This window comes from Suncus etruscus, chromosome 2 (genome assembly GCF_024139225.1).
Source record: "Suncus etruscus isolate mSunEtr1 chromosome 2, mSunEtr1.pri.cur, whole genome shotgun sequence".
NCBI lineage: Eukaryota > Metazoa > Chordata > Mammalia > Eulipotyphla > Soricidae > Suncus > Suncus etruscus.
In genome coordinates this window covers 54,080,672-54,150,627 of record NC_064849.1, presented here as the reverse complement: position 1 = coordinate 54,150,627, position 69,956 = coordinate 54,080,672, and the positions used below count along the sequence as shown (strand labels likewise).

The following is a 69,956-nucleotide window of genomic DNA, read 5'->3' as shown; positions in this document are numbered from 1 at the left end:
TTTGGTTTTTGGGCCACACCCTGTGACGCTCAGGGGTTACTCCTGGCTATGCGCTCAGAAGTTGCTCCTGGCTTCTTGGGGGACCATATGGGACGCCGGGGGATCGAACCGCGGTCCGTCCTAGGCTAGCGCAGGCAAAGCAGGCACCTTACCTCCAGCGCCACCGCCTGGCCCCAGCGATTTTTTTGTTTGTTTGTTTGTTTTTGGGCCACACCTGGTGGTGCTCAGGGGTTACTCCTGGCTGTCTGCTCAGAAATAGCTCCTGGCAGGCATGGGGGACATATGGGACACCGGGATTCGAACCAACCACCTTTGGTCCTGGATCGGCTGCTTGCAAGGCAAACGCCACTGTGCTATCTCTCCGGGCCCCTATTCAGCGATTTTTAAGGGTCTGAGACAGTTCATGGGCAGGGTGCTTGCCTTGCATACAGCCAACCTGAATTCAATCCCAGCATCCCAAAGTCTTGCCAGAACTGATCCCTGAGCACAGAGACAGAAGTAAGCCCTGAGCACAGCTGAGTGTAACCTAAAAACAAAACAAAAAATTTAAAAAAAAACAACACTATTCAGCATTTTTTTCCAACTTTTTTTAGTATATGTGCTGCTGAAGCAAGCACGTAGTGGAAAAAAATTACCTTATTGAGGCCAGAGCTTTGCATACTGGAGTCTCAAATATAGTCCTAGCACTGGACGGCTCCCCCAGCAACCTTAAGAGCATCCCCTGACTGCCAGGAGCAGTCTCTGAGCTCTACCGAAATGGCCAAACAACAACAACAAAATAACCTTGTATCCCTTTTTTTGTTTGTTTTTTTATTTTTTTGGGCCACACCTGTTTGATGCTCAGGGGTTACTCCCGGCTAAGGGCTCAGAAATTGCCCCTGGCTTGGGAACCATATGGGACACCGGGGTATCAAACCGCAATCCTTCCTTGGCTAGCCTTGACACTTTACCTCTAGCGCCACCTCACTGGCCCCTTTATCCCTTATTTTTAATTAAATGTCATCCCATTTTGTTGCTGTTGTCATTGCCATTGAGATCATCTTGAGATTACTCTGCATTCATTTTCTTTTTTTCTGTTTTTGTTTTTGGACCAAATCCGTGGTGCTCAGGAGTTACACCTGTCTCTGCCTTCAGAAATAGGTCCTGGCAAGCTTGAGGGACCACATGGGATACCCAGGTCTGTCCCATGTCCTCCATGTGCAAGGAAAAAGTCCTACCGCTATGCTATTGCTCTGGCCCCTTTAATTTTTCAAAACATTCTAGATACTAAATTTAAACTCTTACCCTCTCCTCTGTGCATCAACCCAAGCCTGGTCTCTGTTATCTTTGTCAGGGTCATATAATAATTCATCATTTGTTGGAATCCTGTGTCGCTTCTTCTCTTTTTTCTTGGTTACCTGTGCTGATATTGAAAATGTTAAACATATGGTTAGGTATTGTGTCTAAAGTTCACATCTCTTTATTAGAGAAAAAAGTTTCCAATTTCCTATGCTGGTGTTTTCTTGGGTTATTTTTTTTTTTTTTTGGAGGGGCTCACCCAGTGATGCTCAGGGGTTACCAGAAATCACTCCTGGTTTGGGGGACCATATGGGATGTCGGGGAATCAAACCAGAGTCTGTCCTAGTTCAGCCGCGTGCAAGGCAAACACCCTACCGCTTTGCCACCACTCCGGCCCTCCTCAGAGATTTTTTTAATTATGCCTCAAATAAAGTTATTGACCAATTCAAAAGGCACTAAAATGAAAACAGAAGCAAACTTTTGTTTCTCTGCCAAAAACTAGTATCTCAAGAACTAGGCAGGAATAAGGAGAATTGAGTCTCAAAAAGGCTACTGAAGGGCCCAGAGGTATGGAGGTAAGGCATTTATTTGCCTTTCATGCAGAAGGATGGTGGTTCGAATCCTGGCATCCCATATGGTCCCCTGTGCCTGCCAGGGACGATTTCTGAGAGCCAGGAGTAACCCCTGAGCACTGCCAGGTGTGACCCAAAAACAAAAAAAAACAAAAAAAAAGGTTACTGAAGGTAGGAGTGATAGTTCAATAGGCTAAGTGCATACCTTCCATGCTAGAGATATAAAAATGCTCTAGTTTCATGGCTCCACGACTCATAATCATGGAAGACACCAAGTCAAAGAACAGTCCCAGTTCTAGAGCACCTAAAGCACATGGCGCATATGGAGCCATGCAACACCTCCAAATTCCACAATACTAACACCCCAGTTAGGAGCACAGCACATTAGATGGGAAAGTACCACTGAAGCCCACTAAGCTCAATAAATGAAATAAACAAAAACTCAACTATCAAAAAGAACTCAGTAAATCTTTAATGACCTTATTAACACCACTGTGAGGTATGATTGTCACAAATTTCTTTTTTTTTTTTTTTTTTTTTGGTTTTTGGGCCACACCCGGCGGTGCTCAGGGGTTACTCCTGGCTGTCTGCTCAGAAATAGCTCCTGGCAGGCACGGGGGACCATGTGGGACACCAGGATTCGAACCAACCACCTTTGGTCCTGGATCGGCTGCTTGCCAGGCAAACGCTGCTGTGCTATCTCTCCGGGCCCATTTTTTTTTTTTTTGATGGTGGTGGTGGTGGTGGGTGGTGGTGGGTAGTGGTGGGGTGGTGGTGGTGGTGGTGGACAAATTTTCTTTTATTGAGCTTTTTTGGTTTTTGTTTTTTGGGCCACACCTGGTGGCGCTCAGAGTTACTTAACCCTACCTCTGTGCTCAGAAATCACTCCTGGCAGGCATGGGGGACCATATGGGATGCCGGGATTTGAACCAACCCTGGTCCTGAGGTTGGCCACTTGCAAGGTGAACACCCTACCGCTGTGCTATCTCTCCGGCCACAGTTTATTGATTGATAGATTGATTGTTTTTTTTGGTCACACCCAGCGATGCTCAGGGATTACTCCTGACTATGTACTCAGAAATTGCTCCTGGCAGACTCGGGGGACCATATGGGTGCAGAGATTCGAACCACCGACCTTCTGCATGCAAGGTAAATGCCTTACCTCCATGATATCTCTCTGGCCCCCAAATTTATTTTTTGATAATTCCATTGACCATTTTATTGTTACAAAGCAATCTAAAATAAATTTTGTGTCTGCTAAAGGGGCAGTTTGAGAGGGGTGAGAAACTGAGTACATGGTAGAGGAAAGGTCACATTGGTAGTGAGATTGGCATTCGAACATTAAATACAAACAACTTTGTAAACCATGCTCTCCAAATAAAATTAGAGGGGAATAAAGGAATAAAAACTCAGGGAAATCCTAATATGAAATCACTGCTTAGTAAACTTATCCATAAACTACGCTGCTAAATACAGTAAAAATGTTACCTGTTTTGTCTTCATCCTCAGAATCAGAATCAAAATATATATCATCATAGTATTTTGATGCAGCTGTTCCAACTTGGCCATTTCCTAAGGAAGATCCTATTCAAACCATAATGGAAATTTAAAATTAAACCAACTTAATTCACAAGAATCTAGATCACATTCTTCCTCTCCCTAGCTGTGCCTACCTGTGCACCATGACAATCAGTATACTTAATTTTGCATCCCTAAATCTTCCTTTTAACTAGCATTGTTTTTGTCTATTATTACCTAGTACACAGAACATCAATATAAAAATTTATGCTAAGGGGCTGGAGAGATAGCATGGAGGTAAGGCGTTTGCCTTTCATGCAAGAGGTCATCGGTTCGAATCCCAGCGTCCCATATGGTCCCCCGTGCCTGCCAGGAGCAATTTCTGAGCATGGAGCCAGGAGTAACCCTGAGCACTGCCGGGTGTGACCCAAAAACCACAAAAAAAAAAAAAAAAAAAAAAAAATTTATGCTAAGCAGGCCTATTTTCATAAACCAGTTTTGCTGCCAGGAACCAAGAATCGGGCCTAGAGCAATAGTATAGTGGGTAGTGGAGTGTGCTTGCCTTACACATAGCAAACCCAAGTTCAATCCCAGCATCTCATATGGTTCCCCCAAGCACAACCAGGAATGATTCCTGAGCATAGAGTCAGGAGTAAGACCTGAGCAAAGCTGATTATGACCCCCACAAAGAAACAAACAAAAAAGTACAAGAATCAAAATGCGGGCCCGGAGAGATAGCACAGTGGCGTTTGCCTTGCAAGCAGCCGATCCAGGACCAAAGGTGGTTGGTTTGAATCCCGGTGTCCCATATGGTCCCCCGTGCCTGCCAGGAGCTATTTCTGAGCAGACAGCCAGGAGTAACCCCTGAGTGCAGGTAGGTTTGGCCCCAAAACACAAAGGAAAATATAAACCATAAAATGAGACAGGAATTTTGGTGATACAATTTAATTTGGCATGTCAACATTATATAGTACTAAAAATAGTTCTATGAACACATTCCTTTTTTAAAAATTCTGGAATAAAAGTTACAAAAGAAAATTATACAAATAAACAGTACTTAAAGATGTCCAATACAAGGCTCATCACTGGACATTACAAAGCTCAGGTGGCCAAACACATCCATTAACTCAAGACCTAACTCAAAGTGGCAAACAGCCAAAACTCAAAACAGCATAAGAAAGTTTCCTTCTTTAGAACTTACAAAGAAAACAAAGTTTACCTTTTACCAGAGAAGATAACTTGTCCTCCATTGTTTTTATGGTAGAATTTAACTCAGCTTCCATTTCTTTTTCAAATTCATCTTCACTAGATGACTCACTTTCTCCCGTAAGACATTCTCTGATGAGTTTTCTTTTTTGGTCGGGAGTTCCATGTAAAAGCACATCCACTTCATCCTCAGAACTAGAATACATATAATCATTAGGAATATCAAAGAACAAGGGAGTTCAGGTAGTACAGTGGGCAAGACATTTTCCTTGAATGAAAACAACTCAGGTTTGATCTCTGGTAACTCACATGATCTCCCTGAATACAGAGCCAGAAGTAAGCCCAGAGCAATCCAAGGGTGGTCCAAATTAAAATTCATTTTTTAAATAAAGAATTAAAGGACCGGGCCCGGAGAGATAGCACAGCGGCGTTTGCCTTGCAAGCAGCCGATCCAGGACCAAAGGTGGTTGGTTCGAATCCTGGTGTCCCATATGGTCCCCTGTGCCTGCCAGGAGCTATTTCTGAGCAGACAGCCAGGAGTAACCCCTGAGCACCGCCGGGTGTAGCCCAAAAAACAAAAAAAAAAAAAAAAAAAAAAAAAAAAAGAATTAAAGGACCAAGTAAGGAAAAGAAATGCTCCAAAGACTAGAGTAGACACTTTGCATACAAGTGTACAGGCTTGATCCCCAGCACCAAGTGGTTACCTAAGCACAACTAGGAGGAATCCCTTAGCACTGCTAAGTGTGGCCTCACCTAAGTTAGAAACATGAGGTCAATGAGATCAGTTTCTGTTTGGAGAAATGTTTGCTCTCCAGCACACTACAACAAATGTGTGAGCAACACAACTCAAAGTGTCTAATCCCTGGCAAGCACCACAACTAATATGTAAACAGCAGAACTAAATTGTGCAGTCTACCCCTGTATTACAGTACCAAAACCTACTGACCTACTGTGCAACCCCCAGCAAGCATCATAACCAAGGTTTGTAAGCACTGAAACCTCTGAACCCTGCAGAACAAAAAGGAAGGGGTAAAAAAATAGGGGCTGGAGAAATGGCTCAAAGAACTGGAGCTTTTGATGCACCAGCCCCCAAGTACAAAACTTGGCATAGCATGCCACCTATAGTGCCACAAATGGAGCCCCTGTGGCTCCCAAACAATACTGGGTTGGTTCTTGTGGCCACCAGCACACCCTTCGTTCAAACAGCACCAAATTACTGGGTCTAAGCACGAAACCATCAGGCCCAAATAGTACCCAATTGCTCGGCCCAAGCACTAAACTATCAGGCCCATATAGCCAGATGGTTATCACAAGAGTAGGCCTTGACTAGTTGTCTTCAACTGCCAGGCTACAGACCCATCCAGGTTAGTAGATTTAAAAAAGTTGAAAGCCGAGGCCAGAGAAATAGCGTAGTAGTAGGGTATCTGCTTGCACACAGCAGACCCAGGAGAGACCTGGTTTTGATTCCCAGCATCCCATAAGGTACCCCGAACCAGCCAGGAGCAATTTCTGAGCACAGAGCCAGGAGTAACCCCTGAGTGCAATCAGGTGTGTCCCAAACCCTCCCACAAAAAAAGGGGATACTGGAGAGATAGCACAGCAGTAGAGTGTTTGCCTTGCATGCAGCTAACCGAGAAGATGGTGGTTCAATTCCCAGCATTCCATATGGTCCCCTGAGCCTGCCAGCTGAGCACAGAATCAGGAGTAACCCCCGAGCACCACCGGGTGTGATTCCCCACCCACAAAAAAAGAAAACAAATGAATAACTTAAAATTCTCATATTTTGGGCCCGGAGAGATAGCACAGCAGCATTTGCCTTGCAAGCAGCAAATCCAGGAACAAAGGTGGTTGGTTCAAATCCCGGTGTCCCATATGGTCCCCCGTGCCTGCCAGGAGCTATTTCTGAGCAGACAGCCAGGAGTAACCCCTGAGCACCGCCGGGTGTGGCTCAAAAACCAAAAAAAAAAAAATTATGCACACTTAATTTCTTTTTCTTTTTTGCTACATTCAGCAGTGCTCAGGGCTTATTCTTGGCTCTTCACTCAGGAATCACTCCTAGAGACTCGGGTGTAAGGTGCTGGAGATGTCGGGTACTGGTAGATGTAGGGTGCTGGAGATCAAACCTGGGTTAGCTGAAAGGCAAAGCACGTGCTCCAGCCCTTTGAGCCATCTTCTATGCCCAATATTTTCACAGTTCCTAAGTCAGCGCATTTTTTTGCTTGGTAACTAGGATCAAGCCTAAGGTTTCACACAAGCAAGGCAAATACACTATGTTGAGCTATATCCCAAACTCTAATTTTCTTTTTGGGGGGATAAAGAGCAGTACCTGATTCTGAGCTCAGGAGGCACGTCTAGCAGGGCTTGGGATACCATATGAGGTGCCAGTTTCAGAACCATTGGCAAAGCCTCAGCACATGCAAGCAATTTGGGGCCAAGAGATCGTCCAGCTGATAAGGTGCTAGCAAAGAACCAGAAGCTATGCATAAGGATTTGATCACCATCCACAGCTGGCAGTGTGCAGGGGCCCATGCAATGAGAGAAACATCATGCACCAATCTTGTGCACCATGCTCTAATAGCACAAGGGAAATAGAGACAAAGTGGGCTAAGTCAGGTTCTGGAAAACTGCTATTTTGTAGTAAAACTGAAGCACTTATGATGGCTTCTGTACCCTTTACAGACAGGATCCAGTCGCCAAACAGCCTTCTGGCAACCTATCTTGGAACCAATCTGTTTCCTCCAGCATAAAAGCAGGTCCCAAAGTGGAGTTCCCACCCCTGCAAACCCTCTCAGGCCAACATCAAAAGGCTGCCAGCTGGCACAGCCTTTTTCCTAGTAGAGATGTGTGTTTGACACAACAATGTCAAGTCTAGAAATAGCACCTACTGACAGCTTTTAAAAATGGTTATGTCGGGGCCCGGAGAGATAGCACAGCGGTGTTTGCCTTGCAAGCAGCCGATCCAGGACCAAGGGTGGTTGGTTCGAATCCCAGTGTCCCATATGGTCCCCCGTGCCTGCCAGGAGCTATTTCTGAGCAGACAGCCAGGAGTAACCCCTGAGCATCGCCGGGTGTGGCCCAAAAACGAAAAAAAAAAAAAAAAAAAAAAAGGTTATGTCTGGGGCCGGGGAAGTGGCGCTAGAGATAAGGTGTCTGCCTTGCAAGCGCTAGCCAAGGAAAGATCGCGACCGCGGTTCGATCTCCCGGCGTCCCATATGGTCCCCCCCAAGCCAGAGGCAATTTCTGAGCGCTTAGCCAGTCAAACGGTGTGGCCCGAAAAAAAAAAAAAAGGTTACGTCTGCCTACAATCTCTGTGCAATTTTCCTCCTAGGTAGTGTATAACGTCCCTCAGAGTTGCAGCAGCGCAATCTCGGTTTACTGAGCAACAAACACCTATAGATCCCCTTCGACCGACCGGGCACAAGCAGAAATGAGACCCCTGGGGTGCAGAGAGCTCCCAGAACCGGGACCCAAAGCACACAGTGCTGGTATGCCTCGCTATGTCCAGGACAGCGGCACCCTCAAGAGCAACGCTTCAGAATAAAATCCCCGAAATCGCCCAAGATAATTCTAGTTTCTCCTAGCTGAGATGAGGAACCTGAGTTTAGGGACTTGCCTCGGCTCGCACTGCTACGGAGCTTGCAAATCATAGGGCTTATTTTGGTTTGGCTTTGTTGTTGGGGAGCATCTTTTTTCCTTCGTTGTTGCTATTGTTGTTTGCTATGCAAGTGCTGCACCTAGTTCTGCACTCTGGGGTCACTCCTGGCGGGGCTCGAAGGACTGAGCTTATACAGTGGCAGGAATGGAAGGCGGGCCGGTCGGTCCCTTGCAAGGCCAAGGCCCTGCCCGCTGCCCGCTCTCCGGCACAAGCTTTACGCGAGACTCCGCTTCCCAGGCCGGCCCGACCTGTCTCGGCAAGACCCCCAAATGCCAGGCCAGGCAGGCGCGGCGAGGGGAGTGGAGAGGCGGCGGCGCAGGAGGCCCGGGCGGGGAGCGGGGCCCACCTGCTCAAAGCCGGCTCCTCGTCGCTGGCCTCTTCGACGAGGTAGGGGTCGTCGTCGTCTCGGAGCCGGTTCATGGCGGCTACTGGTCCGGAGGCGTCCCGGCTGCTCCGCGTCTGTTTACTCGGCCGATCCGGGCTCTTCCGGCGTCGCCGACGCCACTTCCGCCCGCACTTCCGCCGCCCGCCTGCTGCCGCGTCTGCGCAGTCCGAGCCTCCGGTGACCCGAGGAAGAGGTGGGCCTGGCTTCAGCTCGTCCCCTACTTTTGCTCCTCCCTTATCCCATTCCACTCTGTAGTGGAGACAGAAAAACCTTACCTCTTGACTAAGAGACTCTTTCCGATTTTGCACAGACTTACCCCAGTTCCTGGCTCTTCTTCCCAATTCAATTCCTGATGATGATGATGATGATGATGATGATGATGATGATGATGATGATGATGATGATGATGATGATGATGATGATGGATGGGCAATGAAGCTCCGTCGTGTCTTTGAGTTCTCCAGTACTAGGTCTCATTTCCAGTTACCTACTATTTCAGTCTACACTACCAATGGAAGTTAAGATTCAATGTCCAGGGGCCGGGCGGTGGCGCTAAAGGTAAGGTGCCTGCCTTGCCTGCGCTAGCCTTGGACGGACCGTGGTTCGATCCTCCGGTGTCCCATATGGTCCCCCAAGCCAGGAGCAACTTCTGAGCACATAGCCAGGAGTAACCCCTGAGCATTACCGGGTGTGGCCCAAAAATCAAAAAAAAAAAAAAGATTCAATGTCCGGGGCAGTAGCTGGACAGAGTGATCTCTAGAGCAACTTTCAAACATGAAAGTCTAGTTATGGCAACCCCATATCTATTTTCATGGATTATTAGATCCATTGTATGGGATCTTCTTGCTTAACTTTTATAGAATTATGTCCTATTCTTGGGGCCGGAGAGATAGCATGGAGGTAAGGCGTTTGCCTCTCATGCAGGAGGTCATCGGTTCGAATCCCGGCGTCCCATATATGGTCCTCCCGTGCCTGCCAGGAGCAATTTCTGAGCCTGGAGCCAGGAATAACCCCTGAGCACTGCCGGGTGTGACCCAAAAACCACAAAAAAAAAAAAAAAAAAAAAAAAAAAAAAAGAATTATGTCCTATTCCATGATAGTTTTTGTTTTCGGTTTAGTTTGGTTTGGAGGAGTGCTTGCAGGTTACCTGGCTCTCTGTTGGAAAGTGTCATTCCCTTTGATGATATTGTTAAGCCATAGCTTGATACAAACTCTCCAAAAACAGAAAGAAGAGAAAGAAAAGTTTATTAGAACTCAGGACTGAGGACACTCGGGCCAAAGTGATTCTGAGAGTCAAGAGCCCAAAGCTTCCTTCTCACAAACATATATACTCTTTCTTACAGACTAGGGAGAGAAGATTCCTACCTTATATGAAGCAAAGCAGTTGTGCAGAACCAAAACGTGGCAGTTAGAACATCGTGACAAGTTTGTGGCAGGCATCATGTTCTCTTCTCTTTGATGATCTAATTTCTAACAGGCTCTTAGTTTGGCTACCCAGCCAGGAATGTCCCTGTTCAAAGCTAGTTGCTATTTTTGCAGGACTGCGCTGTCTCTCATGCGAACCATGCAGTGCTGAGGATCATGTTGAAGGATGAGAGGACGCAACCCCTACCTCCACCTTGCAGGTATTCAGTCCACTGAGCTATCTCTCCAAGCCCATAAATGATACGGTTTTCCAATTATTCTTCCAGCCGACACTCGGAAAAGATACAGCACTCTCCATGAGCCTCAACGATGGGAAAGACACCAGATGGGAGCCAGAGCAACAGTACAGCACTAAGGTGCTTGCTTGCACTCAACACACCTAGGTTGGATCCTGGGCATCCCATGTGGTTCTCTGAGCCCTACCAGGAGTAACAAGAGCACAGAGCCAGTAGTCAACCCTGAACACCGTTGTGTGGGCCAAAAACAAACATCTCCTCCCCCCCAAAAAAGACACTAGTTGGGGCCGGGCGGTGGCGCTAAAGGTAAGGTGCCTGCCTTGCCTGCGCTAGCCTTGGACGGACCGCGGTTCGATCCCCCGGTGTCCCATATGGTCCCCAAGCCAGGAGCAACTTCTGAGCACATAGCCAGGAGTAACCCCTGAGCATTACCGGGTGTGGCCCAAAAAACCAGAAAAAAAAAAAAAAAAAAGACACTAGTTAGGAAACCCATTTTTTTTTTCTGGGAATCATTGCCCTTATGATCTAGTTTTATTTTTATTTATTTATTTATTTATTTATTTATTTATTTTTTGGTTTTTGGGCCACACCCGGCAGTGCTCAGGGGTTACTCCTGGCTGTCTGCTCAGAAATAGCTCCTGGCAGGCACGGGGGACCATATGGGACACCGGGATTCAAACCAACCACCTTTGGTCCTGGATCAGCTGCTTGCAAGGCAAACGCCGCTGTGCTATCTCTCCGGGACCTTATTTTTATTTTTTTTTATTTTTATTTTTTTTTGGTTTTTGGGTCTCACCCGGCAGTGCTCAGGGGTTACTCCTGGCTCCATGCTCAGAAATTGCTCCTGGCAAGCACAGGGGACCATATGGGACGCCGGGATTCGAACTGATGACCTTTTGCATGAAAGGCAAACGCCTTACCTCCATGCTATCTCTCCGGCCCCTATTTTTAATTCATTTATTTATTTTGGTTTGGGGGCACACCCTGCAATGCTCAAGAGTTACTTCTGAATATTCAAGAATTACTCCTGGGCCGGGGTAAGAGCGGTAGTTCTCTCTCCTTGCATGCTGCCAACACCAGTTCGGTCCTTGGCATCCTATGTGCTCTCCTAAACCTGCCAGGGAGTGATTCCTGAGTACAGAGCCAGAAGCAATCCCTGAGCACTACCAGGTTAGCTGAGAGTGAGTGACTGAGTGACAGAGACAGAGAATGTTTTCCAGGCAGTGCTCAGGGAACTGCTGCCAGCAGCTTCAGTCCAGCAGCACAGGCAGGATTATGATGAATCCTTCTTCAGGGGAGTGGGTAGCATGAGCTGGCTGCGAAATATGAAACATGAAGAAATGAGACCACACAATGAATGTATGGGGAAACACTTCTGGCAAGCTTTTACAACTTTAATCTCCATGCTAGGAGAATTTAAAGGGGTAAAGGAACAGTCATACTATGAGAGGAATGCTCACAATTTGTTTCTGTGCAAAGTACAGAAACTTATCAGTGTACATTGTTTGATGTTTAAAACAATACACATGGCTCTAGGTGGTTTGTAATCTTAGAATAAAATAGAGTTCATTTAGGAGCCCAGAGGATAAAAGGAAGGTAAACTTTTACATTTCAAAGTATTTCCTCTCGGGCCTGGCCCTAGGTGTCCTACTGATGTAAATTAAGATATTAGCAAGAAGCCAGGTTTCCTATAACAAATTCCCTTTATCTAAGGGAGCAGGTTTCTAGCTTAGGGGCTAACACTAACTTCCTAAGGTCTGGTTTTGAAAGAGATAAACTATATGAAAAGGGTACAGAATTTTACCCGAGTAAAATTCAAAAGCCCAATGCTATTCTGGCCAAACCTTTTGGAGTGTATAATTAGATAGCAGGTATTCAAAGTGTCTAGGGGAAGTCCCTAAAGCAAAGCAATCCTTTCTGTTAAAAAATGTTGTGTTGGGGCCGGAGCAGTGGCACAAGCAGTAAGGCATCTGCCTTGTACGTGCTAGCCTAGGTCAGACCATGGTTCTATTCCCCAGCATTCCATATGGTCCCCCAAGCCAGGAGCAATTCTGAGCACATAGCCAGAATAGCCTCTGAGCATTACTGGGTGTGACACAAAAGCCAAAAAAAAAAAAAAATTCTATGTTCTTCAAAGACAAGGAGAGAAGAAATTGGTTTTTTGATGCTGAGTATTAATATATATATATATGTTGTATATGTAAATATTTTAGGGGATTACTATGTTACTCACCCTTCACTGATTGGTGATTGTACCCTACCCTAGGGTGTGACCTGGCATTCTGCCCCCACCCTAGGGTAGTACCTGATTCTACTTCCACCATTGGTTGGTATCTGATCCCACCAGGTGGTACCTGATTCTGGGGAATAAAAACAAGGGTCTGTGGAAGGCCAGGGTTTTTTGGCTGGAACTGAAGCTGAGTCTTGGGACTTCAGTTTTGTCCACCGAATAAAGCAAATATTTCCACGAGCCTGACTGTCTGCGAGCTGTTTACCCGCCATTTCACCTCAGAACCGTGGGCTAGATAGGGTGGCAGACGCGTGCTCCGAGCTGGAAGAAAAAGGCCTCATCCTCCATCCCACCATCAGTCAACCTCTTCAGGGGTTTTAGACACCCTGTGTTTAGATTAGAAGTTTTTCTTTACATTTTCCTGTGATGCGCTTATGCAAACAGCTGCTCTTTTATTATTGATTAATTTTTCCTTTAATAATTGTAGACAATATTGTTTGTTTACTAAAAGCAAAATATATATACATATATATGTATATATTAAATATATGTAGTAAAGGAAACAATGTCAGTTTCATTAACAGACATTGTCATTCAATTATCCACACAGGGAGAGACTCAGTGGGCCTATTGGTGGGAGATCTGCCAGGAATCTTCCAGCCAACCACATTTTTTTTTTTTTTTTTGGTTTTTGAGCCACACCCGTTTGACGCTCAGGGGTTACTCCTGGCTATGTGCTCAGAAATCACCCCTGGCTTGGGGGGACCATATGGGACACCAGGGATCGAACCGCATTCCATCCTACGCTAGCGCTTGCAAGGCAGACACCTTACCTCTAGCGCCACCTTCCCGGACCCAGCCATCCACATTTGAGGGGAAAAAACTTCTCAGTGGGCCTGCTGGTAATATTTGCTCAGGAATTTTTGATCAACTACCCACGCTAATAGTATGACATCCTAGCAAGTATTCCGACTGAGTTCCTTTAGAAATATTAAGATTCCTATTATGTTAATGCTGTGACAGGGGACCTTTGATATTCTGGGGATAGAACCTAGGTCATCTGCATGCAAGGTTAGCACGATTCCTGAGTACTGTCAGGTGAGAGAGAGAGAGAGAGAGAGAGAGAGAGAGAGAGAGAGAGAGAGAGAGAGACAGAGAGACAGACAGACAGACAGAGACAGACAGAGAGACAGAGACAGAGAGACAAGAGAAAGAGACAGAGAGAGAGAGGAGAATGCTCAGTGTACCTCTGAAATGCTAGGGATAGAACCTCGGTGGTCTGCATGCAAGGCTAGGCAAGCGCCTTACCCGATGGACTCTTTGCAACCCTGATCTACCTCGTCTTCATGTTTTGCACGCCAGAGATTGAGCAATATAAGATCCCCTGCACCACTTAAGGTGACACAGCAGAGAGCCAGGAATATCCCCTAAGCACTGCACAAGTGGCCCTAAAAACAGCCATCCCCCCCCCCAAAAAAAGGTGGGCCACCACTCATTTCATTACTTCCCATCAACTGCAAGTAAGAGAATCTGGGGCAGAGGAGATGATGGCTCGGGGCTGCACACAGACTTGGCAGGCAGGAGCCCCTCGAAAAACGTGGCACCCACCACCCCACTTCCCAGCAAGCATCTCCGGGTGGGGCCGCAGATCACAGCCTTTGCTGAAAGGGATGTTTTGGAACTAGGGGTTCCAATGGAGGGCAGAGGGTCCTGTCGTGACACCCCCTTCGATCTCTGGAAACCACTAGGGTCCGAGGCTTTCGTTGCCTTTAGAATTTCAGGGCCCCTCCAAAGACTGAAACTCGGGGGGGCCTTTGGCTTTTGTTTGGGGGGGCTCACTCGGGCAGTACTCCCTGGCCCCGGGCCCAGAAATGACTCCCAGCGGGCTGAGGGGACCACAAGGGTCGCGGCAGGTGGGGACCCGGTGGAGGCCCCACGTCTCACTCGTTTCGAAAAAACAGAATAAAAACCAATAGTTGGGCCGCCACTATAGTTGGGCAGCTCCGTCCGCCCGCAGCCGAGCGGGCCTAGGCAGCAGTGCCGCGGTTTCAACCTCAGCGGAAGCCGGAAGCCGGAAGCCGGAAGCCGAGGAGGGCGCCGGGGCGTGACTATGCAGATGCGAGGGGCTCGGGGCGTGGTGTATGCAGATGAGGCGGCGCGCAGAGGCTGCCGGTCCTGCCCCGTGGGAGCCTCCGTGGGCTGCGCCTGGACATTCGAGTGCATTGCCCGAGGCGGGGGCCGGCGGCGAGGGGCTTTCGGTGTCGCGGGCGCGGGGGGCGCGCGGCAAAGTGGGCGTGTGCGAGAAGCGGGGCGCCAGCAGGGCCGGGGGCCGTGGCGGGCCTCCCAACTCATACTTACCTGGCAGGGGAGATACCATGATCACGAAGGTGGTTTCCCCAGGGCGAGGCTCACCCATTGCACTCCGGGTGTGCTGACCCCTGCGATTTCCCCAAATGTGGGAAACTCGACTGCATAATTTGTGGTAGTGGGGGACTGCGTTCGCGCTCTCCCCTGATTTTCTTGTATCAACGACAGGCTTATTTTACTCAACATTTTGCAGGAAGGGAGTTGCATATATTGAACCCTCGCTGCAGTTTAGTAAGCAGAGTAAGAAATCAGTAACAATTCGCCCTTTATCTGATGAGTATTGGGCGAATAATTTTTCCCACTCAGTGGGTGGCCTTTGTATTCTGGCAACTATTTCCTTTGAGTTGCAGAAGCTCCTCAGATTAATAGAGTCCCGTCTGTTTATCTCTGCTTCCACTTGCTTGGAGAGTGCTGTTTCCTCCTTAAAGATGCCTTTAGTCTCAATGTCCTGGAGTGTTTCACCTACATGTTGTTCTATATACCTTATAGTTTCAGTTCTGATATCAAGGTCTTTAATCCATTTGGATTTTACCTTTGTACATTGGTGTTAGCTGTGGGTCTGAGTTCGCTTTTTTGCAAGTGGCTAACCAGTTGTGCCAACACCACTTGCTGAATAGGCTTTCCCTGCTCCATTTAGGATTTCTTGCTCCTTTATCAAAAACAAGGTGGTTATATGTCTGAGGAACCTTCTCTGAGTACTCAAGCCTATTCCACTGATCTGAGGGTCTGTCTTTATTCCAATACCATGCTGTTTTTATAACTGTTGCTTTGTAATACAACTTAAAATTGGGGAAAGTAATGCCTCCCATATTCCTTTTCCCAAGGAGTGCTTTAGCTATTCGAGGTTGTTTGTTGTTCCAGATGAATTTCAGAAGTATTTGATCCACTTCTTTGAAGAATGTCATGGGTATCTTCAGAGGAATCGCGTTAAATCTGTACAATGCTTTTGGAAGTATTGCCATTTTAATGATGTTGATCCTGCCAATCCATGAGCATGGTATGTGTTTCCATTTCCGCGTGTCCTCTCTTATTTCTTGGAGCAGTGTTTTGTAGTTTTCTTTGTATAGATCCTTCACATCTTTAGTCAGGTTGACTCCAAGATATTTGAGTTTGTGTGGAACTAATACTCATCAGATAAAGGGCTAATATCCAAAATTTACAAGGTACTGACAGAACTATACAAGAAAAAAACAACGAACCCCATCAAAAAATGGGGAGAAGAAATGAACAGACACTTTGAAAAAGAAGAAAGGCAAATGGCCAAAAGGCACATGAAAAGATGTTCAACATCACTAATCGTCAGGGAGATGCAAATCAAAACTACTATGAGGTACCACCTCACGCCATTGAGATTGGCACACATCACAAAAAAGGAAAACAAGCAGTGCTGGCGGGGATGTGGAGAGAAAGGAACTCTTTTTCACTGCTGGTGGGAATGCCGTCTAGTACAACCTTTATGGAAAGCGATATGGAGATAGATTCCTTCACAAACTGGAAATTGAGCTTCCATATGATCCAGCTATACCACTCCTAGGAATATACCCAATAAACACAAAAATACAATACAAAAATCCATTCCTTACTCCTATATTCATTGCAGCGCTATTTACAATAGCCAGACTCTGGAAACAACCAAGATGCCCTTCAACAGATGAGTGGCTGAAGAAACTGTGGTACATATACACAATGGAATACTATGCAGCCATCAGGAGAGATGAAGTCATGAAATTTTCCTATACATGGATGTACATGGAATCTATTATGCTGAGTGAAGTAAGTCAGAGGGAGAGAGAAAGACGCAGAATGGTTTCACTCATCTATGGGCTTTAAGAAAAATGAAGGACATTTTTAACAGTATCTCAGAGACGAGAGAGATGAGGGCTGGTAGGTGCAGCTCAGGACATGCAGCTCATCACATAGAGTGATGAGTGCAGTTGCAGAGATGACTACACTGAAAACTATCATAACAATGTGAATGAATGAGGGAAGTGGAAAGCCTGTCTCGAGTACAGGTGTAGGGGGGTGGGGAGGAGGGAGATCTGGGAAATTGGTGGTGGGAATGTTGCACCGGTGAAGGGGGGTGCTCTTTACATGACTGTAATCATACAACTATAATCATGTTTGTAATCACGGTGTTTAAATAAAGATAAAAAAAAAAAAAGAAATCAGTAACAATTCGGACCCACTGCATGATTTGTATATCTACTATCTTTGGGGAGGTGGGATGGTACCGTAATGCCAAGGTTTACTCCACAGATATGTTCAAAAATTACTCCTGGGGGCCGGGAAGGTGGCGCTAGAGGTAAGATGTCTGCCTTGCAAGCGCTAGCCAAGGAAGGACCGCGGTTCGATCCCCCCGGCGTCCCATATGGTCCCCCCAAGCCAGGGGCGATTTCTGAGTGCGTAGCCAGGAGTAACCCCTGAGCGTCAAACGGGTGTGGCCCAAAAACAAAAAAAAAAAATTACTCCTGGAAGATACCATAGGATGTCAGAATAAGGGTTGGTCCCATTTGCAAGGCACTACTTGTGCTATTATTGATCCAGCACCCATCCCACCCCGAACCGGGTTCTGACTTGCAACCTTACTCTTCTTTTTTTTTTGTTTTTTGTTTTTGTTTTTGGGCCACACCCAGCAGTGCTCAGGGGTTACTCCTGGCTGTCTGCTCAGAAATAGCTCCTGGCAGGCACGCAGGCACGGGGGACCATATGGGACACCGGGATTCGAACCAACCACCTTAGGTCCTGGGTCAGCTGCTTGCAAGGCACACGCCGCTGTGCTATCTCCCCGGGCCCGCAACCTTACTCTTCTAAGCTCCTCTGCCCTTCGTTGAGAAGAACCACAATGCCCAGAGACACCTGTCCAGTTTATACCACCAGTCTTCGGCCTAGAATCCTTTTATTCCTTCTCATTTTAGCAATTCTCACGTTAGCAAAACCAGAAAATGACAAGAAGGAAGCACCTTACTTTTCTTTTTTTTTTTTTTTTTTTTGGTTTTTGGGTCACACCTGGCAGTGCTCAGGGGTTATTCCTGGCTCCAGGCTCAGAAATTGCTCCTGGCAGGCACAGGGGACCATATGGGGCGCCGGGATTCGAACCGATGACCTCCTGCATGAAAGGCAAACGCCTTACCTCCATGCTATCTCTCCGGCCCCGCACCTTACTTTTCAACATTCCTGACCCTTCATATTCCCTTCTGGTTTAAGGTTTTTGTGTGTGTGTGGTTTTTGGGTCACACCCAGCAGCGCTCAGGGGTTTACTACTCCAGGCTCCAGGCTCAGAAATTGCTCCTGGCAGGCACAGGGGACCATATGGGACGTCGGGATTCGAACCGATGACCTTCTTCATGAAAGGCAAACGCCTGGGCCCGGAGAGATAGCACAGCGGCGTTTGCCTTGCAAGCAGCCGATCCAGGACCAAAGGTGGTTGGTTCGAATCCCGGTGTCCCATATGGTCCCCCGTGCCTGCCAGGAGCTATTTCTGAGCAGACAGCCAGGAGTAACCCCTGAGCAACGACGGGTGTGGCCCAAAAACCAAAAAAAAAAAAAAAAGAAAAGAAAGGCAGAGACAGAGACAGAGAGAGAGACAGAGACAGAGACAGAGAGACAGAGACAGAGAGACAGAAACAGAGAGAGACAGAGAGACAGAGAGAGAGACAGAGAGACAGAAACAAAGAGACAGAGACAGAAAGAGACAGAGAGACAGGAGAATGCTCAGTGTACCTCTGAAATGCTAGGGATAGAACCTCGGTGGTCTGCATGCAAGGCTAGGCAAGCGCCTTACCCGATGGACTCTTTGCAACCCTGATCTACCTCGTAGTCTACCTTGTAGACTAAACCAATTATTGTCAAATAAACAGTGATAACAATGATACTTTTAAAATTGTGGCTCATTGTATCACTTTAAAATTTGGAGTAGCTATAATAAATGGCTCTGATGTATATCTTGGAATGCAGGTCTTAATTGTTTTCTTTCTAAGTGGCATTTACTAAAGAAGGAACAGGTTCTCTGTGTGCTTTCAGCATTTCACAGAAGATAGAATTGAGCAGAGACAACTATTTAAAGAGTTGTTAAGGGACGACTGTTTCTCAAATACTGGTTTCTTGGAATCCATTCCTAACTTGGGCAGTCAACAGGTAACATGCCATTTGAGCTCTTGGTAGCAGACCTGGCAGTGTGCAGGTAAGTAGTGGGAAAGTGTGCTTCTACAGGACACAAGCAGGACTGGAGCTGGGCAAGGTCAAGTTATTTGGAATAAGAGATACTGTCAGCTCTAGTTGCATAAATTACTGGCTTTTTGATGTGCATGAACAATACTTCATTCCTAGTTTCAAATTATACTGGAGAAATGGTACAGGGGTAAAGACCTTTCATCCAGCACCACAGACTATGGTTCCCTAAGCACTGCCTGAGGTCACTCCTGACTAGAGCCAGGAATAGCCCTTGAGCACTACTGGGTTGCTGCAGACCGCTTGCGTTCCTAAGCAAAACCTTAGTGGGGTCAGAAAATCCTCACTGGAAGAGAGCGGGTACACTGGAAGAGAGCAGGTACACAAAGCGGACGAATCCCCCAATATAGTTTAAAAGTATAGAAACATGAAAGTTCCAAAATAGTGCTTGGTAAAAAAACATTAATAGAGTTTTAGGTTACAGGTGTAAAGTATATTTTGCAAAAATATGTTTTTGAAAAGGGCTGGTATATTAATTTTTACTCTATTACGTTGGTGCATAAAAATATTAAGAAAAGGAGGAAATGTGGGTGTACCTATTTAAGACCCTAGACCCACCCATTTCTGGGAGGGGTCTTGGGAACCGGATAGTAGGTGTAACCTTACCTGCTAGACCCTCCCATTCTTGGGAGGGGTCTGGGAAATGTTATATAAGGCTTGGACCAAGGGAATTCGGGCCTTTTGGCTTTTTGCCTTTTGGCTTTTTGCCCTTTTGGCTCTTTGCCCTTTCTGCGCTGCTGTGCGCTTTGGCTTCTGGGTTTCTGTGTTCTGGTCTTTGACCAGCATGGAGCCCAAAGGGAAGATGGCTAACAGGAAATAAGATGCAGGGCTAGCAAAATATTGCGGTGCTTGAAAGGTTATGAATAGGCCACACACACGTGGTGGCTAGGGCTTGAATAAAAATGATTCTTCCTAACGCCTGACTGTGAGTGAGTAATTTCACCTGGGCCTGGGACTCGCCGACTGCATAAAGGTTGCAGAGCCACGTGGACTGAAATGGCATGGAGAGAAATCCACCGCCATCCAGCCCCATCGTTAATTAATTAATTCAACAAATGGCGCTCCGAACTTTAACCTGAATCCTGGACCCAAGAAAACAGTGATCATGGTTAGATTTCTGCTTTTCAGTTTCATTTTGGCTCTTTTCGGGTGCACTGAGCCCAAAACCCTGGGCCACGTGCAACAATGTTCAAATATGGCCGTAACCCCTTCTAGGAAAAGAAGGGCAAATAAAACAAGAGAGGTGGAAGCTTGCATCACCTCCAGCCCAGGCCCAGGCCCAGAACTGAAACTTTGTTACAAGAAACAAAAACCTCGGCCTGTAGAAAAACTAATTAAAAGCTTAAATTGGAAACGGAGGAGAAAAAAGACTGTATTTAAAGTGGACTGATTTTCTGATAACAACCTTCAGCTTGAATTTGGATTTCGGCTTTGGAAATTTCGAACTGAACTTTTAGTTTAAATAACTTTGAACTTTGAACATCCAAAAGCCCTCTGCAAAAAAGCTGTGGCGGAAAACTGGCTTGCTAAGTGCTGCCCTGAGGGGAAAAGCGGCGAAAGGTTATCAGCCCAGAAGCAAAAACGCCTCAGCTCAGCTTTGCTCCGCGGCAAGCCTGAAAACCTGCAACCTCATGGTCTACAGAACCGTCTACGGGGCCTGAAACTATGAAAGGAAGCCACGTGGTGAGATCAGCGTGGAACAAACCAACATCTGAACTTTAAAAGTTTACAGAAGCCACGTGGTGAGATCAGCGTGGGACAAACCAGCATCTAAACTCTAAAAATTTACAAAAGCCACATGGTGAAATCAACGTGGTGAGATCAGCGTGAAACAAATTAATCATTTAAACTATAATTTTAGGTGTAGGAACTTAGCAGGTAATTTTATAGTTTACTCATAGTTGGTGATGGAATAACTTTTAGTTAGTTAGTGGTTAAAAAATAAAAATAAAAGGGAGGTAATACAGTTTAACATCTAATTTCTAACCACCTGCATCTTTGTCTTAGTCATTTTCTTTATAATTTAAATGTGTTTTGTTGTCTTTCATGGTTAATATTTTCAATTGCAAAATGTTTTACTGTGTATTTTAATGTACTTAGCCTGTTTTTAAAATGTATGGTATGCATTTATGCTGTACTTGTGTATAGGAAAGGTATAGGAACAAAAGGTTCCCCCAATATAGTTTAAAAGTATAGAAACATAAAAGTTCCAAAATAGTGCTTGGTAAAAAAGCATTAATAGAATTTTAGGTTACAGGTATAGAGTATATTTTGCAAAAATAATATGTTTTTGAAAAGGGCTGGTATATTAATTTTCACTTTATTACGTTGCTGCATGAAAATATTAACCCACCTTTGGCTAAAGGTGGAGTCAAAATTACAAAAGGCTCTTTTTATATTTCAAAAAAGGAGGAAATGTAGGGTACTTATCTGAGACCCACCCATTTCTGGGAGGGGTCTTGGGAACCGGATAATAGGTGTGACCTTACCTGCTAAGCCCGGCCCATTCCTGGGAGGGGTCTTGAACTAGGTAGATAAACCTGGAAGCCAGGGGATTAGGGGCTTTTTGCCTTTTGGCCCTGCTGGGCTCTCTGGGGGAGATGGCTGAAAGAGGATAAGACGCAGGGCAAGCCTAAAATGGCTGTATGCTTGAAAGGTTATGAGTAGGCCACACACATGTGGTGGCTAGGGCCTAAATAAAGATGATTCTTCCTGAAGCCTGCCTGTGAGTGAGTGATTTCGCGTTTCACCTGGGCCTGGAACTCGCCGGCTGCATGGGGAATGAAGCCACGTGGCTGGGGCCTAAGCACAAAGGCCTCCATCCATCGCCATCCAGCCCCATCGTTAATTATTTAACACTACACCCCACACACTATGTGTGGGGTCAACACATTTCTGGCAGGAGCATGACAAATTTAATCTTCAGGCAAGGGAGTATAGTATATAAAGGGAAAAAGAGGCAGTCATAACATGAAAGGAATGCAATGTACATTGTTTGATTTTAGAACAAATACACATAGCTTTAGGTGATTTGTAACCTTAGAATAGAATAGGTTTCTGTTAGGAGTTAGAGGATAAAAGGAAGGCTAATTTTTTTTGTTTTTTGTTTTTTGTTTTTTGTTTTTGGGTCATACCCGGCGATGCTCAGGGGTTACTCCTGGCTGTCTGCTCAGAAATAGCTCCTGGCAGGCACGGGGGACCATATGGGACACCAGGATTCGAACCAACCACCTTTGGTCCTGGATCAGCTGCTTGCAAGGCAAACGCAGCTGTGCTATCTCTCCTGGCCCAAGGCTAATTTCTTATATATCTAAGAAGTTCCTGGCCCTAGGTGTCATTACTGATGTAAATTAAGGGATAGCGGAATCCTGGTTTACTCCTGATGACAAATATTCTTAACCTGAGGGAAATAGTATTCTAGCTAGGGACTAAGACCCACTTCCTATGATCTGGTAATAGAAAGAGATAACACTAACGAAAGGGGTACAGAATTATACCTAGTAAAGTAGCCTAATTCTACACTGACCAAACCTGTTTGTAAGCAGGTATTCAAAGTGACAGGGAAAGTCCCCGAGACAGTCATTCTGCTGTGGTGTTTAAAGGCAGGGAGAGAAGCAGTTTTCTTTGGTACTGAAATTTCTTTATGACTGCAGGATAGCTAAGGCCAAATTTCTGTAGTATAAAAGGAGACAAAAATCAAAAAGAAAAAAGAAATATGTCACAGCCATGTCAGAAATATGACAGAAATATCGCCAATGATCCACGAAGGGGTTCTCCAACGGGCCTTGTGGCAGAGATATTTCTTGGGAGGAAAATTAGGCACTGCACCAGGAAAGCCAAAAGCCACTTCTGGTGTGTGCTTCCCTAATAAATGGAGACATGCATGCTTCATGCTACGACACTGGGTGTGGCCTCAAGCAAAATCAAAACAGACTGGAATTTGTTATTTGGGGACATCACCCAGCAGTGTTTCCAAGATTTCCCAGCTTGGTGCCTAGGGTTTATCCCAGTGGTGCTGGAGCTAGGGGAAAGGGGACTAAGCTCTGGAGGATAGGTAACCCAGGCCTCCTCCATGCAAACTTATGCATAGCTCCTTGATCTTTCTAGCTAAGATTGAATTTTTCTACTTTACAGTCACTTTGAGCTGGGCAGCGCTGTGGTCGGAGCAGGGAGAGCTGGGCAGTCGGAGCGCAGACTGAAAAAATGCAGACCACGGGGACACTGCTCGTTACTCCGTCTCTGATCCGCTGTTGTACCAGGGGTCTTATTAGGGCCCGTGTCTGCCTCCTTCCTGAACAGGCCCGAGATCCCATCTAATCAGCCTCAGCCTTCTTACAACAGCTCCCCACTCCAGCTGGCCATACAGGAGTTCCAGGCCAGCGTGGTCTCCCGGGACACTGACACAGCCGCCAAATTTATTGGTGCTGGAGCCGCCACTGTAGGTCTGGCTGGCTCAGGTTCTGGCATTGGAACTGTGTTTGGCAGCTTAATCATTGGTTATGCCAGGAACCCATCTCTCAGCAGCAGCTCTTCTCCTATGCCATCCTGGGCTTTGCCCTGTCTGAGGCCATGGGGCTCTTCTGTTTGATGGTGGGGGTCACCTACCCATCCCTGCTGCTTCGACTCCAGGCCACACCTAGTGCTGGAGTGTGCTGAGCTTTACCATTAAACATAATGTTTCTCTAAACCCAAAAAATTACAAAAAAAATTAAAGAATTTTTCTACTTTAACTGGATTAAGCTATATTTCTCCAGTGTCCTCTATCTTTCCTCTCACTTGGAAACTTTAGGGATTTGTATAGATCACATCCTTGTGTGTGTTCCTAGTTTGACTTCCCAAACTCTTGTAGAGAATGCTTGGTGTGGACCTGGAGGGATCAGCTCAGAGGGTGAGACAATTAGCTGCAATAGCCATCCTGGTATTTGATCACCAGCATGACATACAGTTACCTGAGCACTGCTCGAATGATCACAGCATCAGGAGTAAACCCTAAGTATAGCAGGGTATGGCACAACCCCAAAAAGATGCGTGGTCAAGGTCTCATACCAGTCATGAGCAGTCTTGCCTGCCTTTACAACATGTTTGCTGCTGCCTGGATGTATTGCTTTTCTTTCCTCTCTCCTTTCCAGTACTGATAAGCTGTCTGTTATCTCTGTGTTTCTGTGTCATGTAAAATTACTGTTTATACAGAGACCTTTGGTGAGTGAACAGGAAGAAAAGGCCCTGGTGTCAAGGTTCAGGTTCACCCCTTTGACCTCTGTGTGGATTGGAAAGTATAGCCTTTGGCTCCTAAATGACATTTGTAGAGGTGGAATCTGCTGGATACTATGAGTGTGTTTGATGAGAGATAGTTAACCCTCACTAATGTTGAAAATCATCCAAGGGCTTTCTCACTAGCAGAACACACAAATGAGTAGGTTGGAGAGATAGGTATAGGGGTTAAGACACTTAATTGACCTCTAACCCGCAGAACCCCATATGGTTCTCCGAGTATCACCAACAGTGACCCCTGAGCACAAAACCCAGGAGTATACCTGCCAAGTGTGGCACAAAAAAAAAATGTAAAAAGTATGCTATAGGCTAGGGCGATAGTTCAAATGGTAAGTAGCATATGTTCGTCCAGTTATTCCCAAAGGTATCAGTACCAACATTAATTCCAAAACTCACTATAAGTGACTGGTAAAAATGCCAGCTCTGGACACACTCCTGTGGAATTGTGGCATTCATTAAAACATTGGCCATCCATATCCTTGATGGCTTGGCAAATAGAATCAACAATGCATCACAAAAAAATCATATACTATGATCAAGTAGGATTCATTCCAGGGATGCAAAGATAGTTTAGCATGCAAATCAGTGAACATAATACACACTGTGCTAAAGCCAGCAAGGGTCATCTTCTGTTCCCCCAGCTGATAACTGGGAAAGGGAAAAGAATGGGACCCAGGCTGACGACCCTCAGACATTATTTTATTTTATTTTATTTTATTTTATTTTATTTTATTTTATTTTATTTTATTTTATTTTATTTTATTGGTTTTTGGGTCACACCCGGCGGTGCTCAGGGGTTACTCCTGGCTGTCTGCTCAGAAACAGCTCCTGGCAGGCACAGGGGACCATATGGGACACCGGGATTCGAACCAACCACCTTTGGTCCTGGATCGGCTGCTTGCATGGCAAACGCCGCTGTGTTATCTCTCCGGGCCCGACACTATTTCATTTTAACAGTGCTTATATAGGACAGAGGAAACTGGGATACATGCTGAGTAAAGCAGAGGCACCAGGGAGAAAATAACCGTGAACAATGGGTTTATTAATGCCTCTGAAGCAACACAATGTTGATAGGTATCCAGAGCTCTTTATGAGGGAGGAGTAATGGCCAGGGGTCAAACCCAATTAGGAGTCACTACTCTTAGAATGGTGCCTCTCACTGAACTGTCCTTCCCTATTTCTTTTTTTTTTTTTTTTTTGGTTTTTGGGTCTCACCCGGCAGTGCTCAGGAGTTACTCCTGGCTCCATGCTCAGAAGTCGCTCCTGGCGAGCACGGGGGACCATATGGGACGCCGGGATTCGAACCGATGACCTTTTGCATGAGAGGCAAACGCCTTACCTCCATGCTATCTCTCCGGCCCCTGTCCTTCCCTATTTCTAGTTCTCTGGTGTCTCTGAAGCTTTCAGACTCAAGGACAATCCCTGGAACAATTGCTCTACTGGATCCCTTGGAACAAATAGCTCTACAGAAATTCTGTCTGCCATGCAGTTAGGGAACAGCACCAAGAGGGCTTCCAATAATATACCATATCAACAGAAGAAAAAATAATAATTATTATTATTGATTGTATCAATGGGTACAAAAAGCATTTGATAAGATCCAGCATTCACTCATGATAAAAAAATGCAACAAAAATCACTTCTCAGCCTTTTGGCTAAGATCAAGTGTAGTATCTGTTCTTATCAGTTTAATATCTGATACGTCCTCTATCCGAGGACAATATATTAAATGGGTTTTTGCAGCTGGGAGTCGGAAGAGGAACTTGCTCTGTCCACTCCTTGCATCGACCAGGTATTGCAGTACCTCCAGGAATGGTGCACCCCTTCTTGGGGGTTAAATTGGAGGTAACAAAGAAAGAACTTAGTAGTTTCCTAGCTCTTTGGGCTCCAGTAATGCTTAGAAGACAAGTATCTTATTCTCTCTATACTTACTTATTCGTTCAAACCGGGCGGTAGGTCATTAAAAAAATGCAACAAAAGGGGCCAGAGAGATAGCATGGAGGTAAGGCATTTGTCTTGCATGCAGAAGGACAGTGGTTCGAATACCAGCATCCCATATGGTCCCCTGAGCCTGCAATTTCTGAGCTTAGAGCCAGGAGTACCCCTGAGCGCTGCTGAGTGTGACCCAAAAAACAAAAAAAGGCAACAAAATAGGAATCAAAGGAATTTTCTTCAATATAGTCCAGTCCATTTACCACAAGTCCATGGCAAATAGTATACTCACTGGAGAAAATTTAAAAGCCTTCCCTCCAAGATCAGGCACAAGACAGATTTGCTCATTCTCACTACTTTGCTTCAAAATATGGTATTTAAAGTACTTGCCATATCAATTATACAAGAAAAAGATATTGAACATCTAGGTAGGCAGGGAAGAAGTCATACTTTATTTGCAGACTATGATACTATATTTAGAAAATCATAAATACTCCAAAAATCTTCTTAGAGGGGCCGGATAGATAGCATGGAGCCAGGGCGTTTGCCTTTCGTGCAGAAGGTCTGTGGTTCAAATCCTGACATCCCATATGGTCCCCCAAGCCTGCCAGGAGCGATTTCTGAACATAGAGCCAGGAGTAACCCCTGAGCACTGCCTGGTGTGACCAAAAACAAAACAAAACAAAACAAAAAAACAGAAAACAAAACAAGAAGCAAAGAATGTGAAGTGGAGCAAGGAAAATCTCTTCAACAAGTGGTGCTGGAAACCTGGTCAGCTTTGTGAAGAAGATAAACTTTCTATCACTAAGCATAAAGATCAAATCAAAATAGACCTTGGTATAAGACCTGAAACCATAAGGTACATAGGGGAAAGCATAGGCTAGAACTCTCCATAGCCTTGAAGCTAAAGGAATCTTCAAGGAGGAAACACCACTGACCAAGTAAGTGGAAGCAAAGATAAATGGGACTAGGGCAGAAGTGATAACACAGTGGTAGGGTATTTTCCTTTCATGCGGCTGATCCAGGACGAACCTTGGTTCAATCTCTGGCATCCCATATGGTCCCCAAGCCAGAAGTGATTTCTGAACATATAGCTGGGAGTAACCCCTGAGCATTGCTGGATGTGGCCCCGAAATAAAAAAAAAAATAAAAAAAAAATATATATATATATATATATATTAATTGGGACCCAAGCTATATAGCACAGTGGATAAGGCATTAGCCCTTCCACGTGGCTCAATCCCTGGGTTCAATCCCTGGCATTCATATGGTCCTCGAAGGCCTCGGAGGAGCAGGCCCTGAGTGCCGCCGGGTATGGCTCCCCAAAACATATTAGTAATTATGGGGACAGTGAGATAGTACAGAGGGTAAGACGCTTTCCTTGCATGCTGTTGACCTTGGTTTTATTCCTGGCACCTCTTATAGTTCCCCAAGCACTAGGGAACTTGCATGCAGAAGGACAGTGGTTTGAATCCCAGCATCCCATATGGTCCCCTGAGCCTGCCAGGCGCGATTTCTGAGCTTAGAGCCAGGAGTACCCCTGAGCGCTGCTGAGTGTGACCCAAAAAAGGAGGGATCCCTGTGTGTAGAGCCAAGAGTAGCATCTGAGCACCACCAGGTATGGCCCCAAAACAAAGCATAACCAAAATAATTGTTAATTAAAAAATAAAGAAAAGGGGAGCCAGAGAGATAGTATGAAGGTAGGGCATTTGCCTTGTATGCTGAAGGACAGTGTTTCAAATCCTGGTATACCAAATGGTCCCCCGTGCCTGCCAGGAGCGATTTCTGAGAGTAGAGCCAGGAGTAACCCCTGAGCACAGCCAGATGTGACCAAAATTAAGGGAGGGAGGGAGGGAGGGTGGGAGGGAGGGAGGAAGGAAGGAAGGAAGGAAGGAAGGAAGGAAGGAAGGAAGGAAGGAAGGAAGGAAGGAAGGAAGGAAGGAAGGAAGGAAGGAAGGAAGGAAGGAAGGAAGGAGAAAGAAAGAAAAAATAAAGAAAAAAGAAGGGGCCGGGCGGTGGCGCTGGAGGTAAGGTGCCTGCCTTGCCTGCGCTAGCCTAGGACGGACCGCGGTTCGATCCCCCGGCGTCCCATATGGTCCCCCAAGAAGCCAGGAGCAACTTCGGAGCGCATAGCCAGGAATAACCCCTGAGCGTCACAGGGTGTGACCCAAAAACCAAAAAAAAAAAAAAGAAAAAAGAATGCCTTCTGTTTGATCCAAAGATGCTGTATCTGAATAGAAAACTAGTGCCCACTTTATTTAGTGGAAGAGTTGCTCATAACTAAATAAGTAGCTAAGTAACTTAGGCTAATTTTTCTCATTTACCTAGAATTCCAGAATGGCATTTTTGGACTGTTACAATCACTGAAGGCTCCCACTGCACTCCCCTCTCAGGCACATGCTCTCTTCCACACTATTGTTATCTCAGGGAATGGAGATGACTCCATTTGATTTGAAGACCAGGGGAATAAGACTAAAAGAAACTTTGGCTTTTTTATTCCCAAGGATATATCTACTTCAGTTTAAGAACGTGTTGGCCAGGAAATCCCACACCTGTCTTTGCTGGAGAGAGTTAACTCTTACTGTCTCAGCTCTCCTAACTTACCTTGCAAGCCTCAGTCCTTCAGCTACAAGTGAGACACTCTATCAGCAAACTACAATCCCTGAATTTCGAGAGGATTTCTTCTGATAAAGCAAAATACAAGCAGGAGAGAAGCGGTGATTTAAAGAGAGAAGAGGGGCTGGAGCAGTGGCTGCCTTGCGCGGGCTAGCCTAAGACCGACTGCGGTTCCATCCCTCAGCATCCCATATGGTCCCCCAAGCCAGGAGCGATTTCTGAGCACATAGCCAGAAGTAACCCCTGAGCTTTACTGGGTGTGGCCCAAAAATAAGAGAGAGAGAGAGAGAGAGAGAGAGAGAGAGAGAGAGAGAGAGAGAGAGAGGAGCCAGACAGATAACACAGGGATTAAGGCACTCATTTTGCAGATGGCCATCCCAGTGTCCATCATCTCTAGAATTACATCTGGTCCCCTGAGCATATGCTCCTAGGAGTGACCCTTAGCACATAGCTGGGAGTAAAACCTGAGCATTGTTGAGTGTAGCAATGCTACACCATATAATAGTAGAAAGTTAATATAAAATATTTAATGTAATAAAATTCATAAATAAACAAAATTAATATAAAGTGAGAGAAACAGAGATGGTTCAACAGATTTGTACTTTGCATGTGGGAAGCCCAGGTTTGATCTTCAGTGCTGCATAGCCTTTCAGGTCCCATCAGCAGCTCAGATAATATAATATTCTTTTTTTTTTTTTTTCTTTCTCTTTTCGAAGGTGTTTTCAAGAAACTGTATTCAAAGCTATATCAGGGCCCGGAGAGATAGCACAGCGGTGTTTGCCTTGCAAGCAGCCGATCCAGGACCAAAGGTGGTTGGTTCGAATCCCGGTGTCCCATATGGTCCCCCGTGCCTGCCAGGAGCTATTTCTGAGCAGACAGCCAGGAGTAACCCCTGAGCACCGCCGGGTGTGACCCAAAAAACCAAAAAAAAAAAAAAAATTGGCAAGTCAATGTATCATATCCAGAGTCACATCAGAAGTCAAGCAAGCCTAAAATCCCAACCGCTAAGTAAATAGTTTCCAATAAGCTTCCCAAAAAGACAAGAAAAAGTGGTAAGAAAAAAATCCTTCGATACGATTTAAAACTGTAATCTAGATTCCATTCTGTCTCTTACTACTCTGTCCTCTCCGCTCCATTTGGGGGCAGGACAGGGTCTTAAGCAACGTCACCGCGAGGGTGTGTCGTAAGCAGATGAGACGGCGCGCAGAGGCTGCTGGTCCTAATTCGTGAGCACCTCCGGGGCCTGCGCCTAAAAATTAAGTGTTAATTTTCCATGAACTAGATCATGGCGAGGCGCTTTCAAAGGCAAGTTTGTGCAACTGGCACGCGAGCAAAGTGGGCATGTCTATAAAGGGAGGTTCTATCAGGGGCATGGGGTACGGCAGCCTGTGCAACTCATGCGATCCTTTTACAGGGAGGTGGTAGTCAGGGCCGCAGTGCCCGGTTGTGGTTGCCCCTCCCGACTCATACTTGGCAGGGGTGAAACCATGATCACGAAGGTGGTTTCCCCAGGGCGAGGCTCACCCATTGCACTCTGGGTGTGCCGACCTCTGCGATTTCCCCAAATGTGGGAAACTCGACTGCATAATTTCTGGTAGTGGGGGGCAGCGTTTGTGCTGTCCCCTGATTTTCTTGTATTAAAGACAGGCTTATTTTACTCAATCTTTTGTAGGAAGTGGATTGCATATATACAACCCTCGTTCCTGACCCTTCATATTCCCTTCTGGTTTAAGGTTTTTGTGTGTGTGTGGTTTTTGGGGCACACCCGGCAGCGCTCAGAGGTTTACTACTCCAGGCTCCAGGCTCAGAAATTGCTCCTGGCAGGCACAGGGGACCATATGGGACGCCGGGATTCGAACCGATGACCTTCTTCATGAAAGGCAAACGCCTTACCTCCATGCTATCTCTCCGGCCCCCTGGTTCAAGGTTTTAAGAAGTAAAAGGCTTACTTTTGTTCTTTCAGGATATCCAAAAGCATCTGAGATTAGGCATAAAACATTGATTGAGGGGCAAAGAGGGTAGGATGCTTGTCTTGTACGTTACTTTACTGACTGGGTTTGAACCTGAGTCCACCATGAGTGATCCCTGAAGTGCAGAACCAGGAGAAACGCCTGAGCACAACTGGACGAGGCCTCTCAACCTCTAAAAACATTGGAGGCGACTGTAAAGAATTCTCCCAAGTTACTAGGAAGGAAGCCCAGGTATCCCACTTGGTCATTCTAAGCCAACCATCCCGGTACAGATTGAAATTAGGGCCTGCATTTAAAAGATAAATACTATTTATTTACTTATTTATTTAATTTTACTTAAGGTCATATACGGATGTGCTGGGAGGTCCCTCTAAGTGATGTTGAAAGGACAGTACTGGGTGCTGGGGATAGAATCCAAGTTAGTTGCATGCAAGTCCTTACCTGATCTCTCCAGCCCCAGTACCGTTTACTCATTCTCCTGCCCTAATATAAAACAGATAAATTTGGGTGGCCCGAGAGAGTACAGCAGGTGGGTAAGCTTGCCTTGCATACTGCCAACACCACTTCAGTCCTTGACATCCTATGTGGTCGCCCAAATCCAAACTTGGTTTTGGAGTCAAATGCTGCAATGCTCGAGTTACTTCTGGGGGCCGGAGATAGCAAAGCGGTAAGGCAGTGATTTGATTCCAAACATCCCACAGGCCCCTCTGAGCCTGCCAGGCCGATTTCTGAATGCAAAGCCAGAATGAACCCTTGAGTGTCAACAGGTATGATCCAAAAACCAAAAAAAAAAAAAAAAAGTTACTTCTGACTTTATTCAAGAATTACTCCTGAGTTGGGCAAGAGCAGTAGTCCTCTCGCCTTGCATGCTGCCAAAACCAGTTCAGTCCTTGGTCCCCAAACACACAAGGGAATGATTCCTGAGTACTGCCAGGTGAGTGAGTGAGTGAGTGAGAGAGAGAGAGAGAGAGAGAGAGAGAGAGAGAGAGAGAGAGAGAGAGAGACAGAGAGAGAGACAGAGAGACAGAGACAGAGACAGAGAGAGACAGAGACAGAGAGAGACAGAGACAGAGAGAGAGACAGAGAGACAGAGAGAGAGACAGAGACAGACAGAGAGAAAGACAGAGAGAGAAGAGAGAGAGGAGAATGCTCAGTGTACCTCTGAAATGCTAGGGATAGAACCTCGGTGGTCTGCATGCAAGGCTAGGCAAGCGCCTTACCCGATGAACGCTTTGCAACCCTGATCTACCTCGTCTTCATGTTTTGCACGCCAGAGATTGAGCAATATAAGATCCCCTGCACCACTTAAGGTGACACAGCAGAGAGCCAGGAATATCCCCTAAGCACTGCACAAGTGGCCCTAAAAACAGCCATCCCCCCCCCAAAAAAAAGGTGGGCCACCACTCATTTCATTACTTCCCATCAACTGCAAGTAAGAGAATCTGGGGCAGAGGAGATGATGGCTCGGGGCTGCACACAGACTTGGCAGGCAGGAGCCCCTCGAAAAACGTGGCACCCACCACCCCACTTCCCAGCAAGCATCTCCGGGTGGGGCCGCAGATCACAGCCTTTGCTGAAAGGGATGTTTTGGAACTAGGGGTTCCAATGGAGGGCAGAGGGTCCTGTCGTGACACCCCCTTCGATCTCTGGAAACCACTAGGGTCCGAGGCTTTCGTTGCCTTTAGAATTTCAGGGCCCCTCCAAAGACTGAAACTCGGGGGGGCCTTTGGCTTTTGTTTGGGGGGGCTCACTCGGGCAGTACTCCCTGGCCCCGGGCCCAGAAATGACTCCCAGCGGGCTGAGGGGACCACAAGGGTCGCGGCAGGTGGGGACCCGGTGGAGGCCCCACGTCTCACTCGTTTCGAAAAAACAGAATAAAAACCAATAGTTGGGCCGCCACTATAGTTGGGCAGCTCCGTCCGCCCCCAGCCGAGCGGGCCCAGGCAGCAGCGCCGCGGTTTCAACCTCAGCGGAAGCCGGAAGCCGGAAGCCGAGGAGGGCGCCGGGGCGTGACTATGCAGATGCGAGGGGCTCGGGGGCGTGGTGTATGCAGATGAGGCGGCGCGCAGAGGCTGCCGGTCCTGCCCCGTGGGAGCCTCCGTGGGCTGCGCCTGGACATTCGAGTGCATTGCCCGAGGCGGGGGCCGGCGGCGAGGGGCTTTCGGTGTCGCGGGCGCGGGGGGCGCGCGGCAAAGTGGGCGTGTGCGAGAAGCGGGGCGCCAGCAGGGCCGGGGGCCGCGGCGGGCCTACCCTCATACTTACCTGGCAGGGGAGATACCATGATCACGAAGGTGGTTTCCCCAGGGCGAGGCTCACCCATTGCACTCCGGGTGTGCTGACCCCTGCGATTTCCCCAAATGTGGGAAACTCGACTGCATAATTTGTGGTAGTGGGGGACTGCGTTCGCGCTCTCCCCTGAGTTCTTTGGTTTGCAAAAACAGATTTAAATTTTTCCAACGTCTCATAAGTTCCTGCTTTGTGTTTCCAATTCTCTTAAACTTTGCAAGGTGCTCACTATGCATTCTTTCCACGCGCGTTGACTATATGGCATCGGCAGCGCTTTTCCAACCAACTCACTTCTTTTTTCTTTTTTTTGCTTCCGGAGTGCAATGGATAAGCCTCACCCTCTCCCTTGCCTGGTAAGTATACCAACTCACTCTTGAGCCAAAATACTAGCAACCTGCATTCCAGCCCCTCCACCCTGCCAGAAGAATGAACCCTTGAGCGCCACCGGCCTACATCAAAAGCAAAAATGAAAAGATGGGTAGAACCTTAGAAGTCTATCTGCAGTGGCAGAAGCCCTCACTCATTATTAGTCTGCTTGAGCCACTGCAGAAATAAAATAAGTGGTTTTCAGTCCCGAGTTTTCCCAACAAGATCGATTAGCCGGTGCTGCTCAACGCTCCTTCCTGGCGATGCTTGGGGGAACCCTGCCTGCATGGGATGCCGGCAATTCATCCCTGGGCGGACAGGCGTGCAAAGCCAACCCGCTGTGCTATCGCTCTGGCTCCCCAAGTAGAGTTTTGAAGAAGGTGCGTGCGGGTGAGTTGTCCAGCTGTGATTCCTGGTGAGGAGTTAAGGCATCGGCCTTGCTTTTAAGTCTGCCTGACCAAGGTTGCCACCCGCGGCCGGCCTCAGAGCAATAGCGATGGGGATGGCTCTCCCACTCACCCACTCACTCCCACCCCTCCACCAGGCTCTAAAGTGCTACGTGTGAGCACAGCTTGATTACTTTTCTTGTCTCTGAGGCCACACCCAGAGGTATTTTCAGGGCTTACTCCTTACTTAGCACAGTCATTAGTAATTAGGAATCTAGCAGGATTACTCCTGGAGGGGCTCACACCTTCATTTTTTCTCCTGGCTCCACGTTCTGTTGTTTCAGAGACTCCAGCGGGACCTGAGATTTATTTAATAGGCATCCATCATGAAGGGGGTGGAAGTGGGAACTAGAGCACCGAGCTGGCAGAGTGCTTGCCTTGCGGGCGTCAGAGCTGGTTTCAATCTCAGGCATCCCGTGTGGTCGGTCCACCAAGTGCCAGCAGAAGTGATTCCTGAATGGAGTCAGGAATAAACCCTAAACTAACAGTCAGAGGTGCCCGCCCCCAAGAAACATGGTTGGGAGAAAGGAGGGGTTCTCCAAAGTGATACCTAGAAGACTGAAGGATTCTCAGTCAAGTGCAAGCAGAAACTGGGCCCTCTGCATGCAAGTACTTACCTGTCCTTTTCCTGCTTTGACATGAAAACGAAGGACCAAGAGAAAAGCTTAGGGATTTGTGCCTGTCCACGGAGGCCACAGAGCAAGGTCCCAGAGATGTGCTAAGGAAGTTTTACGGAGCCCTTGTTCCTTTTCTTGGAAAAGAGCCTATTTCATGTATCTGTGTGGGCCAGGGTGCCAAGAGGTTTGGGCCTCCCCAGTCATGCTCAGGGTCTAGGCTTCACTCGTGCTCAGGAGAGAGAGCTTTGGCAGAACAGAACCAAGACCGAACCAGGGTTGGCCTCATCTCCTTCCTGTATGCTCTGACCTCTCTGGCCCAGAGAATTTTTAACTTTATCATTTTTAATGAATACTTCTTAGTTGAATCACCGTGAGATATCCGGCTCCAAAGTTGTTCAGGATTGAGTTTCAGTCATCCAGTATTCCAATCCTTTACCCATCCCTTCACCAGTGTACACTTCCCGCCACCAATCCCCAGTTTCCCTCCCTCCCCGCCTCCCTACTGCCTGCCTCCATCTATGGCAGACGGTTTTCTTCCCAAAGACTATTTAGACGGGAAGAGATGTTGGTGCTTAGTTACCGACATTCATGTCAGGTTAGGAGCTAGCCGTTTTCATTCAATGGATCCTAATCTATTGTCCGTCCGGTATTATAATTAACTTGACATGTCCTGTGTGAGCCCTTTCAAAACCGACATCATTCTCCTTCCCAGTGTGTGTGTGTGTGTGTGTGTGTGTGTGTGTGTGACTTTCAGTCTCTCGGTCTCGGTCACATGCTCAGTGCTGACTTCTGAGTCGGTGCTCAGGGATCCCCTCTGGCGGAGATCCTACGGGGGGCACCCTAGAAGGGGGTGCCAGAGGTCCAACTATGGTCAGCCACGTGCAAGACAAGCACCCTGCCCGCTGTTGTTATTATTCCAGCCTCCCTCTGCCTCTGCCTCCCCCTCCGTTTGGGGGCCGCACCCAGGGACGCTCAGGGATCACTCCTGGCGGTGCTTTGGCGACTGGCCATTTGGGGCGCCGAGAACAGAGCCCAAACCGGCCACGTGCAACCACATGCCCTGTGTCTGCGATGGGCCGCCAGGTCCAGGGCGCGCCACGCTCACGCGTCACCTCGCCTCAGACCCTCCTCGCCTCCCTCTCCTGCCTGCTCGTCCTTCCCCGGGCGCGGGCCTCCTGCAGTCGGGCGGCCGAGACCCGCCGCCGAGCGCGAGGCCGAGCGGGTCCCGCCTCGGGCCCACCCGAGGTTCTCCAAAGAGCGGAGCCCTGGGCTGTCCCGGCGGGCGTGGCGTATGCAGATGAGGGCGCGGCGAGGCTGCCGGTCCCGCTCCCGGGCGCCCCTTCCGCCGCCTCCCCGGGACGTCGGGTGCTGAGCTCCCGAGGCGGGGCACCGCGCGAGGGGCTTTCGGTGTCGCGGGCGCGGGGGGCGCGCGGCAAAGTGGGCGTGTGCGAGAAGCGGGGCGCCAGCAGGGCCGGGGGCCGCGGCGGGCCTCCCAACTCATACTTACCTGGCAGGGGAGATACCATGATCACGAAGGTGGTTTCCCCAGGGCGAGGCTCACCCATTGCACTCCGGGTGTGCTGACCCCTGCGATTTCCCCAAATGTGGGAAACTCGACTGCATAATTTGTGGTAGTGGGGGACTGCGTTCGCGCTCTCCCCTGGGCACTTGGTCTCAACGAAAGCTTTCAGCCCACGCGTGCCTCTTGGTGCCTCGTCTTAGCTGACCCTAATAGCCCTCTTGTTTCTCTTACAAATCTTTCTCAGGTCTCAGGGAGACATCATTGATTCAGGAGCTTGGTTGAGGTCTATATACTCACTACTCTCACGGAGGGGCGCTACTTTTTGCTTCTACCCTGAGGGTCGCTCTTGGGACCCTCATCTTAGAGAAGGAAGATGCCCGTTGGATTAGAGCTAAAGTGGGATGTCAGGGACAAGCTTCAGACCAAGTACTCTGCCCACTCTGCTTAATCTTATTATCTTTAAAGATTTAGACCTTTTGAAGAGTCACTACTTCCCCGAAGGCAGACCTCTGTCTACGGATCCGAAGCAGGTGTAACATCCACGAGTTAAAAAAATAAGGGAGAAAATCAGGGAGCTTCAGGCTTCATGGACTGAACACCAACTATCCTGTTCCATATTGTCTTTTTTTTTTTTTTCTGCACAGTCAGAAATTATTCCTGGCAGGCTCAAATGATTAGAAGCAGGGTAGATGTTAACAGACAAATCTAATGCTAATCAAGTTTAGGTAGGTCTTTACATTTTAAAAGGAGTGTATGGAGAGAAGAGGAAGCTAGAGCAATGTTTGTGTAGAGAATAGCATGGTGCGTGCTCTGTGTGTTTATACCCACCCCTTTTCTATTTGCTAAACACAAAATAATTGAGACTCGCTAGATAGACTGCGTTCTCCATACGAACGTACTACTCTTCACTGCAAACCGTAGAATTCCAGAATCTGTAGTACCTGTGCTTGCAGCATGGGTGAGCAGTTCCAATATACCCAGAACAGATTATTGCAATGTTGGTAACCAAAAAAAAAAAAAAAAAAAAAAAAAAAAGAAAGAAAAAGTGACTGTTTGGAGGCCGGAGGGATAGCACAGCGGTAGGGCGTTTGCCTTGCATGCTGAAGAACAGTGGTTCGAACCCCGGTATCCCATATGGTCCCCCCAAGCCTGCCTGCAGCAATTTCTGAGCATAGAGCTAGCAGTAGCCTCTGAGCGCTGCCGGTGTGACACCCCCACTCAAAAAAAAAACAAAACAAAACAAAACAGGGCCCGGAGAGATAGCACAGCGGCGTTTGCCTTGCAAACGGCCGATCCAGGACCAAAGGTGATTGGTTCGAATCCTGGTGTCCCATATGGTCCCCCGTGCCTGCCAGGAGCTATTTCTGAGCAGACAGCCAGGAGTAACCCCTGAGCAATGCCGGGTGTGACCCAAAAACCAAAAAAAAAAAAAAAAAAAAGTGACTATTATTTGCATAGACACAGTAAGAGCTGAGATAAAAACTTTTAACCTGGGGCCCGGAGAGATAACACAAGGCAAACGCCTTGCAAGCAGTCGATCCAGGACCAAAGGTGGTTGGTTCGAATCCCGGTGTCCCATATGGTCCCCCGTGCCTGCCAGGAGCTATTTCTGAGCAGACAGCCAGGAGTACTCCCTGAGCAACGCCGGGTGTGGCCCAAAAACAAATAAAAAAACAAACCTTTTAATCTACATTTACTTTTTTATGTCTTTAAGCACTATGATTACAAAGATGTTTGTGGTTGGGTTTCAGTTATTAAAAAAAAAAAGAACACCCCTGTTTTAATATAAAATTTAAAATCCTGTGTTGCTGTGGAAATGGTGAGGCCTTTCTCGGCTGGCTGGGCCTAGCTCCTGCAGCGCCTAGGGCCTGGCAAGTCTGAAGGTTGCTGGGTGATGCAGAGAAATTCACAAAGCAGTCAGATGATGTTCCAGGAGTCAACAGCTTTATTTCACGGTCCTATCCTAACACAATGTACATTTACATGGCATCTATGCTCAGCCTTTTCGTAGCAGCCACTTCTCTGGTCCTTCTGCCTCTCTCTGCCTCTGTCTCCCTTTCAGCTGCTTTTCAGCTGCTTTCCAGACTTCCTTGCTGACCGACTTCCTTTGCTGATGCTATTGCTGATGCTGAATAGCTGATGCTGAATCTCTCTATTAAATCTCGCTGTTGATTCTCGCTTTTGCCTATTCTGATTGTCTCTCTAACTCTCCTTCTCATCCCCTCTCTCTCCCTAAAGCCTCCTTTACCCACCCATTCCAGGTGTGAGCAGTTCTGATCATTCAGATGGGATAAATAAGAAGTTAAGGGAAGGTGTCTGCCTTGCAAGCGCTAGCGTAGGACGGACCGCGGTTCGATCCCCCCGGCGTCCCATATGGTCCCCCCAAGCCAGGGGCGATTTCTGAGTGCATAGCCAGGAATAACCCCTGAGCGTCAAACGGGTGTGCCCCCCCCCAAAAAAAAAGATAAAAAAAAAAAAAAGAAGTTAAGGGAGGGGATATCCACACACACAGACCCTTCACCAGTGCTACATTCCCACCACCAATGTCCCACTGTCTCCCTCTTCTCCCACCCCCTGCCTGTATTCAAGACAGGCATTCTTCTCTCACTACCATTATCATGATAGTTGTTAGTGTAGTTTTTTTCTCTAGTTGAACTCACCACTCTTTGTGGCAAGCTTTTTATGACCAGTTCTTCCAACTCTTATCTCTATTGTCTCTGGGTATTATTACATCATCCCTCCCCAATCCCATAAATGAGACTATTCTGTGTCTATCTCTCTCCCTCTGACTTATAGTTTCCATGTCCATCCAAGTATAGGAAAATTTTATGACTTCATCTCTCCTGATGGCTGCATAGTATTCCATTGTGTATTTGTATCAGTTTCTTTCGCCATGCAGCTGTTATCAGGTATTTGGGTTGTTTCCACCTTCTGGTTATTTGAATAGCACTGCAATAAATATAAGTGTGCAGAAGGTTTTTTTTTGTTTTGTTTTGTTTTTTGGTTTTTCGGGTCACACCTGTTTGATGCTCAGGGGTTACTCCTGGCTAAGTGCTCAGAAATTGCCCCTGGCTTGTGGGGGGGGGGACCATATGGGACGCTGGGGATTGAACCGCGGTCCTTCCTTGGCTAGCGCTTGCAAGGCAGAGACACCTTACCTCTAGTGCCACCTCGTCAGCCCCAGAAGGCATTTTTTAAAATTTGTTTTTGTTTTTGAGTTATACCTGGCAGTGCTCAGGGGTTACTCCTGGCTCTATGCTCAGAAATCGCTCTGGGCAGGCCCGAGAGACCATATGGGATGCCGGGATTCAAACCACCGTCCTTCTGCATGCAAGGCAAACACTCTACCTCCATGCTATAGCTCTGCTCCCCCCTTTTTTTTTTCAGAAGGCATTTTTGTATTGTGTTGTTGTGTTTCCTAGGAGTGGTATAGCTGGATCATATGGGAGCTCAAATTCGACTTTTTCCCCCCTTTTTTTGGAAGGGGGGCGCACCCATTGACACTCAGGGGTTACTCCTGGCTATGTACTCAGAAATCGCTCCTGGCTTGGGGACCATATGGGATGCTAGGGTATCAATCCGCGGTCTGTCCTAGGCTAGTTTGCGCAAGGCAGCTTGCCTTACCACTCTGTGCCACCGCTCCGACCCCAAATTCGACTTTTTTTTTTTTTTTGGGCCACACCCTGTGACGCTCAGGGGTTACTCCTGGCTATGCGCTCAGAAGTTGCTCCTGGCTTCTTGGGGGACCATATGGGACGCCGGGGGATCGAACCGCGGTCCGTCCTAGGCTAGCGCAGGCAAGGCAGGCACCTTACCTCCAGCGCCACCGCCCGGCCCAAATTCGACTTTTTTGAGGAATCTCCATATCGTTTTCTATAAAGGCTGGACTGCATTCCCACCAACAGTGAATGAGAGTTCCTTTCTATCCACGTCCCTGCCAGCACTGATTGGTCTCTCTTTTGGGGAGTAGGGAGTTGGGCCACACCCAGCGGCTCTCAGGGGTTATTCCTGGCTCTGTGCTCAGAAACCGCTTCTGGCAGGCACAAGGGACCATGTGGGATGCCAGGGACTGAATCTGGTTCAGTTCCAGGTCGACTGCATGCATTGCAAGGCAAACTTCCTACTGCTGTACTACTGCTTCGGCCCCGCACTGATTGTTCTTGTTCTTCATGATGTGTGCTGTTAGCCCATCCCCCATTCTCCTATGTAACCTTACCTGCTAATAAGACCTGCCCATTTCTGGGAGGGGTCTTTGGTGGATAACACAAGGTTTTACCTCAGAGACAGAGAGGAGATTTGGGGGACTTGAGGGATGGAGGAAGAAGCAGCAGGAGAGATAACTGAAAGGGGTAAAATGCAGGGCCAATAATGAATCTGGCTTGAAAGGTTATGATAGGCCACACATGTGGTGGCTAGGACCCTGAATAAAGCTGATGTCTCCTGTAGCCTGACTGCCTGTGATTTTCTCCCCACCGCTACCCTGAACCTGCAGACCTGCCGGTGGGAGAGGGTTGGAGACACTGGCCTGGGCTAGAGGAGAAAGACCTCTCCATTGTTGGAGGTTGTTAGAGCTAGAGAGCAAAATGGAGTCTCTGATGCCTGAAACATAAGGCCCGTGTACATGACAGGCAGCCACTGTGGCATTTACCCCCTGGACCTAAAAGAAATGTTAACCAAACAAGTCAGATGTCCCAGTAAACTGCCGGAATTGCTAAGATAAGATCACACATCCTGTTAAGCTGCCATTGTGAAAGAATGTTTGTGCCCCATAAAGATAATGTAAAACTGGAAAGTCCATCCTGCACGACCCCCCTACTTTTCTATAGATACCATGGAAAAGTACTGAAAGCTACTTCCTTATGCTGTAGAACTATATATAAACTTGTCTTGCTTTAATAAATTCAGCTCTTGATCAGCAAGCTTGACTTGAGCTCATTTCTTTCCCGGCCTCTTTCCTCCCTTTTAGGTCGGATCCCGCTTGAGACCCACGAATTACTTCGCGATCCTCAGTCCACCCTGCGGGCAGGGTCCCGGAGGTCGCACTCCATCACCATCCACCACTATCCAGCCCCATCCAAGGGCTGGTATGCAACATATCAGTCTCTGTGGAGTGAGATATGAAACCTCACTGTTTTGATTTGCATCTCCCTGATAATTAGTGAAGTGGAGCATTTTTCAAGTGCTATTTTATTTTATTATTATTATTATTATTTTAATGTCACACCCGGTAGTGCTCAGGGGTTACTCCTGGCTCTACGCTCAGAAATCGCTCCTGCTAGGTTTGGGGGACAATATGGGATGCCGGGATTTGAACCACCATCCTTCTGCATGCAAGGCAAACACCTTACCTCCATGCTATCTCTCCGACCCCCATTTTATGTTATTTTATTTTATTATTTTATTTTATTTTATTTATTTTATTTTATTTTATTTTATTGGTTTTTAGACTCACACCTGGCAGCACTCAGTGAATACTTCTGGCTCTGCGCTCAGAAATCACTCCTGGCAGGCTCAGGGGACCATACAGGTATGAGATTGGCCGAGTGTAAGGTAAATACCTATCACTGTGCTATCTATTCCTCTGGCCCCTTCATGTGCCTTTTGGCTATTTGTATTTCTTCTTTGAGGAATTGTCTATTCATTTCTTCTCCCCATTTTTTGATGGGGTTAGATTTTTTTTTCTTGTTAAGTTCTGTCAGTACCTTGACGTATATCTTAGATATTAGCCCCTTCTCTGATGGGTATTGGGTAAATAGTTTCTCCCATTCTGTGGGTGGCCCTTGTCATATTTTCTTTTTTTGTTGTTTGTTTTGTTTTTTTTGTTTTTTGTTTTGGTGCCGAAACCCGGGATTTTTTTTTTTTTTTTGTCATATTTTTTTAAGGTGCAGAAGCTTCTCACTTAATATAGTCCCATTTGTTTATCTCCACTTCCACTTGTTTGGACAGTGATGTTTCCTCCTTAATGATGCCTTTAGTCGGGGCTGAGAGTTAGCATAGTGGTAGGGCATTTGCCTTGCAAGCAGCCGACTCAGGACCAATGGTGGTTTGAATCCCACATCTTACACGGTCCCCTCTGCCTGCCAGGAGCGATTTCTGAGCACAGAGCCAGGAGTAATCCCTGAGCGCTGCTGGGTGTAGCCCAAAAAAATAAAACATAAAAAAATTAAAAAAGATGGGGCCGGGAAGGTGGCGCTAGAGGTAAGGTATCTGTCTTGCAAGCGCTAGGACCACGGTTTGCTCCCCTGGTGTCCCATATGGTCCCCCCAAGCCAGGGGTGATTTCTGAGCGCATAGCCAGGAGTAACCCCTGAGCGTCAAACGGGTGTGGCCCCCCAAAATAAATAAAATAAAAAAATAAAAAAGATGGCTTTAGTCTCAATATCATGTCGTGTTTTACCTATGTGTTTTTCTATATACCTTTTGGTTTCAGGTCTGATATCATGGTCTTTAATCCACTTAATTTGACTTTTGTGCTTGGTGTTAGATGGAGGTCCGAGTTTACTCTTTTGAATGTGGTTGACCAGTTCTGCCAACACCACTTGTTTGTGTGTGTGTGTGGTTTTTCTTTGTGGGTTTTTTTTTTTTTTTTTTTTTTTTTTTTTTTTTGGTTTTTGGGCCACACCCGGTGGTGCTCAGGGGTTACTCCTGGCTGTCTGCTCAGAAATAGCCCTGGTAGGCATGGGGGACCATGTGGGACACCAGGATTCGAACCAACCACCTTAGGTCCTGGATCGGCTGCTTGCAAGGCAAACACCGCTGTGCTATCTCTTCGACCCCACACTTGTTTGTTTTATCTTGTTTTGTTCTCTTGCCACACCTGGTGATACTCAGGGGTTACTCCTGCTATGTACTCAGAAATCGCTCCTGATTTCAGGGACCATATGGGACGCTGGAGGATCTAACCTCGGTCCGTCCTAGGTCAGCCATGTGCAAGGCAAATGCCCTATAGCTGCGCCACTGCTCCAGCCCCCAACACTACTTGTTAAAGAAATCATTCCTGGCAGGCACAGGGGACCATATAGAATGCTGGTTTTGAACCACCATCTGTCCTGGATCAGCTGCATGCAAGGCAAATGCCCTAAAGCTATGCTATCTCTCCAGCCCCCTAGCTTTTTTTTTTTTTTCAAAGCTTTTTGGGCCATACATGGCAGGTGCTCAGATGTTAATCCTGGCTCTGCCCTCAGAAATCACTCCTGGCAAGCTCGGGGGACTGACCATATGGGATGTTGGAAATGGAATCCAGGTCAGCTGTATGTTGGCAGATCCCCTACCCGTTGTGCTATCGCTCCAGCCCTGGTTTTTTTTTTTTTTTTTTTTTTTTTTTTTATTTCCATCAGGTGATGCCATTCTCCACTATTCCTGATTCATAGGTATAGTGAAATACACATGCCCTTTTTCTGCCTTGATCAAGTCCAAGGTATGTTGGTTCTAGAGTACTATTTCAGATAATGAGGTAACTGTGGAGAAGAGCCAGGTAGGCAATGAAAGTGTCAGGATCTCCTGCAGCTGCTGGGTGAAATCCTGGCCGAGATCAGCCCCTGTGCCAGAGTCTCACTCAAAAAGTTGATCAATGTGGTCAGTTTGGTTGCAAATGGCAGTTCTCTATTTTGGTGGCATGAAGCTTGAAAGGGCACAGGGGTGGGTGCTCCAGAGCAAGTGCAGTGTAATAAAGATAGCAACAAATCCAGGATAGGGGAGCACAGGGAAAACAATCTAGGGTTTCTGGGATCATGGTAGTGGTCAAGGGACATTTAGGGGGATAAAAAGGGCTTTTATGTACAACATAGATAGACATAAGATTGACTACAAGCAATAAATGTGGCCACCACACACACACAACACACACACACACACACATACACACGCAAACACAACATATATACAGTTGATAGGTCAATTTACCCCAGCTGCTATTCTGACCCATGTAGGGTGGTAAGGATGAAACTAATATGAGGCTGAGTATGAAAAGGACAGTTGCTACGACAAAATTATCCCTGTGGCAAATTTCTCTGTAGGCTCAGGGGAACATATGTGATGTCGAGAATTGAACCAATTTTGGCATAGGCAAAGCAAATGCCCTTGCCCCTGTGCTAATGTTTTGGCCTCAAAGGCTGTTTTTTTTTTTTTTTTTAATTGAGACTATTGTGAATTTCAAGTCCTTCATAGCAGTATTTCTGGCATATAGTGACAGTGAATCAGGGTCATTCCTACCACTAATGTTGACCTCCCTACACCAAAGTCCCCAGCATGCACCCCATACCTCCACTCTTTGCCCCCTGGCCTACCAATGTAATGGGTTCATTTAAAGTTTAGATTGTTACAGTTTGGGGGGGGGGCGGAGAGATAGCATGGAGGTAAGGTGTTTGCCTTTCATGCAGGAGGTCATTGGTTCGAATCCCGGCGCCCCATATGGTCCCCCGTGCCTGCCAGGAGCAATTTCTGAGCCTGGAGCCAGGAATAACCCCTGAGCACTGCTGGGTGTGACCCAAAAACCACACACACACACACACACACAAGAAAAAAGATTGTTATAGTTTGGGTTTCTTCATTCTATTGCCATTGACTTTGGCTTGGGTATTTAGTTCTGACCTTTGTGGAGGGGGCCACACTTGGTGGCACTCAGGGGTTACTTCTGGCTCTGTGCTCAGAAATCACTCCTGACTTGGGGAACCATATGGGATGCCGAGAATTGAACACTCATCTGTCCTAGGTCAGCTGAATGCAAGGCAAACGCCCTACATCTGTGCTAACACTCCTACCCATGAGTTTTTTTTTTGGGCCACACCCAGTGACGCTCAGGGGTTACTCCTGGCTATGCGCTCATAAGTCGCTCCTGGCTTGGGGGACCATATGGGACACGGGGGATCGAACCGCGGTCCGTCCAAGGCTAGCGCAGGCAAGGCAGGCACCTTACCTCCAGCGCCACCGCCCGGCCCTGAAATGCGTGGTTTTTTTTTTGGTTTTTTTTTTTTTTTTTTTTGGGTCACACCCGGCGGTGCTCAGGGGTTACTCCTGACTGTCTGCTCAGAAATAGCTCCTGGCAGGCAAGGGAACCTGCCTGCTGATTTTTTTTTATCACTATTGCACTTGAGACCACTTGGCCCCTGGGTCCATCCACTTTTTTTTTTCTTTTCTCAATTTGTTGAAATACACAGAAATAGGAGGTAAGGGGCCGGGCGGTGGCGCTGGAGGTAAGGTGCCTGCCTTACAAGCGCTAGCCAAGGAACGGACAGCGGTTCGATCCCCCGGCGTCCCATATGGTTCCCCCAAGCCAGGGGCGATTTCTGAGCATATAGCCAGGAGTAACCCCTGAGCGTCAAACGGGTGTGGCCAAAAAACCAAAAAAACAAACAAACAAAAAAAAGAGTGAGTTGGTATACTTACCAGGCAGGGGAGAGTGAGGCTTATCCATTGCACTGCGGAAGCAAAAAAAAGAAAATAGAAGTGAGTTGATTGGAAAAGCGCTGCCGATGCCATATAGTCAACGCGCGTGGAGTGAATGCATAGTGAGCACCTTGCAAAGTTTAAGAGAATTGGAAACAAAGCAGGAACTTATGAGACGTTGGAAAAATTTAAATCTGATTTTGCAAACCAAAGAACTCAGGGGAGAGCGCGAACGCAGTCCCCCACTACCACAAATTATGCAGTCGAGTTTCCCACATTTGGGGAAATCGCAGGGGTCAGCACACCCGGAGTGCAATGGGTGAGCCTCGCCCTGGGGAAACCACCTTCGTGATCATGGTATCTCCCCTGCCAGGTAAGTATGAGTTGGGAGGCCCGCCGCGGCCCCCGGCCCTGCTGGCGCCCCGCTTCTCGCACACGCCCACTTTGCCGCGCGCCCCCCGCGCCCGCGACACCGAAAGCCCCTCGCCGCCGGCCCCCGCCTCGGGCAATGCCACTCGAATGTCCAGGCGCAGCCCACGGAGGCTCCCACGGGGCAGGACCGGCAGCCTCTGCGCGCCGCCTCATCTGCATACACCACGCCCCGAGCCCCTCGCATCTGCATAGTCACGCCCCGGCGCCCTCCTCGGCTTCCGGCTTCCGGCTTCCGGCTTCCGCTGAGGTTGAAACCGCGGCACTGCTGCCTAGGCCCGCTCGGCTGCGGGCGGACGGAGCTGCCCAACTATAGTGGCGGCCCAACTATTGGTTTTTATTCTGTTTTTTCGAAACGAGTGAGACGTGGGGCCTCCACCGGGTCCCCACCTGCCGCGACCCTTGTGGTCCCCTCAGCCCGCTGGGAGTCATTTCTGGGCCCGGGGCCAGGGAGTACTGCCCGAGTGAGCCCCCCCAAACAAAAGCCAAAGGCCCCCCCGAGTTTCAGTCTTTGGAGGGGCCCTGAAATTCTAAAGGCAACGAAAGCCTCGGACCCTAGTGGTTTCCAGAGATCGAAGGGGGGTGTCACGACAGGACCCTCTGCCCTCCATTGGAACCCCTAGTTCCAAAACATCCCTTTCAGCAAAGGCTGTGATCTGCGGCCCCACCCGGAGATGCTTGCTGGGAAGTGGGGTGGTGGGTGCCACGTTTTTCGAGGGGCTCCTGCCTGCCAAGTCTGTGTGCAGCCCCGAGCCATCATCTCCTCTGCCCCAGATTCTCTTACTTGCAGTTGATGGGAAGTAATGAAATGAGTGGTGGCCCACCTTTTTTTTGGGGGGGGGATGGCTGTTTTTAGGGCCACTTGTGCAGTGCTTAGGGGATATTCCTGGCTCTCTGCTGTGTCACCTTAAGTGGTGCAGGGGATCTTATATTGCTCAATCTCTGGCGTGCAAAACATGAAGACGAGGTAGATCAGGGTTGCAAAGAGTCCATCGGGTAAGGCGCTTGCTTAGCCTTGCATGCAGACCACCGAGGTTCTATCCCTAGCATTTCAGAGGTACACTGAGCATTCTCCTCTCTCTCTTCTCTCTCTGTCTTTCTCCCTGTCTGTCTCTGTCTCTCTGTCTCTCTCTCTCTGTCTGTCTCTCTCTCTCTGTCTCTCTCTGTCTCTGTCTCTCTCTCTGTCTCTGTCTCTCTGTCTCTGTCTCTGTCTCTGTCTCTGTCTCTGTCTCTCTCTCTCTCTCTCTCTCTCTCTCTCTCTCTCACTCACCTGGCAGTACTCAGGAATCATTCCCTTGTGTGTTTGGGGACCAAGGACTGAACTGGTTTTGGCAGCATGCAAGGCGAGAGGACTACTGCTCTTGCCCAACTCAGGAGTAATTCTTGAATAAAGTCAGAAGTAACTTTTTTTTTTTTTTTTGGTTTTTGGATCATACCTGTTGACACTCAAGGGTTCATTCTGGCTTTGCATTCAGAAATCGGCCTGGCAGGCTCAGAGGGGCCTGTGGGATGTTTGGAATCAAATCACTGCCTTACCGCTTTGCTATCTCCGGCCCCCAGAAGTAACTCGAGCATTGCAGCATTTGACTCCAAAACCAAGTTTGGATTTGGGCGACCACATAGGATGTCAAGGACTGAAGTGGTGTTGGCAGTATGCAAGGCAAGCTTACCCACCTGCTGTACTCTCTCGGGCCACCCAAATTTATCTGTTTTATATTAGGGCAGGAGAATGAGTAAACGGTACTGGGGCTGGAGAGATCAGGTAAGGACTTGCATGCAACTAACTTGGATTCTATCCCCAGCACCCAGTACTGTCCTTTCAACATCACTTAGAGGGACCTCCCAGCACATCCGTATATGACCTTAAGTAAAATTAAATAAATAAGTAAATAAATAGTATTTATCTTTTAAATGCAGGCCCTAATTTCAATCTGTACCGGGATGGTTGGCTTAGAATGACCAAGTGGGATACCTGGGCTTCCTTCCTAGTAACTTGGGAGAATTCTTTACAGTCGCCTCCAATGTTTTTAGAGGTTGAGAGGCCTCGTCCAGTTGTGCTCAGGCGTTTCTCCTGGTTCTGCACTTCAGGGATCACTCATGGTGGACTCAGGTTCAAACCCAGTCAGTAAAGTAACGTACAAGACAAGCATCCTACCCTCTTTGCCCCTCAATCAATGTTTTATGCCTAATCTCAGATGCTTTTGGATATCCTGAAAGAACAAAAGTAAGCCTTTTACTTCTTAAAACCTTGAACCAGGGGGCCGGAGAGATAGCATGGAGTTAAGGCGTTTGCCTTTCATGAAGAAGGTCATCGGTTCGAATCCCGGCGTCCCATATGGTCCCCTGTGCCTGCCAGGAGCAATTTCTGAGCCTGGAGCCTGGAGTAGTAAACCCCTGAGCGCTGCCGGGTGTGCCCCAAAAACCACACACACACAAAAACCTTAAACCAGAAGGGAATATGAAGGGTCAGGAATGTTGAAAAGTGAGGTGCTTCCTTCTTGTCATTTTCTGGTTTTGCTAAAAAGTGAATGAAAATTGCTAAAATGAGAAGGAATAAAAAAAAGGATTCCAGGTGGAAGGCTGGTGGTATAAACTGGAGAGGTGTCTCTGGGCATTGTGGTTCTTCTCAACGAAGGGCAGAGAGGAGCTTAGAAGAGTAACGTTGCAAGTCAGAAGCCGGTTAGGGGTGGGACGAGGGTTGTATATATGCAATCCACTTCCTACAAAAGATTGAGTAAAATAAGCCTGTCTTTAATACAAGAAAATCAGGGGACAGCACAAACGCTGCCCCCCACTACCAGAAATTATGCAGTCGAGTTTCCCACATTTGGGGAAATCGCAGAGGTCGGCACACCCAGAGTGCAATGGGTGAGCCTCGCCCTGGGGAAACCACCTTCGTGATCATGGTTTCACCCCTGCCAAGTATGAGTCGGGAGGGGCAACCACAACCGGGCACTGCGGCCCTGACTACCACCTCCCTGTAAAAGGATCGCATGAGTTGCACAGGCTGCCGTACCCCATGCCCCTGATAGAACCTCCCTTTATAGACATGCCCACTTTGCTCGCGTGCCAGTTGCACAAACTTGCCTTTGAAAGCGCCTCGCCATGATCTAGTTCATGGAAAATTAACACTTAATTTTTAGGCGCAGGCCCCGGAGGTGCTCACGAATTAGGACCAGCAGCCTCTGCGCGCCGTCTCATCTGCTTACGACACACCCTCGCGGTGACGTTGCTTAAGACCCTGTCCTGCCCCCAAATGGAGCGGAGAGGACAGAGTAGTAAGAGACAGAATGGAATCTAGATTACAGTTTTAAATCGTATCGAAGGATTTTTTTCTTACCACTTTTTCTTGTCTTTTTGGGAAGCTTATTGGAAACTATTTACTTAGCGGTTGGGATTTTAGGCTTGCTTGACTTCTGATGTGACTCTGGATATGATACATTGACTTGCCAATTTTTTTTTTTTTTTGGTTTTTTTGGGTCACACCCGGCGGTGCTCAGGGGTTACTCCTGGCTGTCTGCTCAGAAATAGCTCCTGGCAGGCACGGGGGACCATATGGGACACCGGGATTCGAACCAACCACCTTTGGTCCTGGATCGGCTGCTTGCAAGGCAAACACCGCTGTGCTATCTCTCCGGGCCCTGATATAGCTTTGAATACAGTTTCTTGAAAACACCTTCGAAAAGAGAAAGAAAAAAAAAAAAAAAGAATATTATATTATCTGAGCTGCTGATGGGACCTGAAAGGCTATGCAGCACTGAAGATCAAACCTGGGCTTCCCACATGCAAAGTACAAATCTGTTGAACCATCTCTGTTTCTCTCACTTTATATTAATTTTGTTTATTTATGAATTTTATTACATTAAATATTTTATATTAACTTTCTACTATTATATGGTGTAGCATTGCTACACTCAACAATGCTCAGGTTTTACTCCCAGCTATGTGCTAAGGGTCACTCCTAGGAGCATATGCTCAGGGGACCAGATGTAATTCTAGAGATGATGGACACTGGGATGGCCATCTGCAAAATGAGTGCCTTAATCCCTGTGTTATCTGTCTGGCTCCTCTCTCTCTCTCTCTCTCTCTCTCTCTCTCTCTCTCTCTCTCTCTCTCTCTCTTATTTTTGGGCCACACCCAGTAAAGCTCAGGGGTTACTTCTGGCTATGTGCTCAGAAATCGCTCCTGGCTTGGGGGACCATATGGGATGCTGAGGGATGGAACCGCAGTCGGTCTTAGGCTAGCCCGCGCAAGGCAGCCACTGCTCCAGCCCCTCTTCTCTCTTTAAATCACCGCTTCTCTCCTGCTTGTATTTTGCTTTATCAGAAGAAATCCTCTCGAAATTCAGGGATTGTAGTTTGCTGATAGAGTGTCTCACTTGTAGCTGAAGGACTGAGGCTTGCAAGGTAAGTTAGGAGAGCTGAGACAGTAAGAGTTAACTCTCTCCAGCAAAGACAGGTGTGGGATTTCCTGGCCAACACGTTCTTAAACTGAAGTAGATATATCCTTGGGAATAAAAAAGCCAAAGTTTCTTTTAGTCTTATTCCCCTGGTCTTCAAATCAAATGGAGTCATCTCCATTCCCTGAGATAACAATAGTGTGGAAGAGAGCATGTGCCTGAGAGGGGAGTGCAGTGGGAGCCTTCAGTGATTGTAACAGTCCAAAAATGCCATTCTGGAATTCTAGGTAAATGAGAAAAATTAGCCTAAGTTACTTAGCTACTTATTTAGTTATGAGCAACTCTTCCACTAAATAAAGTGGGCACTAGTTTTCTATTCAGATACAGCATCTTTGGATCAAACAGAAGGCATTCTTTTTTCTTTTTTTTTTTTTTGGTTTTTGGGTCACACCCTGTGACGCTCAGGGGTTATTCCTGGCTATGCGCTCCGAAGTTGCTCCTGGCTTCTTGGGGGACCATATGGGACGCCGGGGGATCGAACCGCGGTCCGTCCTAGGCTAGCGCAGGCAAGGCAGGCACCTTACCTCCAGCGCCACCGCCCGGCCCCTTCTTTTTTCTTTATTTTTTCTTTCTTTCTCCTTCCTTCCTTCCTTCCTTCCTTCCTTCCTTCCTTCCTTCCTTCCTTCCTTCCTTCCTTCCTTCCTTCCTTCCTTCCTTCCTTCCTTCCTTCCTTCCTTCCTTCCTTCCTTCCTTCCTTCCTTCCTTCCTTCCTTCCTTCCTTCCTTCCTCCCTCCCTCCCACCCTCCCTCCCTCCCTCCCTTAATTTTGGTCACATCTGGCTGTGCTCAGGGGTTACTCCTGGCTCTACTCTCAGAAATCGCTCCTGGCAGGCACGGGGGACCATTTGGTATACCAGGATTTGAAACACTGTCCTTCAGCATACAAGGCAAATGCCCTACCTTCATACTATCTCTCTGGCTCCCCTTTTCTTTATTTTTTAATTAACAATTATTTTGGTTATGCTTTGTTTTGGGGCCATACCTGGTGGTGCTCAGATGCTACTCTTGGCTCTACACACAGGGATCCCTCCTTTTTTGGGTCACACTCAGCAGCGCTCAGGGGTACTCCTGGCTCTAAGCTCAGAAATCGCGCCTGGCAGGCTCAGGGGACCATATGGGATGCTGGGATTCAAACCACTGTCCTTCTGCATGCAAGTTCCCTAGTGCTTGGGGAACTATAAGAGGTGCCAGGAATAAAACCAAGGTCAACAGCATGCAAGGAAAGCGTCTTACCCTCTGTACTATCTCACTGTCCCCATAATTACTAATATGTTTTGGGGAGCCATACCCGGCGGCACTCAGGGCCTGCTCCTCCGAGGCCTTCGAGGACCATATGAATGCCAGGGATTGAACCCAGGGATTGAGCCACGTGGAAGGGCTAATGCCTTATCCACTGTGCTATATAGCTTGGGTCCCAATTAATATATATATATATATATATATTTTTTTTTTTTTTTATTTTTTTTTTTATTTCGGGGCCACATCCAGCAATGCTCAGGGGTTACTCCCAGCTATATGTTCAGAAATCACTTCTGGCTTGGGGACCATATGGGATGCCAGAGATTGAACCAAGGTTCGTCCTGGATCAGCCGCATGAAAGGAAAATACCCTACCACTGTGTTATCACTTCTGCCCTAGTCCCATTTATCTTTGCTTCCACTTACTTGGTCAGTGGTGTTTCCTCCTTGAAGATTCCTTTAGCTTCAAGGCTATGGAGAGTTCTAGCCTATGCTTTCCCCTATGTACCTTATGGTTTCAGGTCTTATACCAAGGTCTATTTTGATTTGATCTTTATGCTTAGTGATAGAAAGTTTATCTTCTTCACAAAGCTGACCAGGTTTCCAGCACCACTTGTTGAAGAGATTTTCCTTGCTCCACTTCACATTCTTTGCTTCTTGTTTTGTTTTCTGTTTTTTTGTTTTGTTTTGTTTTGTTTTTGGTCACACCAGGCAGTGCTCAGGGGTTACTCCTGGCTCTATGTTCAGAAATCGCTCCTGGCAGGCTTGGGGGACCATATGGGATGTCAGGATTTGAACCACAGACCTTCTGCACGAAAGGCAAACGCCCTGGCTCCATGCTATCTATCCGGCCCCTCTAAGAAGATTTTTGGAGTATTTATGATTTTCTAAATATAGTATCATAGTCTGCAAATAAAGTATGACTTCTTCCCTGCCTACCTAGATGTTCAATATCTTTTTCTTGTATAATTGATATGGCAAGTACTTTAAATACCATATTTTGAAGCAAAGTAGTGAGAATGAGCAAATCTGTCTTGTGCCTGATCTTGGAGGGAAGGCTTTTAAATTTTCTCCAGTGAGTATACTATTTGCCATGGACTTGTGGTAAATGGACTGGACTATATTGAAGAAAATTCCTTTGATTCCTATTTTGTTGCCTTTTTTTGTTTTTTGGGTCACACTCAGCAGCGCTCAGGGGTACTCCTGGCTCTAAGCTCAGAAATTGCAGGCTCAGGGGACCATATGGGATGCTGGTATTCGAACCACTGTCCTTCTGCATGCAAGACAAATGCCTTACCTCCATGCTATCTCTCTGGCCCCTTTTGTTGCATTTTTTTAATGACCTACCGCCCGGTTTGAACGAATAAGTAAGTATAGAGAGAATAAGATACTTGTCTTCTAAGCATTACTGGAGCCCAAAGAGCTAGGAAACTACTAAGTTCTTTCTTTGTTACCTCCAATTTAACCCCCAAGAAGGGGTGCACCATTCCTGGAGGTACTGCAATACCTGGTCGATGCAAGGAGTGGACAGAGCAAGTTCCTCTTCCGACTCCCAGCTGCAAAAACCCATTTAATATATTGTCCTCGGATAGAGGACGTATCAGATATTAAACTGATAAGAACAGATACTACACTTGATCTTAGCCAAAAGGCTGAGAAGTGATTTTTGTTGCATTTTTTTATCATGAGTGAATGCTGGATCTTATCAAATGCTTTTTGTACCCATTGATACAATCAATAATAATAATTATTATTTTTTCTTCTGTTGATATGGTATATTATTGGAAGCCCTCTTGGTGCTGTTCCCTAACTGCATGGCAGACAGAATTTCTGTAGAGCTATTTGTTCCAAGGGATCCAGTAGAGCAATTGTTCCAGGGATTGTCCTTGAGTCTGAAAGCTTCAGAGACACCAGAGAACTAGAAATAGGGAAGGACAGGGGCCGGAGAGATAGCATGGAGGTAAGGCGTTTGCCTCTCATGCAAAAGGTCATCGGTTCGAATCCCGGCGTCCCATATGGTCCCCCGTGCTCGCCAGGAGCGACTTCTGAGCATGGAGCCAGGAGTAACTCCTGAGCACTGCCGGGTGAGACCCAAAAACCAAAAAAAAAAAAAAAAAGAAATAGGGAAGGACAGTTCAGTGAGAGGCACCATTCTAAGAGTAGTGACTCCTAATTGGGTTTGACCCCTGGCCATTACTCCTCCCTCATAAAGAGCTCTGGATACCTATCAACATTGTGTTGCTTCAGAGGCATTAATAAACCCATTGTTCACGGTTATTTTCTCCCTGGTGCCTCTGCTTTACTCAGCATGTATCCCAGTTTCCTCTGTCCTATATAAGCACTGTTAAAATGAAATAGTGTCGGGCCCGGAGAGATAACACAGCGGCGTTTGCCATGCAAGCAGCCGATCCAGGACCAAAGGTGGTTGGTTCGAATCCCGGTGTCCCATATGGTCCCCTGTGCCTGCCAGGAGCTGTTTCTGAGCAGACAGCCAGGAGTAACCCCTGAGCACCGCCGGGTGTGACCCAAAAACCAATAAAATAAAATAAAATAAAATAAAATAAAATAAAATAAAATAAAATAAAATAAAATAAAATAAAATAATGTCTGAGGGTCGTCAGCCTGGGTCCCATTCTTTTCCCTTTCCCAGTTATCAGCTGGGGGAACAGAAGATGACCCTTGCTGGCTTTAGCACAGTGTGTATTATGTTCACTGATTTGCATGCTAAACTATCTTTGCATCCCTGGAATGAATCCTACTTGATCATAGTATATGATTTTTTTGTGATGCATTGTTGATTCTATTTGCCAAGCCATCAAGGATATGGATGGCCAATGTTTTAATGAATGCCACAATTCCACAGGAGTGTGTCCAGAGCTGGCATTTTTACCAGTCACTTATAGTGAGTTTTGGAATTAATGTTGGTACTGATACCTTTGGGAATAACTGGACGAACATATGCTACTTACCATTTGAACTATCGCCCTAGCCTATAGCATACTTTTTACATTTTTTTTTTTGTGCCACACTTGGCAGGTATACTCCTGGGTTTTGTGCTCAGGGGTCACTGTTGGTGATACTCGGAGAACCATATGGGGTTCTGCGGGTTAGAGGTCAATTAAGTGTCTTAACCCCTATACCTATCTCTCCAACCTACTCATTTGTGTGTTCTGCTAGTGAGAAAGCCCTTGGATGATTTTCAACATTAGTGAGGGTTAACTATCTCTCATCAAACACACTCATAGTATCCAGCAGATTCCACCTCTACAAATGTCATTTAGGAGCCAAAGGCTATACTTTCCAATCCACACAGAGGTCAAAGGGGTGAACCTGAACCTTGACACCAGGGCCTTTTCTTCCTGTTCACTCACCAAAGGTCTCTGTATAAACAGTAATTTTACATGACACAGAAACACAGAGATAACAGACAGCTTATCAGTACTGGAAAGGAGAGAGGAAAGAAAAGCAATACATCCAGGCAGCAGCAAACATGTTGTAAAGGCAGGCAAGACTGCTCATGACTGGTATGAGACCTTGACCACGCATCTTTTTGGGGTTGTGCCATACCCTGCTATACTTAGGGTTTACTCCTGATGCTGTGATCATTCGAGCAGTGCTCAGGTAACTGTATGTCATGCTGGTGATCAAATACCAGGATGGCTATTGCAGCTAATTGTCTCACCCTCTGAGCTGATCCCTCCAGGTCCACACCAAGCATTCTCTACAAGAGTTTGGGAAGTCAAACTAGGAACACACACAAGGATGTGATCTATACAAATCCCTAAAGTTTCCAAGTGAGAGGAAAGATAGAGGACACTGGAGAAATATAGCTTAATCCAGTTAAAGTAGAAAAATTCTTTAATTTTTTTTGTAATTTTTTGGGTTTAGAGAAACATTATGTTTAATGGTAAAGCTCAGCACACTCCAGCACTAGGTGTGGCCTGGAGTCGAAGCAGCAGGGATGGGTAGGTGACCCCCACCATCAAACAGAAGAGCCCCATGGCCTCAGACAGGGCAAAGCCCAGGATGGCATAGGAGAAGAGCTGCTGCTGAGAGATGGGTTCCTGGCATAACCAATGATTAAGCTGCCAAACACAGTTCCAATGCCAGAACCTGAGCCAGCCAGACCTACAGTGGCGGCTCCAGCACCAATAAATTTGGCGGCTGTGTCAGTGTCCCGGGAGACCACGCTGGCCTGGAACTCCTGTATGGCCAGCTGGAGTGGGGAGCTGTTGTAAGAAGGCTGAGGCTGATTAGATGGGATCTCGGGCCTGTTCAGGAAGGAGGCAGACACGGGCCCTAATAAGACCCCTGGTACAACAGCGGATCAGAGACGGAGTAACGAGCAGTGTCCCCGTGGTCTGCATTTTTTCAGTCTGCGCTCCGACTGCCCAGCTCTCCCTGCTCCGACCACAGCGCTGCCCAGCTCAAAGTGACTGTAAAGTAGAAAAATTCAATCTTAGCTAGAAAGATCAAGGAGCTATGCATAAGTTTGCATGGAGGAGGCCTGGGTTACCTATCCTCCAGAGCTTAGTCCCCTTTCCCCTAGCTCCAGCACCACTGGGATAAACCCTAGGCACCAAGCTGGGAAATCTTGGAAACACTGCTGGGTGATGTCCCCAAATAACAAATTCCAGTCTGTTTTGATTTTGCTTGAGGCCACACCCAGTGTCGTAGCATGAAGCATGCATGTCTCCATTTATTAGGGAAGCACACACCAGAAGTGGCTTTTGGCTTTCCTGGTGCAGTGCCTAATTTTCCTCCCAAGAAATATCTCTGCCACAAGGCCCGTTGGAGAACCCCTTCGTGGATCATTGGCGATATTTCTGTCATATTTCTGACATGGCTGTGACATATTTCTTTTTTCTTTTTGATTTTTGTCTCCTTTTATACTACAGAAATTTGGCCTTAGCTATCCTGCAGTCATAAAGAAATTTCAGTACCAAAGAAAAACTGCTTCTCTCCCTGCCTTTAAACACCACAGCAGAATGACTGTCTCGGGGACTTTCCCTGTCACTTTGAATACCTGCTTACAAACAGGTTTGGTCAGTGTAGAATTAGGCTACTTTACTAGGTATAATTCTGTACCCCTTTCGTTAGTGTTATCTCTTTCTATTACCAGATCATAGGAAGTGGGTCTTAGTCCCTAGCTAGAATACTATTTCCCTCAGGTTAAGAATATTTGTCATCAGGAGTAAACCAGGATTCCGCTATCCCTTAATTTACATCAGTAATGACACCTAGGGCCAGGAACTTCTTAGATATATAAGAAATTAGCCTTGGGCCAGGAGAGATAGCACAGCTGCGTTTGCCTTGCAAGCAGCTGATCCAGGACCAAAGGTGGTTGGTTCGAATCCTGGTGTCCCATATGGTCCCCCGTGCCTGCCAGGAGCTATTTCTGAGCAGACAGCCAGGAGTAACCCCTGAGCATCGCCGGGTATGACCCAAAAACAAAAAACAAAAAACAAAAAACAAAAAAAATTAGCCTTCCTTTTATCCTCTAACTCCTAACAGAAACCTATTCTATTCTAAGGTTACAAATCACCTAAAGCTATGTGTATTTGTTCTAAAATCAAACAATGTACATTGCATTCCTTTCATGTTATGACTGCCTCTTTTTCCCTTTATATACTATACTCCCTTGCCTGAAGATTAAATTTGTCATGCTCCTGCCAGAAATGTGTTGACCCCACACATAGTGTGTGGGGTGTAGTGTTAAATAATTAACGATGGGGCTGGATGGCGATGGATGGAGGCCTTTGTGCTTAGGCCCCAGCCACGTGGCTTCATTCCCCATGCAGCCGGCGAGTTCCAGGCCCAGGTGAAACGCGAAATCACTCACTCACAGGCAGGCTTCAGGAAGAATCATCTTTATTTAGGCCCTAGCCACCACATGTGTGTGGCCTACTCATAACCTTTCAAGCATACAGCCATTTTAGGCTTGCCCTGCGTCTTATCCTCTTTCAGCCATCTCCCCCAGAGAGCCCAGCAGGGCCAAAAGGCAAAAAGCCCCTAATCCCCTGGCTTCCAGGTTTATCTACCTAGTTCAAGACCCCTCCCAGGAATGGGCCGGGCTTAGCAGGTAAGGTCACACCTATTATCCGGTTCCCAAGACCCCTCCCAGAAATGGGTGGGTCTCAGATAAGTACCCTACATTTCCTCCTTTTTTGAAATATAAAAAGAGCCTTTTGTAATTTTGACTCCACCTTTAGCCAAAGGTGGGTTAATATTTTCATGCAGCAACGTAATAAAGTGAAAATTAATATACCAGCCCTTTTCAAAAACATATTATTTTTGCAAAATATACTCTATACCTGTAACCTAAAATTCTATTAATGCTTTTTTACCAAGCACTATTTTGGAACTTTTATGTTTCTATACTTTTAAACTATATTGGGGGAACCTTTTGTTCCTATACCTTTCCTATACACAAGTACAGCATAAATGCATACCATACATTTTAAAAACAGGCTAAGTACATTAAAATACACAGTAAAACATTTTGCAATTGAAAATATTAACCATGAAAGACAACAAAACACATTTAAATTATAAAGAAAATGACTAAGACAAAGATGCAGGTGGTTAGAAATTAGATGTTAAACTGTATTACCTCCCTTTTATTTTTATTTTTTAACCACTAACTAACTAAAAGTTATTCCATCACCAACTATGAGTAAACTATAAAATTACCTGCTAAGTTCCTACACCTAAAATTATAGTTTAAATGATTAATTTGTTTCACGCTGATCTCACCACGTTGATTTCACCATGTGGCTTTTGTAAATTTTTAGAGTTTAGATGCTGGTTTGTCCCACGCTGATCTCACCACGTGGCTTCTGTAAACTTTTAAAGTTCAGATGTTGGTTTGTTCCACGCTGATCTCACCACGTGGCTTCCTTTCATAGTTTCAGGCCCCGTAGACGGTTCTGTAGACCATGAGGTTGCAGGTTTTCAGGCTTGCCGCGGAGCAAAGCTGAGCTGAGGCGTTTTTGCTTCTGGGCTGATAACCTTTCGCCGCTTTTCCCCTCAGGGCAGCACTTAGCAAGCCAGTTTTCCGCCACAGCTTTTTTGCAGAGGGCTTTTGGATGTTCAAAGTTCAAAGTTATTTAAACTAAAAGTTCAGTTCGAAATTTCCAAAGCCGAAATCCAAATTCAAGCTGAAGGTTGTTATCAGAAAATCAGTCCACTTTAAATACAGTCTTTTTTCTCCTCCGTTTCCAATTTAAGCTTTTAATTAGTTTTTCTACAGGCCGAGGTTTTTGTTTCTTGTAACAAAGTTTCAGTTCTGGGCCTGGGCCTGGGCTGGAGGTGATGCAAGCTTCCACCTCTCTTGTTTTATTTGCCCTTCTTTTCCTAGAAGGGGTTACGGCCATATTTGAACATTGTTGCACGTGGCCCAGGGTTTTGGGCTCAGTGCACCCGAAAAGAGCCAAAATGAAACTGAAAAGCAGAAATCTAACCATGATCACTGTTTTCTTGGGTCCAGGATTCAGGTTAAAGTTCGGAGCGCCATTTGTTGAATTAATTAATTAACGATGGTGCTGGATGGCGGTGGATTTCTCTCCATGCCATTTCAGTCCACGTGGCTCTGCAACCTTTATGCAGTCGGCGAGTCCCAGGCCCAGGTGAAATTACTCACTCACAGTCAGGCGTTAGGAAGAATCATTTTTATTCAAGCCCTAGCCACCACGTGTGTGTGGCCTATTCATAACCTTTCAAGCACCGCAATATTTTGCTAGCCCTGCATCTTATTTCCTGTTAGCCATCTTCCCTTTGGGCTCCATGCTGGTCAAAGACCAGAACACAGAAACCCAGAAGCCAAAGCGCACAGCAGCGCAGAAAGGGCAAAGAGCCAAAAGGGCAAAAAGCCAAAAGGCAAAAAGCCAAAAGGCCCGAATTCCCTTGGTCCAAGCCTTATATAACATTTCCCAGACCCCTCCCAAGAATGGGAGGGTCTAGCAGGTAAGGTTACACCTACTATCCGGTTCCCAAGACCCCTCCCAGAAATGGGTGGGTCTAGGGTCTTAAATAGGTACACCCACATTTCCTCCTTTTCTTAATATTTTTATGCACCAACGTAATAGAGTAAAAATTAATATACCAGCCCTTTTCAAAAACATATTTTTGCAAAATATACTTTACACCTGTAACCTAAAACTCTATTAATGTTTTTTTACCAAGCACTATTTTGGAACTTTCATGTTTCTATACTTTTAAACTATATTGGGGGATTCGTCCGCTTTGTGTACCTGCTCTCTTCCAGTGTACCCGCTCTCTTCCAGTGAGGATTTTCTGACCCCACTAAGGTTTTGCTTAGGAACGCAAGCGGTCTGCAGCAACCCAGTAGTGCTCAAGGGCTATTCCTGGCTCTAGTCAGGAGTGACCTCAGGCAGTGCTTAGGGAACCATAGTCTGTGGTGCTGGATGAAAGGTCTTTACCCCTGTACCATTTCTCCAGTATAATTTGAAACTAGGAATGAAGTATTGTTCATGCACATCAAAAAGCCAGTAATTTATGCAACTAGAGCTGACAGTATCTCTTATTCCAAATAACTTGACCTTGCCCAGCTCCAGTCCTGCTTGTGTCCTGTAGAAGCACACTTTCCCACTACTTACCTGCACACTGCCAGGTCTGCTACCAAGAGCTCAAATGGCATGTTACCTGTTGACTGCCCAAGTTAGGAATGGATTCCAAGAAACCAGTATTTGAGAAACAGTCGTCCCTTAACAACTCTTTAAATAGTTGTCTCTGCTCAATTCTATCTTCTGTGAAATGCTGAAAGCACACAGAGAACCTGTTCCTTCTTTAGTAAATGCCACTTAGAAAGAAAACAATTAAGACCTGCATTCCAAGATATACATCAGAGCCATTTATTATAGCTACTCCAAATTTTAAAGTGATACAATGAGCCACAATTTTAAAAGTATCATTGTTATCACTGTTTATTTGACAATAATTGGTTTAGTCTACAAGGTAGACTACGAGGTAGATCAGGGTTGCAAAGAGTCCATCGGGTAAGGCGCTTGCCTAGCCTTGCATGCAGACCACCGAGGTTCTATCCCTAGCATTTCAGAGGTACACTGAGCATTCTCCTCTCTCTCTCTCTCTCTCTCTCTCTCTCTCTCTCTCTCTCTCTCTCTCTCTCTCTCTGTCTCTCTGTCTCTCTCTGTTTCTGTCTCTCTGTCTCTGTCTCTCTGTCTCTGTCTCTGTCTCTCTCTCTGTCTCTGTCTCTGCCTTTCTTTTCTTTTTTTTTTTTTTTGGTTTTTGGGCCACACCCGTCGTTGCTCAGGGGTTACTCCTGGCTGTCTGCTCAGAAATAGCTCCTGGCAGGCACGGGGGACCATATGGGACACCGGGATTCGAACCAACCACCTTTGGTCCTGGATCGGCTGCTTGCAAGGCAAACGCCGCTGTGCTATCTCTCCGGGCCCAGGCGTTTGCCTTTCATGAAGAAGGTCATCGGTTCGAATCCCGACGTCCCATATGGTCCCCTGTGCCTGCCAGGAGCAATTTCTGAGCCTGGAGCCTGGAGTAGTAAACCCCTGAGCGCTGCTGGGTGTGACCCAAAAACCACACACACACAAAAACCTTAAACCAGAAGGGAATATGAAGGGTCAGGAATGTTGAAAAGTAAGGTGCGGGGCCGGAGAGATAGCATGGAGGTAAGGCGTTTGCCTTTCATGCAGGAGGTCATCGGTTCGAATCCCGGCGCCCCATATGGTCCCCTGTGCCTGCCAGGAGCAATTTCTGAGCCTGGAGCCAGGAATAACCCCTGAGCACTGCCAGGTGTGACCCAAAAACCAAAAAAAAAAAAAAAAAAGAAAAGTAAGGTGCTTCCTTCTTGTCATTTTCTGGTTTTGCTAACGTGAGAATTGCTAAAATGAGAAGGAATAAAAGGATTCTAGGCCGAAGACTGGTGGTATAAACTGGACAGGTGTCTCTGGGCATTGTGGTTCTTCTCAACGAAGGGCAGAGGAGCTTAGAAGAGTAAGGTTGCGGGCCCGGGGAGATAGCACAGCGGCGTGTGCCTTGCAAGCAGCTGACCCAGGACCTAAGGTGGTTGGTTCGAATCCCGGTGTCCCATATGGTCCCCCGTGCCTGCGTGCCTGCCAGGAGCTATTTCTGAGCAGACAGCCAGGAGTAACCCCTGAGCACTGCTGGGTGTGGCCCAAAAACAAAAACAAAAAACAAAAAAAAAAGAAGAGTAAGGTTGCAAGTCAGAACCCGGTTCGGGGTGGGATGGGTGCTGGATCAATAATAGCACAAGTAGTGCCTTGCAAATGGGACCAACCCTTATTCTGACATCCTATGGTATCTTCCAGGAGTAATTTTTTTTTTTTGTTTTTGGGCCACACCCGTTTGACGCTCAGGGGTTACTCCTGGCTACGCACTCAGAAATCGCCCCTGGCTTGGGGGGACCATATGGGACGCCGGGGGGATCGAACCGCGGTCCTTCCTTGGCTAGCGCTTGCAAGGCAGACATCTTACCTCTAGCGCCACCTTCCCGGCCCCCAGGAGTAATTTTTGAACATATCTGTGGAGTAAACCTTGGCATTACGGTACCATCCCACCTCCCCAAAGATAGTAGATATACAAATCATGCAGTGGGTCCGAATTGTTACTGATTTCTTTTTTTTTTTTTATCTTTATTTAAACACCGTGATTACAAACATGATTATAGTTGTATGATTACAGTCATGTAAAGAGCACCCCCCTTCACCGGTGCAACATTCCCACCACCAATTTCCCAGATCTCCCTCCTCCCCACCCCCCTACACCTGTACTCGAGACAGGCTTTCCACTTCCCTCATTCATTCACATTGTTATGATAGTTTTCAGTGTAGTCATCTCTGCAACTGCACTCATCACTCTATGTGATGAGCTGCATGTCCTGAGCTGCACCTACCAGCCCTCATCTCTCTCGTCTCTGAGATACTGTTAAAAATGTCCTTCATTTTTCTTAAAGCCCATAGATGAGTGAAACCATTCTGCGTCTTTCTCTCTCCCTCTGACTTACTTCACTCAGCATAATAGATTCCATGTACATCCATGTATAGGAAAATTTCATGACTTCATCTCTCCTGATGGCTGCATAGTATTCCATTGTGTATATGTACCACAGTTTCTTCAGCCACTCATCTGTTGAAGGGCATCTTGGTTGTTTCCAGAGTCTGGCTATTGTAAATAGCGCTGCAATGAATATAGGAGTAAGGAATGGATTTTTGTATTGTATTTTTGTGTTTATTGGGTATATTCCTAGGAGTGGTATAGCTGGATCATATGGAAGCTCAATTTCCAGTTTGTGAAGGAATCTATCTCCATATCGCTTTCCATAAAGGTTGTACTAGACGGCATTCCCACCAGCAGTGAAAAAGAGTTCCTTTCTCTCCACATCCCCGCCAGCACTGCTTGTTTTCCTTTTTTGTGATGTGTGCCAATCTCAATGGCGTGAGGTGGTACCTCATAGTAGTTTTGATTTGCATCTCCCTGACGATTAGTGATGTTGAACATCTTTTCATGTGCCTTTTGGCCATTTGCCTTTCTTCTTTTTCAAAGTGTCTGTTCATTTCTTCTCCCCATTTTTTGATGGGGTTCGTTGTTTTTTTCTTGTATAGTTCTGTCAGTACCTTGTAAATTTTGGATATTAGCCCTTTATCTGATGAGTATTAGTTCCACACAAACTCAAATATCTTGGAGTCAACCTGACTAAAGATGTGAAGGATCTATACAAAGAAAACTACAAAACACTGCTCCAAGAAATAAGAGAGGACACGCGGAAATGGAAACACATACCATGCTCATGGATTGGCAGGATCAACATCATTAAAATGGCAATACTTCCAAAAGCATTGTACAGATTTAACGCGATTCCTCTGAAGATACCCATGACATTCTTCAAAGAAGTGGATCAAATACTTCTGAAATTCATCTGGAACAACAAACAACCTCGAATAGCTAAAGCACTCCTTGGGAAAAGGAATATGGGAGGCATTACTTTCCCCAATTTTAAGTTGTATTACAAAGCAACAGTTATAAAAACAGCATGGTATTGGAATAAAGACAGACCCTCAGATCAGTGGAATAGGCTTGAGTACTCAGAGAAGGTTCCTCAGACATATAACCACCTTGTTTTTGATAAAGGAGCAAGAAATCCTAAATGGAGCAGGGAAAGCCTATTCAGCAAGTGGTGTTGGCACAACTGGTTAGCCACTTGCAAAAAAGCGAACTCAGACCCACAGCTAACACCAATGTACAAAGGTAAAATCCAAATGGATTAAAGACCTTGATATCAGAACTGAAACTATAAGGTATATAGAACAACATGTAGGTGAAACACTCCAGGACATTGAGACTAAAGGCATCTTTAAGGAGGAAACAGCACTCTCCAAGCAAGTGGAAGCAGAGATAAACAGACGGGACTCTATTAATCTGAGGAGCTTCTGCAACTCAAAGGAAATAGTTGCCAGAATACAAAGGCCACCCACTGAGTGGGAAAAATTATTCGCCCAATACTCATCAGATAAAGGGCGAATTGTTACTGATTTCTTACTCTGCTTACTAAACTGCAGCGAGGGTTCAATATATGCAACTCCCTTCCTGCAAAATGTTGAGTAAAATAAGCCTGTCGTTGATACAAGAAAATCAGGGGAGAGCGCGAACGCAGTCCCCCACTACCACAAATTATGCAGTCGAGTTTCCCACATTTGGGGAAATCGCAGGGGTCAGCACACCCGGAGTGCAATGGGTGAGCCTCGCCCTGGGGAAACCACCTTCGTGATCATGGTATCTCCCCTGCCAGGTAAGTATGAGTTGGGAGGCCCGCCACGGCCCCCGGCCCTGCTGGCGCCCCGCTTCTCGCACACGCCCACTTTGCCGCGCGCCCCCCGCGCCCGCGACACCGAAAGCCCCTCGCCGCCGGCCCCCGCCTCGGGCAATGCACTCGAATGTCCAGGCGCAGCCCACGGAGGCTCCCACGGGGCAGGACCGGCAGCCTCTGCGCGCCGCCTCATCTGCATACACCACGCCCCCGAGCCCCTCGCATCTGCATAGTCACGCCCCGGCGCCCTCCTCGGCTTCCGGCTTCCGGCTTCCGCTGAGGTTGAAACCGCGGCGCTGCTGCCTGGGCCCGCTCGGCTGCGGGCGGACGGAGCTGCCCAACTATAGTGGCGGCCCAACTATTGGTTTTTATTCTGTTTTTTCGAAACGGGTGAGACGTGGGGCCTCCACCGGGTCCCCACCTGCCGCGACCCTTGTGGTCCCCTCAGCCCGCTGGGAGTCATTTCTGGGCCCGGGGCCAGGGAGTACTGCCCGAGTGAGCCCCCCCAAACAAAAGCCAAAGGCCCCCCCGAGTTTCAGTCTTTGGAGGGGCCCTGAAATTCTAAAGGCAACGAAAGCCTCGGACCCTAGTGGTTTCCAGAGATCGAAGGGGGTGTCACGACAGGACCCTCTGCCCTCCATTGGAACCCCTAGTTCCAAAACATCCCTTTCAGCAAAGGCTGTGATCTGCGGCCCCACCCGGAGATGCTTGCTGGGAAGTGGGGTGGTGGGTGCCACGTTTTTCGAGGGGCTCCTGCCTGCCAAGTCTGTGTGCAGCCCCGAGCCATCATCTCCTCTGCCCCAGATTCTCTTACTTGCAGTTGATGGGAAGTAATGAAATGAGTGGTGGCCCACCTTTTTTTGGGGGGGGGGATGGCTGTTTTTAGGGCCACTTGTGCAGTGCTTAGGGGATATTCCTGGCTCTCTGCTGTGTCACCTTAAGTGGTGCAGGGGATCTTATATTGCTCAATCTCTGGCGTGCAAAACATGAAGACGAGGTAGATCAGGGTTGCAAAGCGTTCATCGGGTAAGGCGCTTGCCTAGCCTTGCATGCAGACCACCGAGGTTCTATCCCTAGCATTTCAGAGGTACACTGAGCATTCTCCTCTCTCTCTTCTCTCTCTGTCTTTCTCTCTGTCTGTCTCTGTCTCTCTCTCTGTCTCTCTGTCTCTCTCTGTCTCTGTCTCTCTCTGTCTCTGTCTCTCTCTGTCTGTCTCTCTCTCTCTCTCTCTCTCTCTCTCTCTCTCTCTCTCTCTCTCTCTCTCTCTCTCTCTCTCTCACTCACTCACTCACTCACCTGGCAGTACTCAGGAATCATTCCCTTGTGTGTTTGGGGACCAAGGACTGAACTGGTTTTGGCAGCATGCAAGGCGAGAGGACTACTGCTCTTGCCCAACTCAGGAGTAATTCTTGAATAAAGTCAGAAGTAACTAAGTAACTTTTTTTTTTTTTTTTTTTTTTTTTTTGGTTTTTGGATCATACCTGTTGACACTCAAGGGTTCATTCTGGCTTTGCATTCAGAAATCGGCCTGGCAGGCTCAGAGGGGCCTGTGGGATGTTTGGAATCAAATCACTGCCTTACCGCTTTGCTATCTCCGGCCCCCAGAAGTAACTCGAGCATTGCAGCTTTTGACTCCAAAACCAAGTTTGGATTTGGGCGACCACATAGGATGTCAAGGACTGAAGTGGTGTTGGCAGTATGCAAGGCAAGCTTACCCACCTGCTGTACTCTCTCGGGCCACCCAAATTTATCTGTTTTATATTAGGGCAGGAGAATGAGTAAACGGTACTGGGGCTGGAGAGATCAGGTAAGGACTTGCATGCAACTAACTTGGATTCTATCCCCAGCACCCAGTACTGTCCTTTCAACATCACTTAGAGGGACCTCCCAGCACATCCGTATATGACCTTAAGTAAAATTAAATAAATAAGTAAATAAATAGTGTTTATCTTTTAAATGCAGGCCCTAATTTCAATCTGTACCGGGATGGTTGGCTTAGAATGACCAAGTGGGATACCTGGGCTTCCTTCCTAGTAACTTGGGAGAATTCTTTACAGTCGCCTCCAATGTTTTTAGAGGTTGAGAGGCCTCGTCCAGTTGTGCTCAGGCGTTTCTCCTGGTTCTGCACTTCAGGGATCACTCATGGTGGACTCAGGTTCAAACCCAGTCAGTAAAGTAACGTACAAGACAAGCATCCTACCCTCTTTGCCCCTCAATCAATGTTTTATGCCTAATCTCAGATCCTTCTGGATATCCTGAAAGAACAAAAGAAAGGTTTTTGCCTTTTTTTTTTTTTTTTTTTTTTTTTTTGGTTTTTGGGTCACACCCGGCAGTGCTCAGGGGTTATTCCTGGCTCCAGGCTCAGAAATTGCTCCTGGCAGGCACGGGGGACCATATGGGACGCCGGGATTCGAACCGATGACCTCCTGCATGAAAGGCAAACGCTTTTACCTCCATGCTATCTCTCCGGCCCCAGGTTTTTGCCTTTTAGTTCTTAAAACTTTGAACCAGAGGGAATATGAAGGGTCAGTAATGTTGAAAAATAAGGTGCTTTCCTTCTTGACTTGCCATTTTCTGGTTTTGCTAAAGTGAGAATTGCTAAAATGAGAAGGAATAAAAGGATTCTAGGCGGAAGACTGGTGGTATAAACTGGACAGGTGTCTCTGGGCATTGTGGTTCTTCTCAACGAAGGGCAGAGGAGCTTAGAAGAGTAAGGTTGCAAGTCAGATCCCGGTTGTTCTTCAAGTACTGAGAGATATTCTGCTAACTAGGTCTGAAAGATTCATTGGTTTGGGGTGGGAGGGGCGCTGGATCAATATAGCCCAAGTAATGCCTTGCAAATGGGATCAACCCTTATTCTGACATCCTATGGTTTCTTTCAGGAGTAATTTTTGAACATAGTGCCATTACGGTACCACCCCACCTTCCCGAATATAGCAAAGATATAATAAATGGGGGCCGGGTAGGTGGCGCTGGAGGTAAGGTTCCTGCCTTGCAAGCGCTAGCCAAGGAAGGATCGCGGTTCGGCGTCCCATATGGTCTCCCCAAGCCAGGGGCGATTTCTGAGCACATAGCCAAGAGTAACCCCTGAGTGTCAAATGGGTGTGGCCCAAAAAAAAAAAAAAAAAAAAAGATATAATAAATGATGCAGAGAGGACTGATCATTTTCCCGCAGTGAGAGTTTTGGGATCGGGGCCGGGCGGTGGCGCTGGAGGTAAGGTGCCTGCCTTGCCTGCGCTAGCCTAGGACGGACCGCGGTTCGATCCCCCGGCGTCCCATATGGTCCCCCAAGAAGCCAGGAGCAACTTCTGAGCGCATAGCCAGGAGTAACCCCTGAGCGTCACAGGGTGTGGCCCAAAAACCAAAAAAAAAAAAAAAAAAAAAAAGAGAGTTTTGGGATCAAAACCCAGATAAATAATTGCAAGATAAACTCACAAGTATTTGTTTCTTGAGGGTCACACCCGCGCTTCTGGCAGGTTGCTCATTTTTTATTCTGCTTGCCAAACTGCAGCAGAAAAGTTCAGTGTACGCGACCTCTGTCTACAGAAAAATATGAATTCTGTCGTTGATACTAGAAAATCAGGGGAGAGCGCGAACGCAGTCCCCCACTACCACAAATTATGCAGTCGAGTTTCCCACATTTGGGGAAATCGCAGGGGTCAGCACATCCGGAGTGCAATGGATAAGCCTCACCCTGGGAAAACCACCTTCGTGATCATGGTATCTCCCCTGCCAGGTAAGTATGAGTTGCACAAGCTGCCGTGCCCCATGCCTCTGATAGCACCTCCCTTTACACACATGCCCACTTTGCTCGCGTGCCAGTTGCACAGCTTGCCTTTGAGAGCTCCTCGCCATGATCTATTTCATCGAAAATTAACACTTAATTTTTAGGCGCAGGCCCCGGAGGTGCTCACGAATTAGGACCAACAGCCTCTGCGCGCCGTCTCATCTGCATACGACACGCCCTCTCGGTGACGTTACTTAAGACCCTGTCCTGCCCCCAAATGGAGCGGAGAGGACAGAGTAGTAAGAGATGGAATGGAATCTAGATTACAGTTTTAAATCATATCGAAGGATTTATTTTTTCTTACCACTTTTTCTTGTCTTTTTGGGAAGCTTATTGGAAACTATTTACTTAGTAACGGATTTTAGGCTTGCTTGACTTCTGATGTGACTCTGGATATGATACATTGACTTGCCAAATTAAAAAAAATTTCGTGGGGCTGGAGAGATAGCATGGAGGTAAGGTGTTTGCCTTTCATGCAGAAGGTCATCAGTTCAAATCCCAGCGTCCCATATGGTCCCCCGTGCCTGCCAGGAGCAATTTCTGAGTATGGAGCCAGGAATAACCCCTGAGCACTGCCGGGTGTGACCCAAAAACAAAACAAACAAAAAAAAAAATTTCGTAAGTGCCGAAGCGTTTGTATAGTAGTGCTCATGGAGGTCAAATGGAAGATGAGTGACAGGAGTTAAGATGCAGGGCTAGCTAAGAATGACTGAATGCTTGAAAGGTTATGATAGAGGCCATACATGTGGTGGATAGGGTATGAATAAAGTTGATGCTTCCTGATGCCTGTCTCTGGATGAGTGATTCCGCCGTTCACCTAAACCTGGGACCCTCCAGCTGAATGGGGATTGCTTAGCCACGTGGCCTGGGATGGTAGAGAAAGATTCCACCTCCATCCTTATTTATCCTCCTCCATCCAGATCCATCCTTAATTATTTAATGCTACAAATATTATATATATATATATATATATATATTGTGTGTGTGTGTGTGTGTGTGTGTGTGTGTGTGTGTGTGTGTGTGTGTGTGTGTGTGGTTTTTGGATCACACCCGGCAGTGCTCAGGGGTTACTCCTGGCTTCATGCTCAGAAATTGCTCCTGACAGGCACGGGGGACCATATGGGACGCCGGGATTTGAACCGATGACCTTCTGCATGAAAGGCAAACGCCTTAGCTCCATGCTATCTCTCCGGCCCCTACAAATATTATATTATCTGAGCTGCTGATGGGACCTGAAAGGCTATGCAGCACTGAAGATCAAACCTGGGCTTCCCACATGCAAAGTACAAATCTGTTGAACCATCTCTGTTTCTCTCATAGAAAATTTTGTTTATTTATGAATTTTATTATATTAAATATTTTATATTAACTTTGTACTATTATATGGTGTAGCATTGCTACACTCAGCAATGCTCAGGTTTTACTCCCAGCTATGTGCTAAGGGTCACTCCTAGGAGCATATGCTCAGGGGACCAGATGTAATTCTAGAGATGATGGACACTGGGCTGGCCATCTGCAAAATGAGTGCCTTAATCCCTGTGTTCTCTCTCTCTCTCTCTGTCTCTCTGTCTCTCTCTGTCTCTCTCTCTGGTTTTTGGGCCACACCCGGTAAAGCTCAGGGGTTACTTCTGGCTATGTGCTCAGAAATCGCTCCTGGCTTGGGGGACCATATGGGATGCTGAGGGATGGAACAGCAGTCGGTCCTAGGCTAGCCCG

The 69,956-nt window shown here is 46.9% G+C and overlaps 1 protein-coding gene, 10 non-coding genes and 2 pseudogenes across 12 annotated transcripts in view; 6 read left to right on the top strand and 7 right to left on the bottom strand.

The window, feature by feature from the left end:
• The window catches only part of EAPP (E2F associated phosphoprotein), a 15,421-nt gene extending 6,737 nt beyond the window's left edge, over positions 1 to 8,684 (bottom strand). The window contains exons 1-4 of one of the 2 annotated variants that reach the window (XM_049766778.1): positions 8,576 to 8,684; positions 4,588 to 4,769; positions 3,339 to 3,434; positions 1,285 to 1,402 (exon numbers count right to left, since the gene is read on the bottom strand). In XM_049766778.1, the coding sequence (XP_049622735.1) occupies positions 1,285 to 1,402; positions 3,339 to 3,434; positions 4,588 to 4,769; positions 8,576 to 8,649 (470 nt within the window). In that variant the 5' untranslated portion in view covers positions 8,650 to 8,684. The remainder of the gene's footprint in view (positions 1 to 1,284; positions 1,403 to 3,338; positions 3,435 to 4,587; positions 4,770 to 8,575) is intronic. The other variant, XM_049766786.1, reaches the window with a different exon arrangement.
• Positions 8,685 to 14,855: 6,171 nt separating this feature from the next.
• On the top strand, positions 14,856 to 15,019 carry LOC126002160 (U1 spliceosomal RNA). The gene has a single exon (XR_007492933.1). It is a non-coding gene; the product is annotated as a U1 spliceosomal RNA (small nuclear RNA).
• An 8,085-nt stretch (positions 15,020 to 23,104) lies between these two features.
• Positions 23,105 to 23,815, top strand: LOC125998862 (ATP synthase F(0) complex subunit C1, mitochondrial-like; annotated as a pseudogene).
• A 2,190-nt stretch (positions 23,816 to 26,005) lies between these two features.
• Positions 26,006 to 26,196, top strand: LOC126002904 (U2 spliceosomal RNA). The gene has a single exon (XR_007493502.1). It is a non-coding gene; the product is annotated as a U2 spliceosomal RNA (small nuclear RNA).
• A 4,184-nt stretch (positions 26,197 to 30,380) lies between these two features.
• LOC126002487 (U1 spliceosomal RNA) lies at positions 30,381 to 30,544 on the top strand. Its single transcript, XR_007493182.1, has one exon. It is a non-coding gene; the product is annotated as a U1 spliceosomal RNA (small nuclear RNA).
• Positions 30,545 to 33,142: 2,598 nt separating this feature from the next.
• LOC126002148 (U1 spliceosomal RNA) lies at positions 33,143 to 33,306 on the top strand. The gene has a single exon (XR_007492923.1). It is a non-coding gene; the product is annotated as a U1 spliceosomal RNA (small nuclear RNA).
• A 2,796-nt stretch (positions 33,307 to 36,102) lies between these two features.
• LOC126002137 (U1 spliceosomal RNA) lies at positions 36,103 to 36,266 on the top strand. The gene has a single exon (XR_007492912.1). It is a non-coding gene; the product is annotated as a U1 spliceosomal RNA (small nuclear RNA).
• Positions 36,267 to 45,725: 9,459 nt separating this feature from the next.
• On the bottom strand, positions 45,726 to 45,889 carry LOC126002126 (U1 spliceosomal RNA). Its single transcript, XR_007492901.1, has one exon. It is a non-coding gene; the product is annotated as a U1 spliceosomal RNA (small nuclear RNA).
• A 2,814-nt stretch (positions 45,890 to 48,703) lies between these two features.
• Positions 48,704 to 48,867, bottom strand: LOC126002475 (U1 spliceosomal RNA). Its single transcript, XR_007493173.1, has one exon. It is a non-coding gene; the product is annotated as a U1 spliceosomal RNA (small nuclear RNA).
• A 4,239-nt stretch (positions 48,868 to 53,106) lies between these two features.
• On the bottom strand, positions 53,107 to 53,297 carry LOC126002903 (U2 spliceosomal RNA). The gene has a single exon (XR_007493501.1). It is a non-coding gene; the product is annotated as a U2 spliceosomal RNA (small nuclear RNA).
• A 2,190-nt stretch (positions 53,298 to 55,487) lies between these two features.
• LOC125998851 (ATP synthase F(0) complex subunit C1, mitochondrial-like) lies at positions 55,488 to 56,198 on the bottom strand (annotated as a pseudogene).
• An 8,081-nt stretch (positions 56,199 to 64,279) lies between these two features.
• Positions 64,280 to 64,443, bottom strand: LOC126003243 (U1 spliceosomal RNA). Its single transcript, XR_007493775.1, has one exon. It is a non-coding gene; the product is annotated as a U1 spliceosomal RNA (small nuclear RNA).
• A 3,590-nt stretch (positions 64,444 to 68,033) lies between these two features.
• Positions 68,034 to 68,197, bottom strand: LOC126003231 (U1 spliceosomal RNA). The gene has a single exon (XR_007493764.1). It is a non-coding gene; the product is annotated as a U1 spliceosomal RNA (small nuclear RNA).
• Between the last annotated feature and the right edge of the window lie 1,759 nt (positions 68,198 to 69,956).